The sequence below is a fragment of the Osmerus mordax genome, chromosome 5 (assembly GCF_038355195.1).
Source record: "Osmerus mordax isolate fOsmMor3 chromosome 5, fOsmMor3.pri, whole genome shotgun sequence".
Taxonomy (NCBI): domain Eukaryota; kingdom Metazoa; phylum Chordata; class Actinopteri; order Osmeriformes; family Osmeridae; genus Osmerus; species Osmerus mordax.
In genome coordinates, this window is record NC_090054.1 from 16,026,801 (window position 1) to 16,098,889 (window position 72,089).

Genomic DNA, 72,089 nt, shown 5'->3' on the forward strand with positions numbered 1-72,089 from the left:
CTCCCTCTGAGAACACAGCGGTAATGAACGCAGCTCTGCTCGACCTATTTTACATTGCTGCTGCCGCTGCTGTTGTTGTGCCGGTCTTTCCTGCTGCTGTTTCCCCTGCAGTTTTCAACCGAAATTACAACTTGTAAAGCAGTGAAAGAGAACGCCACTTTTGTCACTGGTTTCAAGGACAGACAGGTATCTCATTGAGTGTGTAGTTAATGCATTCCCTCCATTTATTTAACTTCAAGCATTATGCCCACCTGCCACATTACTTTATTGCTTTGTGACTACTGCTGCCTACACAGAATTGCTATGTAAGCCATAGTCAATCTGCATGTGAGCAGCAATGCATTGAACCAAGACTGTCTGTCTCTGTAGAACCCCCACCACCTCCTGGTACTCGTCTCAGTTATTTATAGCTCAGTGCGGTGCCAGTTGTAGTGATGCAACATGTGGTACAACTGGAATAGAGCAACAAATCCTGGGCTGGTTTTAATGTACAATCATAACCCTTGGATTACAGAAGGGTCTAAAGTGTCTGCTGCTTCTGTGACATGCTGTCTGTGGCTGCAGGCCAAGGGGGCGGCCAGGGCTGAACCCACGTGGCAGGGAGGGAGGGAGGGGAGGGAGGGAGGGAGGGAGGGAGGGAGGGAGGGAGGGAGGGAGGGAGGTGGGAGGGAGGGAGATTACACTTGTAGTGTGCCTGTTATTACTGTTAAGATCTCACAGAATGTCTGTAAATGCATGTCCTCTCTCTCTATCTGTCTCTCTCTCTTACACACACACACACACACACACACACACACACACACACACACACACACACACACACACACAGAAATACGATATTTGGTCTCTGTCTCTCTCTGTCTCTCTCTCTCTCTCTCTCTCTCTGGTCTCTTATGAGTGGTTTTAAAGGTCATAAATGGGTCATGTCAAGTTTTAGGAGAAACCTACAAAATATATTTATTTATTTTCTCCATTTTTTATGACGTACTCTCAGCTTTAACAGAAAACTAAGATGTCTCAGTGACATCAAGCTCTCCAAATACAGCAGACAGAATTGAAACAGACAACAGCACTTAAGCATACTTAACCAATCGTGGTTTTGAATTCTTTGAAAAATCTGATGAAGAAAAATGTCAACTACGCCTGACAAGTTGAATCTTAATGTTGTGCATTGCTGCACTCTGGTGGCAGATAAAGAGCAACAGTTCGTTTTGAAATTGTATGCCATTGGGTGCTTGATGATGCTTTCATGAATGCTTTCACGATGATGTTGAATCCTTTTATTTATGTGTATATAAATGTTTCCCAGTATTTGTGGGTCACCTGGTCTGTTTGAATTTATTTTGTTACCGTTGGCAAGACAAAATAACTAAAATTATATTTCATCAACAACCTGCAACATACGTGGCAAAACTGTAAAAATGCTGGTTTGGGATAGTAAACTGAAAATTGGAATGAATTATCTCTATAAATTCAGGGTTTGTGTGTTGGCTAAATGCAGTAGTTGCAAGACACATTAAATATTTGTTGGCTAAGCGGAGGAGAAAACACTAGGGCAGTGCTCCAGCTATCTAAATCACCGTCTGCTTACGACCTGACAGCCCAATTTAATAGATTTTTATGAAGTGAAAGATTCGCTTGCTGAAGTAATTAGGTGTTCAGATGAAAGTGAAAAATAGGGCACCCTGCTGAACTCTAAACCCCCCATCGCCCCATATGCACCCTCCCCCCACATGCACCCTCACAGATGCACCCCCCCCCTTCTCTCTCTCTCTCTCTCTCTCTCTCTCTCTCTCTCTCTCTCTCATCTCTCTCTCTCTCTCTCTCTCCTTAGTAACCCATCCTCATTTCGTCAGCTTTTGTTGCGACTCATTGCCCTATATTGTTTTGACTGGGTCTTGTCTGCGAGGCTTGTTCTCTGCCTGCGTACCCAATTTGCATTCTACCATGACATGAAAAATGTAAGAGGTCTCTGGAGATGAACAACTGCAAACACACACACACACTATGTCTTTCTCTCTTTCACACACAAGTGAAAATACTCTCTCTCACACACACACACACACACACACACTTCTTTAACATCAGTTGACCTTAGCAAGACTGATCAAACCATCTGCAGCTTTCAATATGGCTCATCAAATCATCTCTCTATAGTACTGGTTTGTGTTCACCTCCACTGTGTCCTGTGTTACACAGTAGGATTTACCCGAACTATGTAGAAATACAGATTAGATAGTTGCTGTTAAGTTGCAGTAGGATTGATATGATTAACACTGGGTAAAAGGAGCCTCATACAAACTTACAATTGAATTTACCTTTGAATGCCAACTCCAGAGGACAGGAGTCCAAGATAATCAAGTCTGTAATTTTTGAGTAAGTTCAAACATGAAGTACTTGAAGTACAAAGGACACGTTCACTGTGTGTTTGTGTTTGTGTATGGCTGGTAGGTTTACATGTTTATGTATGTGTCTTTTCATTTGAGGGGTGTCGGTATGTGTGTGTGTTGTTGTACATCAGCTGTTTGTTTATCCTCTTGTCCACTGGGGACTAGAAAGACAGATTGCACTTTTAGCAATATGTTGTATTGTGAAAACAGATGCCTCTGTTAGGTTTGTGGAGATATATCTCTGTTCAGAGCTCTTGTTTAAACTCTGAGCACAAATGTTTAAGGAGAAGGAATAATGTTGCCTGTGGGCTCTGTGAGGAAGGCTTTATGGAGATTTGTGCTAAAGCTCTGATTTGAGGACATCTGCATAAATCCTGCCAAAGATTATATTTGCTGTACTATAATACAACAGAAATAGTCGTATAACACTGTTACATTCATCTTAAAGTGTGCTGTCTGTGCCAAACGCTTCCTCCTGGAAACAGTTTACACACAGAAGGTACTATATACCAAAAGTTCAGAATTGTAGCCTTTCCGTTCAGACAGAACCACTTAGGGTTCCAAAGGACAGAACTACAGATTTTGGAACATAAAGGTTTGTTTTCTAAAACTTATTTTCAGAATGTTATTCCACCTTTAACGGTTCCATGTATAGTAGCACCCCGCATCTTTGTTTTCATGTAGAAGACAATTGAGTCAGAAGAAGATGCTCAGCTAGACCAGCAGGCAGTGATCCAGCTCTCTCGGTTCCAGTGTGGGGCATTCTGGTGGGCCAGGCCTCTCTGACAGCTCTCACACCTCGGAGCTCCTCGTCGGACGCATCTGCTGGGTGTCACAGTCCCCTGAAGGCAGATCGCTGTCAATATGCCTGAACGCCCTCATGCCACAGTTGTGTAACAATACAGTCCAGATGGCCCAGGTCAAGCAGAGCGGTACACACACAACACCCACCCACCCACACACACACACACACACACACAATGTCACACTGTGTTTATGTGGGCAGGATGGGGGCGGGTGTGAGGTCATGTCTACACATGCCACTTAAACCATCTCTTTGTTGGCCTCACCCTCTCTTTCGTGTTTGGCATGGCAAAGGCTCATTGTTAAATCCTAAAGGTTAGCACGGTGTTGCCAAAATGTTATCAGATGACTCCAGCTGCCATTGTCCACCGACTCTGTGCCTGGTGCAGTCTCATCTGTGTACTGCAGAAGCCTTTCTCAAAGGGCAGGAGCTGAAGCGTTCCCTGGCTTTGTGGCTAATTCTTATTAAGATGAATTACTCTGGGAATACAGTAGAAGTCTTAGTTCAGAACAAAGAGCTGCCAACTATGATAAAATGAAATACTTTTCTTGTTTAATGCGGCAGAGTCGTTTTAAGAATGCGTATCCCCCATTAATTGTTTGGCGGCTAACCTCATAAAAGTGTTGCCCAAATTTCTCAACATGTCCGACAGCCAACCAATCCAATGGTCTTTCCCCCCCGTCTGGCCAGACAGACCTCTCGATCACTGCTCAGTGCCACAGGGCACTGCCAACATAACAGCAATCTCATTCCCTGCCACCCCTGTCTAGGCAGTCGCCCAAAGTGCCTCGACATCAACATCGAAGGCATAAGCAGTATATACATGTTAGCTAGGAGCACCCAGTAATGGCGTGCTCTTTTCAGTTTGCTGGGACCAGGGGTGTATAGAACGCTTCCCACAGAGGTAGGCTCAGTTAGTCTTCAAAGTCTGACCCATATTTTATTCAATAATATAAAGTGGGGATGGTGTGTAGCTTAATGCAAAGTGATGGGTGAGCCATGACAGACAGCACAAGAGAGACAGACTTGGCAGAGGTGATTGTGGACTAGAAAATAGAATACATTGTGTGTGTGAGAGACAATGACACAATAAAGCTGTAAAAGAGTAAATACATCTATACTCCAAAAGGCTCTTGAGGCTATGTAATATTATCTCTTGGCAAAATATATTCCAGTATCAGACTGAGACTCTATGGCACTAGTGAATTATTTCAAAGTTTAAGAAATAGCGGTAACATTTTACATTTGTATTTGCATCTATTCAATGGTGTGTTTAAAATAGTCCTTTGCAATCTATGTTCCATCCCGTTTTTTGCTATTAATGTCGCGATTCTATATTAGTAAAGTCGCCACATTCTTTGCAGCAGATGAACTCGTATGGGAGAAGTCAGCTCCAGTACATGAGTCACGAAACGTTCCAACAAATTGCTTTTGAAGGCGTTGAAGGAATCTGGAAGACCAAATCCAAAACACATTCTACAGCTACAGGGAGGAGGAAACTGCAGTTCAATATCGTTATGTTGATTGTTTCTGTGGTGGTGCGGAAGTCGTTGCCATGACAGCATATAGTTGGCAAACTCCTCTGTTACCATCGATTAGGATTGACAATTGACAATACACATTTACACGCATTGCTATGGTCAAATTGTCGATATCTTCGGTGTTTTGGACGAGACGAACCGCAGTGACTTTGTCTCGTGGAATGCCGCATAATGTTGTTAGTTGAGCAATGAACAACCTAAAAAGTAGTTCACAGCTTTCGCGTTTGGTGCACCTACTCCGGCATATCCTGATTCAATAGATGTTGGCAGGACACCACAGGAGAAAGCTGTTCAGTAATGCGGTATCATACTACGACTATACCTTCAAACGCTATGAGTCCTGAATCAAACTAATTAAAATGGGGACATCCGAAACTGATGCAGTATTCGCATATTCAGGTACAGAGGATGAAGAAGAAGAATATTATGAACAAGAACATCTACCTCCACTCCTTGAAGATGAGGTAAGATTGATTATTATGTGTTTGTAAATTAGACGAATACACCAGAGAGATTTACTGCGGTATGCCCCTAGTCCCTAGTGTTGATCCCAAGGGTGTTTATAATTGTGAATTCGGCTTGTATTGTCAAGTATGCACTTGATGTTAATGTAGTCTCAATGGACATTGATTGATAATGCTTTTGACCCATTGATTTAATGCAGTCAACGCTGTCCCCAACTGTTTAACTCCCCTAATTGTTTGTGCAACTGTTTGCAGTAGGCTACTGTGATATTTATCAAACAGCAGGAGTGTCTAAATGGAGTGACCTGGTTTACTGATCTGTAGGCTACATTCTTAAACAGTACGCTAATAACATACTCTGTCTAATTTTGAAACGTTATTCTACAAAAGGGTTTAATAATAGGAAGTAGACTAGAAAGAAAGTAATAAAACTAATAGCAGGGATATTGCGAACTCTCCACTTGTCAAATTGTCACTATCTAACTCCCCCAGCTGCCTACCCACACAATCAGTTATTCACCACCCCCCTCGTTTTCTGAAACTCATTCATTCTTTTCCCTGGTCCCTCTGACAGTTGTCCTTTAGACCTCTACCAAGCTCCACAGAGCATTGGTCTCATTAGAGCGCTGGGTTTGTGGGGAGAAACTTATGTAGGACGGCATATTTAACTTGAGGAGAGAGAGAGACTCCCCGTGTTTCTGTGCACTGTTCTCAAGGGAAACAGGCTATTTATGGGCTTGTGCTATTGCTGAAAGTGGCAGTTTTATGCCCTGTAATTGTGCTGTGTTCTACACGGCTGTGTATGTGTGCATGTATTAACTTTGGTCTGTAGGTGGTTTGATCCAAGTGAAACTAAGACAATCAGCCATAACCAGTTAAAGAAGCTTTCCCAAACATCCCCCCTAAATCTTTCTAGAAAACACAAGACTATGATATTTTTAGGAGTATTTGAAGCAAACATCAAAGCGAATAAGATATTCAGTCATCAGGCCCAAAACCCAGCTTTGGTATGAAACTTTGAGGGCTTTTAGTCTTTTTCCAAATAATGGGGACCAGGCAATTTTCTGAATAATTTGAGAGAATAAGAAGACACTGTTCCGTCACGGTTTAGGCATGTAATGGAATTTCAGAGTATTGCGTATTACACAATGGACTCTCTATAATTCTCAGAGTACAAGAAAAGGCCTGCTTTTGTGCACTCGCACCAACCCAACAAACAATTCTATCCTCATTACATATGTATGATTCCCTAAATATTCACCATGCAGTCTTTCAGATAGCTCTTTAGACTCTCCATAACACAATTACTAAATGTAGCTATTTGGCAATGTAGCATTACATATGGAGTTGTGGGTGTGTGTAGGTGTTTTGATGCACGACTATGACATGTACAAATACTGTGTGTGTGTGCGTTTATACCTTAGGAGAACGTGTCGCTGGCAGATATCCTCTCCTTGCGGGACAGTTGTCTCTGTGAGGAGGAGGTGTGGGCGGTGTGTGTGGAGTGTGTGTTGGCCCTGCAGAGCATCGGCCCTTCGTCTCTCTTTCACACCTTGTGTATAACACCCGACACGCTTGCCTTCAACGCCCATGGCAACGTGTGTTTCATGGAGCAGCTCAGCGGTAAGTCCACACACCTTGACGTGAACTCAGCACCCTCCGTCACTTCGGAGGTATTCAAACATAACTCACTGATACTGCTGTGGTTTTTTCCTGTGAGGGTTAATGCTGTTCTAATATGTTGTGATGTTTAATATCTTGTGTTTGGTGTACTATTTAACAGCCAAATTGTGGTATCTAGGCAGTTCACAACTGACAGTGAATATGGCAGCCCTCAGTTCAAAAGTCACAGGACTCATCAGGTCTCTTCCCCTCTTTCTCATTTTCTCTCTCTCTCTCTCTCTCTCTCTCTCTCTCTCTCTCTCTCTCTCTCTCTCTCTCTCTCTCTCTCTCTCTCTCTCTCTCTCTCTCTCTCTCTCTCTCTCTCTCTCTCTCTCTCTCTCTCTCTCTCTCTCTCTCTCTCTCTCTCTGTCTCTCTCTCTGTCTCTCTCTCTCTCTATATATATATATATATTATTTCTTTTTCATCAGTCTCTCACTCTCTGGTCTTCTCTCACTGTCTGTCTACCTTTTCCTGCCACTTTTTAACTCAAATTAAAAGTTTTGTAGCTAACTGTACTTTTTATTCCAATCAGACCTCTTCACATCAAAATCAAAGCTGCACCTTTCCCAGAGTTCTAGAGTCATCGGATAGCAAATTTGGCTGCATTTGCAAAGTCCTCATTTGAAACGCTGAGCTTCTGAGTGATTACATCTGAGAGCTTGTGCAGAGGTCTGCAGTCCTCCTCTCCTTGACAGGGAAAGAGAGAGAGTGGGACAGGAGGAGAGAACACAGGGGAGGTGAAGTCACATCCTCAATACTTTAGATGTACTCTGCTGCCTCGCCTTATCCCTTGGTCTGAGTGAAATATTCTTCTGGCCAAGACGATATCTATCTCTTTCTCTCTCTCTCCCTCTCTTGCTCTCTCTCTCTCTCTCTCTCTTTAATGCATCTTCTCTCTATCTCTCCCTCTTTTAGTCTCTCTCTTTAATGCATCTTCTCTATGTCTCTCCCTCTCTTACTCTCTCTTTAATGCATCTTCTCTCTGTCCTCCATTTTCCCTATTTATCTGTCTTGCTCACAAATACTGCATTCATTAGTCTCGCACTAAACAGGGTAACGTCCCTGCCTGTTACATAGGCAGATACAGACACGCAAACACACACCAACACATCCCCACACACAAACATACACAAACACACACCAAGACCCCCCCTCCACACACACAAACACACTATTCATGGATCCCCAATTTTCATCAGCTATTAATAAGCATTGATGAGATGAATAGTATCAGGGAGAGTTGTCAGGGGGACCGTTGTCCTGGTAACGGTTGCTCTGGCGGTCAGCTGTTCATTAGTGTATCTGAGTCACTCTGGGTGCACAAGGCTGCCATAAACACTGAATACAGATCTGCTCCTACACTCTTTACTCACAAGTAAATTTTTCCTGTAGCTGATGAACATGGATTTGGGTTTGTGTTGTTTTTAGAACATACTGTCATTAGGACATACACAATTAATTTAAAGGATGTTGTTGGTAAATTGATGTTGGTTGTTGCAGTCACTGTTCCTTGGCCATTGATAGTCTATCCTTGTAGTCGTCAGTCCTTCTCTGCTCTCCAGGGCTCTGCTGTCTTCTCTTGGCCCATGGGGCTCTCATGGAGGATGTTTAACTGGGAGTGTTCCTCTCATCTGAGTGTGCAACGTCATAGACTTTGGCTGGTGTGGGTGTCAAAGTGACCTTGAGGGGAAGTTGGTGATGAGAACTAGCTTGAGCAAGCACCGCAAATGTGCCACGCACAGGATGTCTATTATGATGCAGGTTGTCATGAAAGGGATGGCTCTAGGTAGCTTACTCATCATGGCCAGATTCTAACATCTGTCTACTCCATATGCTGGAGTATGGTGTACAAGCAAGCCATTTACTAACCCATAACAAAACATGGTGTGAATATCAAGATAAGCCCCAACATTCATTTGTCAGCATAGTGTCCAGATACTGTATGTTGTAGTATTACTTTCATTACAACCAATCCCCTCCTGCAATACGACCCTTCTTTTACTCTCTTTGCCCTGTGTTCTCTTTACATCCCCTCGTGCCTCCTCTCCCCCTCTCCCCCCCCATCCGTCTGTGTGGGCCCAGTAGAACTCCCCTCTCCTTGGCCGTTCCAACCTTCCAACCGAAGGTGTCTCAGCCCGTCCTTGAACCTACCTGGAACAGGACATCATAACTCCTACAAGACAGCCCCAAATCTGTCCTGACCCACTTCCACCCCCCACCGCCACTCTCACCCTACAACCACAACTCACAGCTCCAACTGGGGATACAGGCAGAGTGGAGCAGGGCGGGTGGGGTGGGGCTGTGTGCTCCCTGCTGTACCCAGAAGAGACGCTGGCCTAGTTAAGACGGAGGTTGGCGCAGAGCGTCTGGGCTCTGATCTGTAGATAACGTTGCCCTTATCAGTTAGGGATTAGCGGTGAGATTACAGGCATGAGTGACAGCATGCAGATGACTTGGGGACTGTGGATGAGCTAGGTTATGGCGTGTTGGAGTAATTGCTCCAATTTGTGTCATTTGGGGTGTTTAGTTGACGCTGTTCGATGCCAGAGACTATCCAATTTGATTCCCTTTTGTGTGTTGATGCATATATGCATATTTATACATAAATTAACTTGAAACCAAATACAAACACTGGATGTTCCGCTTTACTGTTCTGTCTATGTTATTGTGCACACCTCTTAGTCTAAAGTTGGATATGAAGGTCTTTTAAGTTGTAGTGCACTAATATTTCTGGTACTGTATGTAATAGTGTTTACCATATGTTGTTAGAGTTTAGGTTACTACAATTTGTATTGTTGTATGATGGCCGTGCAGATGATCCTGAGGGCTCCTTTATACCTCCTGAGTTTGACAAGACTGGTTGTACGTTTGAGGTGAGTGAACACATCATGTGGATCCCTCATTGTCGTCAAATACATTCTGTCTCTCTGTCTCTCTCTGTCTGTCTGTCTGTCTCTCTGTCTGTCCCTCTGTCTGTCCCTCTGTCTGTCCGTCCCTCTGTCTGTCCCTCTCTCTGTCTCTCTCTTTCGCTCTTTCACTCTCCGTCCGTCTCTCCCTACCTTTCTCTCTCTTGACATGTTTACTTGAGGCACAATCTAAGTTTGTCAGAAAGGAGGACTTCAGTCAGCTATTTTGGACTCACACTTTCAGATCTGTTTCAGATCTCTCTCCACCGCATAAGTACCATATTGTTTTCAGCAAACATAATGTCTATGATAGTGCCTCAAAAACACCTGCCTAAGATTCTGTGGGGAGTCGAATAGCCAACTTTAATTGCTACTGACAGACCCATTTTTTCCAAATGAAAGCCCTGGGTATGCGCAACATATGATAATACTGCAGTTCACTGAGGTGAGAAGCTTTTCATCTTTCTCTCTCTAAACGCCTATAAAGACATTACGGAATTTCCATATGGCTTTTTTATGGTGGCCCATTAGTTGGTCCCCTCTGACTCCTGGTATCACAGCAAACCGTGCAGTGATGGAGGGATGATGATTCATCAGTTAGATGAGGCTGCCAGGCGTGTATATGGCCTGCCAGTTATGATGGATCAGAGGGCGGGAGTGTGAGAGAGGAGGAGGTCTGCCCTGGCCTTGGCCAGACTGACCTGCCCTAGCTTTATTGACTTTGTAATGGCTCTGAGGAATAGCTCTCTAAACCAACACTAGTGCCAAGTAATCTCCACATTAAACAATATGCCACATATATGAGGAACGAGTTCTATGGGGTTTGTCTGAGGCTGCGATGTTAGTAGCTCATGACGGTCGACGACTACAAAAGTGATTTAAGACGCTAACGTGAGCTGAGTGTTTACACTAGACACCGTCCTTGCTTTAGTTTCTCTAAAATACAGTTCTGTTGCTGTTTGGGTTCACCGTGAGGTCGACTGTGCTGCCTCTTCTCTGCTCCAGGGACACGTGTTCTCTCTGGGCTCCACCCTCTCCGCGGCGCTGGACTTTGTGATCGAGCCCGAGCTGGAGGCGGAGCCGGGGGAAGAGACTCAGAGACTGCTGGACCAGATGCAGGAGGACAGGCCAGAGGACAGGCCACGTCCACAGGTCATCAAACACATCTGTAAAGCGTCTGTGTGCTTCACAGTCAAACAGAAACACGTGTCTCTATAGCGGCACCGTATGGATGAGCAGTGGTACTGCAATTCGTTATTCGCGAACGCACACCGACACGCATTCTGAGCATTGATTATGGGAATAAACTGTGTTTGTTCCCACAGGACATACTCTCCCTGGCCGAATCCAAACTAGCTCACACCTCCTCTGCAGCCGTGTGCAGAAAGCTCTCCTCCATCGGACGGAGAGTCCTTTCCATAGAATCGGTCTCCACTTTCCAAGGTCGCCACACGTTGTGTATTCATTGTATGCATTGGTTCCTACTGTGGTCCTCTGTGTGTGTGTGGAACCACAAGGTCTGCGTTTCTCCACAGATGGCCCTGAGAGCTCCTGGGAAGCCAGGTGGCAGCAGCCAAAGAGCAGCCGGCAGCTCCACAGGACCAGCTCAGATGACAGCACCCAGGACGCTGACCCACATCCCCCAGCTGAGAGGCCGGAGTGGAACGGCCTTTCCAGGAGGAGCGTCTGTGAGGCCTGGGACGTCTCCCTCTGGGCCGAGGTGATGGGGGAGGGAGACGGGGAAGGGGAGGCCCAAGACGGGGACATCTTCAGGGCCCAGTCAGACTGCCGGTCCCAGAACAGCTCCCCGGTGCGGCGGAGAGCGCAGGATCGATCCGGTAGGGTGAGGGGAGCCCTCAACCGCTCCTGCTCCGTCCCGGACTCCAACAACCCCCCCTCCCTGCCCCCAACCCCCCACGGGGACATCAGCGTGCCCGTGTGTGACCTGACAGAGATAGGGGCTGAGGGGCACGTCCTGTCCCACAGACCAGTGTGGAGTAGCAGGCTCCACAGAGGGGAGCAGGGGAAGAGCCCGTCGGAGTGTTCTGAGTCGCGTGGGATCTCCGTCGGGGACAGTGGGACACGCGAGGTCACCCGAGACCAGCCTGTCTGTCGAGGTGCATCAGTGTCGGATGCTAGTCACCGTGGAGCTCAGGACAGAACGTCCTCCTGCTCCAGTCAGGACCTGGAGGCATCGCTCGACTCGACCAGCGACGAGACTCCAGCGCCCAACCACCTCTACACTCCTAATAACCACATGACCAAAAGCATGCTGTGCCTCAATGAAGAATCTCAGGACGAGGTGATGAGACAAGATATGGCTTTGGTGTTGTGCCGTCATTTCAGATCCAGACATATCTTCATGTTGAGCTGTTTCACGGTGTACTCCTGGTTTCTATCATAATGTGTGTGTGTGTGTGTGCGTGTGTGTCCTACGCAGTGGATCTCTCTAAGGGAGCTGCTCACACAGTGTGGGCGGAGGCTGTCTGTTAACGAGCTGTGGGCTCTGTGTCACACCTGCCTGTCAACACTCCAGACCTACATCGACTATCCAGGTCAGTCCAGTTCTCTCTCCTACCTTCTGGGAGGCTGCACTGACCCCCCCTACGTTCACCTGCTCCTGTCTCTGACAAACCAGAGTGAGCGAATAACCTTCAAGCCGACGGTATTGATTCAAATGCTGTGAGTGTTGACGTGCATTTGATAGATCCCATTGCGTTGATCTTTGTGATTCGCTTTGTCTCGGCTCTTCTAAAGCCTTCCTATGCCTGGAGACCGTCTATGTGGGCTGCGAGGGAGAAATGCTGTTCCTGAAATCAAGAAACACAGGTAATGTGTTTTTTATATACACACACATACAGTCAGAAGTTCTAAGTCCTGTGGAATGCTATGGTTATTTCAGCCTTGTTTCTTATTCTTTCAGTTCTCTTTATTGACATCTCTTCATTGATGTAGCGTCATTACTTATTGAGCAACGATTTTGAAGCAATACTTCTTTGAAAAGAGCCTTCCATAATTCAGTCTTGTTGTTCTGTCCCAGGATCTTGTGATGCCTTTTTTCTGGCCCCTGAGTTTCAGGAGCATGGGATTGTAACTGAAAAGGTTTGGTTCAACTTCTGACTTCAATGTTCTCAGAAAAGTTTCAACACACAGTTGAAGTTACATAATTGTTCCCCTCTCCCTCTCTTGGCTTTCTCTTTCTTTCTCTGTCCCTCTCTCCCTCTGTTCTGTCTTTCAACCTGTCTCTCTTGTCGTGTCTGTCTGTCTTAGGCCTGTGTGTATGGAGTGGCTGCAATACTCTGGGCCACCGCCAAGTTCAGCCTGACACCCAATCAGAAGCTGGCCATGCCCCGCAAACTGAAGAGGTTACTCCTGGAGATGGCCAAGAGAACCCCGATAGAAAGGCCTTCCATTGTCATGGCTAAAAAGGTGCAAACTGTTGACTGAGCTTCTTACAGCACTCAGATACTTAATAAGCTCATCCACATCCATGACTTTATTACATTTGAATGATCACAATGCTCTTAATTATGTTTCGTTATCTGAAAATGTTATTTTACTTTTACTTTCCAGGTGATTTGTAATGAAACGACTTGGCCCTCGCATTACGCTATAATTACATTTGAATGGACAGTACGCCATACAATAAGTGAAGTGTTGTCAAGAATGACCCGTGTGAGTAACAATTCAAGTTCTGATGGGATTCTGATGATTGTTTGTGTGCCTGCTGTTCCAGAGCTGCAGGGACTACCTGTTCCGCCAGGGGACCAGCGCAGAGAGTGTCTGGAAGAAGCTCATCAGCAGAGTGCATCAGGTACAGCTCTGTTTCCTGAAAACACCTGTCACACCTATGTTAACATACTTAATACATTCTGTTAGTTTAAAACCAAATCTTCTTTTTAGCCACACTCGAGGACCGTAGATAGAGAGGACCGTTATGGGATGGATAGTGAAAGAAGCTCAAGTGAGGAGCCAACACATATCAAGAGTGGTAGGATCGTTTGATTAAATCGCAAACATTTCTTTTTCTCTTGAAGAAAAATACAACAGAAACAGTAGCAGCTAGTGTGGGATGTACTGGAAACGTCACACTATGAAACGCTACCCAGGACATTGTAACTGGCCTTGTTGTAACTGTGTGTAGGATTTGTGCCCACGGCCACTGAGAGCCGATTGGCTCCTGTGCCTGGCCCTCTTCCCCATAGCTATCCAATCAGCAGGAGCCTGCAGCTCCCGGAGGCTTTCACTTCCTCTGCCACACACTTCACCCCCATCATCCTGACCCAAGAGCGAGACCCAGACGAGGAGAGTCCTCCACCTGCTTCTGACAGTCAGGGGTAATGGGCCGTCCTTTAGTCTCCTTTAGCATGATGGACTTGGCAAACGGGAGATGGTCGGACATGACAAACCTACGACCACACCATTGACACCATTTAATGACCTCAATGGCAGATTGTGAAGCATTTACGTTTGTGTTGCAGAACTGTGGATGAATTCACAAGAGGCAGTCACAGTCAACACGCACAAGACAAGGACCAAGATCCCACCCCACGCCGTGAAGCCCCGCCCCTAACCCAGGAAGACAGATACCTGCAGTCAGACAGGCAGGGAGGAAGCCTTGTCGATCAAAGAGCCACACGACACTCCTCCTCCACGGCCTCCAGTGCCAATACACTGGTCAGCTCTCCATCACTGACTGCCTCTGAATTTTCCAATCAGGAAGCAAGAATCCCTCCTCTTCTAAACTCATCCTGCTCCCATCTCACTGGCTGTGGTGTTTTTAATAACTTCCTCCTTCGTCAGGACCTCCGGACGGGGAGTCTCACCTTGGTGCCTGTTCACATATCTGCTCCAGATGCGACCACTGAGTTGGAAGTCATCCTTCCATTTTCATCCCACTCCCTCCAAGGCCAACCCCTTCTTCCAGGAGAGCTTGGAAGTGCCTTTGTGGGTCTAACAATGACCTCTAGAGACCAGCCGACTCTTTGCCAGGAGTCCGGAGCCCCCCAGCCCTACCCTGACCCAAGGCCCATCACCTGCAGCCCTCCCTCGGACCCCACCGAGCCCATGTCGGAGTCTTCCAGTGGGGAGACATGCTCCAGGGCAGAGGGGGAGGGGGAGTCACTCTCCTCACCCCAGATCCATCCTGCCCTACAGGAGGTCATCGCCCTGCTCAGGGGAGAGTTTGCCTTCGATGGCTATCTAGAGAATGGAGAGGAGGACCTGGCTATGGGTGAGGATCCAGTTGGATTTACGTATCATTCGGCATACGTTTTCACAGAGAGGTTGTTCTTGTAAGATAGGGGATTGAGCCATTGCATAGTTTGATGACCAAACCAACAGTGTTTCAACTCGACACATTTTCATTGACGTTCTTCTTTACCCCATGCCAGGAGAGTACATCTTCTCCCTGAAGGACCTACAGTACCACACGTTTGCCAATGTCGTGAAGGAGAAGTTTAGAGATCTGTACTGGGAGGAGGACTTACTGGGAGTGCTCTACTGTCTGGTTAACTACAACCAATCGTCACTGTGAGTAGGAAAGAGGATGACTTTCCTGCTACATATCTCTGTCACCGATGCTAACTCACGTCAATGAGATATAAAACCCTTTCTGTTTTAACCCAACTCCCTAAAGTAGGCTGGGATATGTGTGTTATCAGATGGATTTCTCTCAATCTTCTGTTTACACAGACATGAGTCAGGCTTGGATGCTCTCTGTAGAGTAGAGAGAGAAGCCCAAATTTGGCAGTGCTTGTGCTTAGAATTTTAATGTCTTACATGCAAGTCCTCAACAAAACACTTTGGATGCTTCAATCTTCTTCTTCTCCTCTACCACCCTCTGCGCACACACACACACACACACACACACACACACACACTAATCAAACGCACACCAGAATAACGCTTTCCAGTTATAATCAGCATTCACACACGATGTACTTCAGGCACACACTTCCATTCACTCAGCTTTTCAGCAAGAAAGGTCCCTATGGTAACAGCTCGCCCAGTGTGTTTGTTTTTCCTGTAGTAGATTGGCTGAAGATATTAAAGAACCTCTTGTCATCCTCCTGCAGTGTCATTGAGAGAGCCGTGAGGAGCATTGACGATCCATAAGTGTAAATTAATGACCGTGGGAGGGGGAATGAGGGTAATATGGCTGTCTTTCCTTCAAGGCACACATCCCTTCAACCACATACGGACCAGGGAGGCGAAGGGGCCGGTGAAGGGAAGGGGGGGGGGGGGGGGGGGGGGGGGTTACTCAGACACCTTTTCATCACTGTTTTGCCAGGCTGTGCTGCCTGAGGGCAGTGTGTGGAGAAAGCCTTTAATCTTCTCTGGTGGTGAGACATCACAGCCCAGAGCACACACACACTTGAGAGGGGCAGGACTCTGTCCTCTCTCCTCTCTCCTGGAGGAGGCTGGCTCTGCTCTTCTCAGTCTTTCGCTGTTAGGGGGACTGGAGACACCAGAAGCACTCTGCTCAATCTGGACACAAACGGATCTGTCTCGACGCCCGCCCGTTTGATCACGACAACCCCAGCGTTCAGGAAGTCGAATCTTCAGCTTAGGATCGATTGGTTTGTTTTGAATGGTTTATAAGATGCTCTGTTCTACTTGTACTCGTGTCCATGTATGTCATTCCGTCTATGCTGTCCTAATGGACACTAGGAAATGTTAAGGCCTGTACTCAGTACAGTCTAAGTTCATATTGTGTGTTGTTGGAGGAGTGGATGGTTACAAATAGGTGTCAACATTTTTATTTTTAGGTTTGAGAACAGGTAATTCCGTTTTTTGCTGCTTTAATATTGACTCATCTTCCCATTCCTTTTCTCTGTCAGATGTGTTTCTGTTTTCTTTTTGGAGAAGCTATGTTTTCCCATTTTCCAGTGAACTTGAACTTAAACTGTGAAGAGTTATGTTCTTTATTAGAAGTGCATTTGTTCCCGTTCTGGCTCAATGGTTTATCTGTGTTTATGTCTGTGCCCGTTCTGTGTCAGACCCTCTGGTAGGATTGTGCCTGGCCATGACTGTCGTGCGATCTCTCATCTTCGTCTCTCTCTCTTTTTATTTCTTCCTGTAATTCTCGCTCTCTCGCTCTCTAACCCTTTCTTTTCTCTATTTTTCTCTCTCTCCTCCTCTCTCCCCCCTGATGTGCCCCATGCAGCGTCTCTAATGAACAGCCTCCATCAAAGCCTCGTCAAAGGGCAGCCATCCCGCCCCTGAGAGGGAGGAGAGAGGAGCAGGAACCGCTCCCACTTCGTCCACTCGACCTGAACGCCAACGTGAACCTCAGTGACCCGGGACGTCCAGAGGTGTGGGAGAGAACTGACATCGAGCAGGAGGCCGGACTCAGGGACACCCAAACGGAACCATCACACCGAGATACTGAAGGCAGAACTGTCCACGCCGGAAAAGGATCCCAACAGGTTATACCAGTGGAGTGTCTAGACCATGGCTGTCAAGGTAGGGCTCTGAGTGGAACTGACACACTTGAAACATCATGGTCACTGTGTCTGCAGTCATTTGGTCAGACCAATAATGTGGTGTTTTGGAAATATCTAATTCAATGGCGATTCAAAGCCGTGGTGTTGGTACTGATTTGGCTGTGACTGTCAGTTGGATCCGATTGTAAGAGGGGTGATTGGCTGCTGGATGAAGTTGTTAGGAGTGAGGCTTATTGAGGAAGGCCCAACTCAAGCTGAGACGTTCCAGTGCTCTTCTTGGCTGCTAGGGGTTGTTGTGGAAACACACACTTACACTGAGTTCACTTCCTGTTCCTGTACACACTCATGTCCACACTTTTCATGACACACACACATCCAAAGACACTGATAAATGATTGTGCACAGTCTCTCATACAGACCTGTGCAAGTACAGACACACACACACACACACACTGATACTTAAACACACAAAACATGCTGTCCTCTAGGTTGTGACAGAACTTTGGATTTTCAAAGTTCCACCAAAAATAACCTGCTCTCAGTGGTGGTGAATGCCTGTTATGCAGAATCTAACAACATAACAAGGTTAGCCTCTCACTGTGAGCCAACAAACAACTTTAACAGACCTGATAGTGAAATCTGCTCAGCCTAGAGAGTCTTCTCCACCAAACCCTGCTGGGTGTCTCTCTCAAGCTCTCTCACACAGATTCACTCACGCAGGCACAGAGACACAGACACACTGACATTTCTGGAGCTTTTCGTCATTTGCCTGATCCATCCCTCTTCCCTCCCTCTCTCTGCTACCTCTCCACAGGTCTGGGTGTGAAGGCTGCCGAGGACTCGGCTGCGGGGGCCATGGAGAGCGGGGATCATCCAGTGGGGGGCGACGATGAAAGCCCCTCTGAAGCCAGCTCTCCCTGGGAGAGAGAGGAGGTCCCAAGAGGGGGTCACCAGGGCCAGACCAGCCCTGACTGCTCAGAGGACATGGAGGATACAGACTCTCTGGTGTCTGAGCGCTTGCTCTCTCCCAGCTCTGGAGCTGAGGAACAGGGTCTTAGCCCTCACCCGTCTTGGGCCCTGGCGTTCCACGGGGAAGACTGCTTCAGCCAGGAGGTGGTCAACTACACCCTGAACCTGGGACAGCACGCCCAATCTCCTTGTCTGGAGCAGAAAACACAGGTGGGTGACCTGGGAGAAGAGGTTGGGCATCAAATAGAACAGAACAGCTGTGAATCATGGCCGAACTCGGTTCTTGAGCTTGTCCAAATAACACTTTTGAAAGGTACGTAGAGTAATGTACTGTGTGTTTTTAAAGCATTACTTTTAGCAATTGTTTTATCAGTCAAGTGGTAAAAATAGGTTTGTGATTAGATAAACCAAAGAGCAAAGCGGGGTGAATTACATAAAGAATTAGCAATTCAATAGCATCCGCATCCTCATTACCGTAATTGAATTTAGTGTTCTCTGTAGCCAGTGTTCCCTATTCACTCAACACTTTTGGTATGAACACTTTCTAATTTGAACAAGATCGAATTTGGTTGTTGGATATTGCATTTCAGTTATTTAACATAATGTATTCAGTCACCTTTGACAAAGTTAAACAGTAAAAAGTTATTTGAGGTAATGCAATTGTCTTGTATCTAGAAAAACATGCAGGATCATAGGCAATCATTTTTTTAATTAGATACTATTTGTTTTGGTTTTGTTTTGTTTACCCGCAACATGTACAATACAATACATCTATGAGATTATCTAATTAAGGTGGCAAAATATTTTTTTATATAATCATTTGAACAAGGGCTAGGTCAAGCTTTTGGATGAAAAGGAAGAGAGGGATTAGGATAACTGGCTCATTATTTTAGTCAAACTTGCATTGTAGATGAACATGATCAATCCTCTCTATTTGGTGGTGAGGGTATTATCATTTGTAATAGAATTCTAATGACTCGGCTTTGTCTGTTAGTGGGCTTTGAAATCAGTGCTGCTGTTCTATAACCTGAGTAGTCCAACAGGACCACTCTCAGGTTTTAAAGGACGAGAGGTTTCTATTGGAGTAGATCAGGTCTCTCTCACTTCAAAAGATCTATTGATTTCGGTTTCCATGGTGAAGGATTCAAGGGAACAGCCACTGGATGTGCTCATGGGCTGTTTTATGTGTGCCTGACATGGCTTTGTATTGAGTGAATGTTTTTATCATATAGGAGCTTCAACAGCAGCTGATAATAGAGACTAGGAATCTGAAAAAGACCAGAACATTCTACCAAAGGCTGCTCCATCAGGAGAGGAAAAACAGAGGTACCTTTTATTGAGCCCCTAGACATCCCTTGCTCTCTAGAATGAGCTGCTAGTTAGAGATTCAGGTATGACCTAATGAGTATTCACTTCTACAGGTTCTGAGACCAAGCTCATGCTGTCTAAATTAAAGGGCCAACTTGAGGAGCTCAAAACCAAAGTGGAGTTTCTGGATTCAGTGAAGAAATATCTTGAGGTAAAGAAATTGACCTGACACCCACTTACTAGTAATTATTGAAATCAAAATATCCTAATTCAGGTGGCTGAGCGGTTAGGGAATCGGGCTTGTAATCAGAAGGTTGCCAGTTAGATTCCCGGCCGTGTCAAAAGGCGTTGTGTCCTTGGGCAAGGCACTTCACCCTACTTGCCTCGGGGGGGAAATGTCCCTGTACTAACTATAAGTCGCTCTGGATAAGAGCGTCTGCTAAATGACTAAATGTAAATGTAATTCAAATTATTCAGTGTTATTGAGACCCAGACTGTGATTGTCTGGGTGGCCAGGTGTTGAGTATCGATCGGTGGGGTGTAGAGGCATCCCTGCTCCCCTCCCTGGCTGCACGTGGTCCTGGCTCTCTGGAGCTCCAGGCCTCTGAGGACTCTACGGTGCTCAGCTTTGGGACTGGCAGAGGGAAGACCACCTTGCAGGCTGGATCCCCCTTTGGCCTCATGGCCTACTTGTATGCTAGGTAGGACTCACATTATATTACACATAAATCATGTACAGTGGGCCTCCAGGATTAGCATGGTTCCTTACTCATGTACTCCCCCTGGTGGGCTTGGTGACTAACTGCTCATTAGACTGTATATCTGATATGAATTCCAGAACCTGGATGGAATTTATCACCACGTTTGATCTCAATGTCGCATCTAAGATTAATGAATCAACTGGTTCCCACAGAAAACTAGACATAGTAAACAATGTTCCCTTCCTTTCTGTTAGAAATGCACCTTTGGAGGGCTATATCCAGCAGTTCCTGTACACTTATCGTTATTTCTGCGCTCCAAAGGAGTTCCTACAGTTCCTGATGGATAACTTCAGCAGAGCGGCAGGGTACAGCTATATGTAATTACAGTAGCTACTGTGATAGTGCTCATTAAAACTCTGAGAACACAATTGAATCTTAGGAGATTCTTTTTTGTGTTGGTGATTTTTAGGTATTTGTGTACATATGTCTGTGCACACACATTTGTATGTCTGTGTGTGCCTGTTCCCTAGAAGTGATTCAGACATAGAAGGGGACAGTGCTAAGGTGTACCATCGCAGTCTGGACCTGTTGGAGGCTTGGCTGGCTGACTGTAGGCTGGTGGACTTCAGCCCGGAGTCCAGTCTACACAACACCCTAGAAAACTTCCTCACGTCCAAGGTAGCTAAACAACTGACTGTTCACACACAATTAGTTTGAAGTTAATTTTTCAAATCATTATTGGATCTCCAAACTAGCAATCGGTCGGGGATGTTGAGCATCTCTGTGAATCTTTATTTTTATTTTATTTATTTTTTCAGTGAACATCCATTTCAACTTTGCTTTCATTTCTGTATAGTGACTTCCTTTCACACAAACCCTGTTTGAACTGTCATATCGACCAGCCAAAACAGTCTTGGTACGGTCTGCATTTTCAAACTTGCGGCCATAATGTCACATCATATGCTACGTCACACAATATGTGATGTATTTTGTATTATGTGTTTTTGTCCAGGTGTCTCCTGTGGACAGCAGGGGGGAGAGCCTTCTAGCCACACTCCAGCGTTCTCCTAAGAAGAGGTGGAGCCAGGGATCCAGCAGCCCAATCAGCATGCAGGAGGAGGAGGACTTGCAATCTGTCCACTCCTTGTATAGAAAGAACTCCATTGAGGACCCTGGGAGGAAGGTCAGGCCAGCTCATGTTCATTCAATACACAGCTTTCAATCATCCACCAGTGCACAACCAATTAAAATGTATATAGATTTCCATTGATGCTGACATCTCAGGAAAAAGGTGTCTGTGCGTGTGTGTAGGGCTTCCAGTGGAGGTTCTCCAGAGTGGTGGAGCCCCAGGCATCCCTGCCCAAGGAGAAGGCGTACTCCATAGCGGCAGCCCTGCCGCGGCCCTGCTACAGCTCCCTGATGGAGGACCTGTCCAGCGTCTGCCTTCGCAGCGAGGAGCGCCAGCCCTTCAGCCAGAACGAACACAGCGCTCAGCACATAGCACAGCAGCTCACCATGTTGCAGCAGGTACCGACACACACACACACATCTGCAAACACACACGTGAACACATACTTCTTAATTTCGCTCACAAACAAATACTCATTCTTTCAACACGAGGGAGAGACAAATAGGTCACTGATATCACATTCTAAATACAGGAGATGTTCCAAGGCTGTCACCCAGTTCACTTCCTGAATTCTCGAGCACAGGGAGTGAGAGATAAGGCGACTTGCAAGTGAGTATCCCACCCCTTAATCTCTCAGGGTTGTCTGTAAGTGACTCCTTTGTTATTTTAATGTTCTTCACTCTCATATCCACCAGAAGTGTGTCCCACCATCTCCCTCCAGCAGAGGGCAGCAGTCTCTTTGTGTGTGACAGGCCAACTCAGGACAGCCCCCTCCAGCAGCTGCTTAGATATGCTGACAGTTTCACCAACTGGGTCTCAGCTGAGATTGTTATATGTGACTCTGTGAAGGTGAGATATATCCCTCTTGTCAGCCCTGCATTCATATTCAACCTTCTGCTGCCTGACTTAGCAAATGCAAAGACTGGGGTTTGCCCCATCCTCATCCCCCTTTCCTAAACCTGTACCCACCCCTCCCTCCCCTTCTCACCATTGTCTCACTGGTACATAAATTAGCTTTTCAAAGGAATGATAGAAGTTTATCATGTTGCTATTTTTTATTGCAGACGCAAGCAGCTTTGCTGACTAAGTTTCTGTTAACTGCTAAACACTGCTATGAGTCCAGAGACTTTTCTACGACCATGCAGATCCTTGGAGGGCTAGAGAATGTGATTGTACGGCAGTTACCGGTGGGTTTTATGTCAAATAAACAGAATAAATTCTATTAAAATACAACTGTATCTTGGCATCAAGAAACACATTAAGAAGAGTTAAGAAAACCGCCATTTGGATCCCCTTGGTGTGTCTCAAAAGACAGATTGCAACTGCACTTTATTTACTGTTGTCTTGAATTGAATGTTCTACTTCTTGCTTACTAAATAAACCTGTCTTTCTTGCCTACAGGCTTGGAAACATCTGTCTGCTAAAGTGTGTGAGATTCTAGAGGAGCTACGTGCTGTGCAGGTGTGGTTGTGGTTTAGTGTTTGTTTGTGTCATTTTGTTTCTGTGTGTTCACGAACAATCTGGTGTTTTTATTTCTCTGCCTCGCTTCATGCTGTTCATATGTTGAGGCCTGTGCTGCAAGGCAAATCAGTGGAAAAAACAAGTATATTTTAGCATGTGTAAAATGCTGTGATTCATTTACAGCTGCCCGGGTTTTTATTGTGTTGCTTTCGAAAAGATACATTTGAGGTTCTTTGAAAACAAAATAAACTTACTAGCAGAAAATAACACACGCTTACTAACTCTCTGTCTTTCCTCAAACGTAGAACTTATTACTGTGAGATAATTTGACAGGAAAACTTGTAAACATCCAATTCCCCCCACAGGTCTTTCTGAAGAGTGACAACCTGTGTCTGATGGGTGGAGATCAGGGAAGGAGGAGACCCACCCTCCCCTCCGCCCACATCCTGGCTATGCACCTTCAGCAGCTGGAGATCGGGGCCTTCACCCTGACCAGCGGGGCCTACAAATGGCCCAAGCTCAGGTGAAATGACCCACACTATAACTGCATTGGTCACCACAGTAGAACTCATCGACAGGTTCAGAAGTAATCAAATAAGTAGTCAAATACAAATCCATCACCCCCCTTTCCCAAGCCCGACATAGATATTAACTTTGTCCTGACGTAAGAAAGTCGGCCAAGTTGTCACCAAACTCAGCTGGCACTAGTTTCTCCACGTCCTTCTCCTCCCACTTCAATATGGCGGCCAGATGCTAGGGTCAGCACGAGTCACGGTAGACGTTAATGACACAGCTGCCTGATCCACCGTCGTCGTGTAGGATTTGGGTTCTTCTTGCCGTTGCCATAGTCTGGCCAGATGGCATTTGGAGAAGGGCACGTGATTGGTGGAGATGAGGCTGGACAGGTGGTGAGACACGCATGGTTGTAGCCAGATGCTGGGGTCAGGAGGGTTGGCGGGCAGAGGCAGAGACACAGCTGGTGGAGCTGGACCCAGGGTTACCCCTCCCCTCTCAAATTCAGGTCACTCACATACTGGATGCTGAACATACTCAGGTACATCATGCTAGCCATATTACAGTGCTCCAGCTCCCTGGAAACAAGCTTGTTTTTCTCCCTTCATCCCCTCTCTCTCTCTCTCTCTCTCTCTCTCTCTCTCTCTCTCTCTTTCTCTCTCTCTCCTTCTTCCCTGTTCCCCTCCCCCATCCTTCCTCTCTTCCGTCCATGGTCACACAGGACCATAGCGAAGGTAGTGAGCCAGGTGCATGCGTTCCAGGACAGCGTGTTCTCCTACAGTGCTGACCCAGACCTCCAGGCTTACCTGAGGCTGCGCATTGCCCACCTCAGCAACTGTGACGTCCACCTGCTGGCCGCAGACAACGACGCCAACTTCCACCAGCTCCACGCCGACAAACACACACGCCTCATCCAGGACACTCTGAGGAGAGTGAAGGCAACCTTCCAGTGACTTCCAGACAGGAATACTGGAGCCTCTTTATCCCCTTGGCAACGAATAGTTCCAAAAGAATGTGTGGAAGGATATCTTTTTGTGATATTGTTTTGGTTGATTATTTGTTCTATTGCATATCTCATATCATTCATATCATTGTTTTTTTGTCACATGCCTCTCCACAGGAGCATGTCCTGGTTGAGTTGAAAATCACTCGTAACCTTCTAAAGAGAGCATTCATGCACAATACCTGCATTTGAACCATAACCTGAATAGAGAATGCGAAGCTACGTCATGCTGCATTGCATGCAGCCACCATCTTGTGAGGCTCGTGCTAACCCTATCCCTAGGAAAAGAAAAAGAAAGTGGGCCCTACTGGGACAAGCTGAATGCCAATGGCAAGCAATTATATTTGGAAACATTTAACACCATTAACAACAATGGTTTAATGCAGCAGGAATCACCTACCATTGTAATATTTTCCCAAATCTAAAAGAATATCAAAACCCAGCCGTAAACACACTAGCAGAAAAGAAGCTCGACCCCTCATAATATGGTGTTGACACTAAACACAGTTTTAAACACAGCGTGACGTCAGCTTGTATCACCTGACATTTTTATTGAAATCCCTTTTTAGATGAGAAATGAATGTACTAAAAATGGTCTTTACTTTGGAAAATTCTTGACGTCAAGACCAACGTAGTTTGATTTATCTCTCAAAGACCCTTAATTTCTTGCTAGTCAGACATCAATTAGCACCACCTAAATGACAGCAAATGTAAAATGTTGATAATAGTAATAAGCTGTATGGGTTGGACAGATGTCTACATGGAAGTAATGGTTGCACTAACCATTACAGTTTAATTAAGGTTGACTATTGCTTACAGCAATACAATCAGTTTATCTAGTTTCAGTAGCCTATTGCTCTCAGAAAATGCTGTTATCTTTCATACTGTTTAAGTACATCTTGCAAAATGAAAATAATTAGTGTGAACATCAAACAACTAAAATAGATTCAATTTATTGTGAATTCAATCATGTGAATAGCTAACATGTATTAGAACAAAAAGTTCAACAACAATATATCAATGATCCTAGGCTTACATGTTCACATCAAGCTTTAGCAAACTCAGTTTGTGTTGTCACTTTTTCTTATCTTCTTTGTTCATGAATATAGTGTAGATACTATAGTCCATAAACAAAGCCAGATGTGCCATTGATCATGCTCAAAAGCTGTGGCAGGTCACTTTGAATAAAGTGAGCTTTTAATATACTTCATTTGTCTCATCATGCAATCCTACTACTGAGTGAGAACGTTTTGGGCATGACACTATTCAGAAATCCTAGACTACTGCACGATTTAGTCGTCGTGGAAGTCGGAGGTCCAATTTGTCGACGAGACTAGCCGTGGAGTCGAGGAAATACGCGCTCTATGGAGCCGACTTCCCCCCTTGGTCTCCCGCGAGCAGCGGACAGCTCCTATTGTTGTCTAACCGGATCAGAACGCATCTTCAAAGCTCGGTCAAATAAAGGGCGTAATTGGCCGTCTGTGAGGCTAGTCTCTACAACAACAGATCGTCGATAAAAGAGACATTCAGTAAACCTTTATCTGCATTGTCAGAGTTAAGCGATCATTTTAGTGTCATTGTCCTGTAGCTGCTGGGGATATTTAGTCTCAAAAGGCTCAAATACTTGAAGAGGTTTGCATAGGAGCCCGCGGCCTGGACGGTCCGCGCTGATAATGTCAGACGTTCACGCCATAATACTCAAGCACTTATAAAAACTTAAACACTTAAAAAAAGATAATGTGTCCCAATAACGACGCCTTTTGGTAGACCAAACATCATTGTGGTTTTATGTGTAGACAAATGCGCAAAATCAGGCTTGTGTGTCTGACAGTGTCCAGGCTTTCTTTGCCCTGTTTACATTTTAACTGCCGGACAATCAACTCTAATTGTGTTGCTACTGTAATACCTTTGATCTGCAATGAGCCGACGGTGGCAAAAGCTTGCTGTTGGTCCACTGGCGCCAGTGCTCACCGGGGTATCGAAGACGTGTTAATACTAAACCATTACAACTGTATTGTACGCGCTTTTGTTTTCCATTTGAGAGCCCAGCGTTGAGGAAGGGGATGGCTCTTAGGAAGGAAGAGTGACATGATCATCAAAACTTTATTTTGGGGTTAACTGAGCACATTTGGATGTTTTTCAGTTCAGAGAATTCTAACGTTGTCTTGTCTATTTTATTTAAATAATTTATCAGTTCAATCAGGCCTGGCAATGTATTGCAACATTGGATTTCTCATTAGGCCTATCTGCATTGGAGTTCGGCAAATATATGGGCTAAACATATTTTGAAATAGAGACTTTGTTTCTGAGAAGTTTATAAAGTTAGTTTGTTTGTGTGTTCTTCATTGTCGCGTAAATATCATGCTTGGACAAATGATCATAGACTTTGCATGGGATGGGCTCAGTAATTAAATCCCAATGTATTTGGTATTCTTTACTGAAGCAGCGGGGCAAACTAGTGCCACTGTATTCGAAACTTGAAAGCGGTCTCCACCTCTGTCTGCTATACTGCTGTTTCCAGTAGTGTTACATTTTCATTCGGGGCAGGCAAATGTATGAGATCAACTGGTTCTCACAGACTTGGTGGCGCCAGGCTTTCACACACTCACAGGATATGTAAAGACTTCAATAACGACCCATTAGCCCTAATCATTGGGAATCGATCAGGCGTTAACGCGTCTTTGTTGATGCAAATTTGGGAGAGGGCTGGGCATATAAATGCTGACCCTCTAGAACTTCTCACAGCACTCTGACCCTGAGTGCATAGACTACTGTTTGTTGACCAAGCTTCGGGAATAGTTGTATAGAATTTAGGCACAATCAAGAAACAGTAACAACACGAAGATGGTTAAAATACTTTCCGTCGACTGGATGGCACAGAGCTATCTCAAGAGTGAACCAAACAATGCCTTGCAACCAATGGAAAATATGCCAACCCTGGGTAGACCTCATGTGCCCTGTATGGTCCAGCCACGACAGCCTACCTCTTACAACAAGGTTTACCTACAGCCCAAGCCAAACTCGACAAAAATGGCTTCTACTGAGAAGAGCAATCCAAATTTTAGCCTGGAGTCCTCTGTGCATCAGACAATGTGCTCCTCACCAACTCGTAAGTACAGACTATTGACTTTTCCCACAGTAACATAGCCTACCGTATTTAACTGTAAACAACATGACAAAATTATATGCAGTTAACTAACATACATCTACTTTCTATTGCAGTGACAGAAAACAATGGATACTCATCTGGGTATGAGAGTGAGGCAGCTTCTTCGGAATGTCCTTCTCTTGAGGATGGCAGCGACGGAGAACGGAATGGGGCCCAACGCCGTATGCGAACTAAGTTTACCCCAGAGCAGATTCATAAATTGGAGAAGATATTCAACAAGCATAAATACCTGGATGCTGGGGAGCGCGTCAAAACCGCACTGAAGCTGAATCTCTCTGAAACTCAGGTACGGGCCGCTTTGTGCAACACTAACGTATGATTTTAACTATTTATTACAATGGAAACATGTTTGCCTTTGGCAGTGTGGAACTAATTGCATTGGAGCATAGCTGGCATAGCACACGTACTGTCACAAGGCAGGTAGCATAATATATAACATGGACAGGTGGACATGAATCATTGTGACAATACGGAATGGATGAGCTGAGGAGTGCAGTGCTAGTGCCATGCCAGAACTACACCAATGCAATCGTCATTCATTCGGTTCAAACCATTCAATTTAAATGTTGGTCGTTGGTGTTGTTGATACTGATTCTCAACGTTTGTACATTTTGTGTTACAGGTGAGAACTTGGTTTCAAAACAGGAGGATGAAGCTGAAACGTGAGGTCCAGGATTTGCGCGCTGATTACCTTACTCCCACACTGTCTCCGATGGTGTTTCCACGCATAAGCCCTTTTCAGAACCATGGCTTCGCTGGACAGCAACTTCCATATTCCGCCACAGCAAATCACACATTATACCACTCCATGGTGCCACAAATGCCAATGCCACATATGTTTTCGCACCAGCCACAGGCAATTATGTCCAATCCGCATTACTTCTAAAACTGCTCGAAAGACAGAACTATCGACCAAAACACTTAAAATGTGTAGAATAAGTGCAATCTTCTTGTATAAATGTGATATGTAAAATATATAGGCCTATATTTTTGTGCAAATATGTATAGGGACAAATGTTTATTTTATGATTCAATAAAAAGCTTTCTATCACAATCTTGGACTTTTTTCAATGGTGGCATTACCATTTTATATTGCAGTAAAATTGACTTATCGTCGGTTAGGTTTGGTTTGAGAAAAAGGTGGATAGTTTTGTGATTATAGGTAATTGAATGTTGATAGGCGGGTAATTTTAAATGTACAGAGGATTATATGTACATGCTTACATCTTCATAGTCCTTCTGTCCATAAAATGGGATCGGACATTGAGGATAAGGTTGTCAGTGGGTTATGGCGAACATTCGAATTGTGTATCAGATACACTTATCGTTTTGGGTTAAGGGTCGTACGTAAACCGCCTCCCGTGCTAATTCAATCATTAAAGTCCGACCAGTGAACCCAAACTTAAAGGAAGACATACGTTGATTAGTAACATATTTGGATGCAATTCCATTTTCAACCACAAACATACACCTACATCGTCATAACAGAAACGATCAATTGTTCAGGAATCTTTCGTATCAAATAGATATTGGATATTTGTAGTGTACGCAGACGGATCATTGGGATAGGATTTGGCGGCGACATTGCCCTAATCTCAACGGCTGGCAGTCTCGTGCTGTGCTTTCATATGCGCGTCAACTAATTCTGTTTGTCCCAGTGGCGGCACTTCAAACGCAAGCTAACGGGGAGATCATGGTCAACAATTAGTCCCAATTAAACCTGTCATTGATGTGTTTACACTTACCATAGGAGCCCCCGGGACAGGCTCCAGAAAGTCTGGGGTATTGTGTGTCTGAGGAGACCACCAGTTTTAGGTTTGAAGTTAGACCTGGGGTTATCCTGGGTCTGTGAATCTGTGATTAGATTGCTGAGCCCCAGTGCCTTGACGTCCAGTCCCTTGTATACGCACAACAAATCAGTGTAGGATCAGTCCATGCATATCAAGGGCCAGTAAAGTTTTCCCTTGCAGGCATACTTACATGATAGGCCTAGATTATGTAAATACTGAGAAAACTGTCACGTTTAACAATAAACTTGTACACGTTTTCTTCTTTTGTCTGTAAATATTACAATATTTTTTGTTTCAAGCCTTGGTTTTCAATGGTTCTTTGGGTGTCAGTCGCTTGGGAAACAACGGCTATTGAAATGCAAGTCAATAAAGATCAAACAGGATTCTCTCACTTTCTATTGATGCCTGCTGACCGCGGTCACACCCACTGTCTGTGACAACTGGTCGCGTGAGGCCTCATCAGCAGCTGCAGACGACGGCTCTTCTGCCTCCCAAAACAAACTTCTTAGGGACTCTGATAAAGACAATGGACAAGCTTACTAGGAAATACATTCCCATTGGAGATTACATTTTGTATTTGCTAATAACGCAAAATTCACAAGGAGGTTCTCTCATCATCATTTGTTGACGTGATTATGACCGTATTCACATATAGGTAGGCCTATAGTCATTGAATCCCATTGATTGCAAATGATTCAGCACCTTTCCAGACATCCAAACACAAAGCTCTTGAAACATTCCATTCCGAGTTTAGATTTATTCCCTGCAGATAGGCTACTATGCTACTGTAGGCATATGTCCTCGATTGCTCTACTCAGACTTGTCGGCGCCTGGACACATCAACCAAGCACAGAGCGTGCGAAACACCACGATTGCAACAGCTATTATCTTTAATTAGGACGACAATCAAGTGTCTATGGTTCCGTTGAGAAGCATTTGCATACGCCAATAAAGAGCTATGTCTCTTATATAAACGAAGGCCCAAGTCTCGAAAACTCAAACGCACAGATATAGGCCTATCATGGCGAAGAACTTCTCAGTGCAATGGCTGTCTCAAAGTTTTTACACAAAGCAAACGGAATTTAATGACGTTGAGGATACAATTCATAGTCCAAGATCTCAGAAACAATCAGAAGGTTGTAAACAAAATCTTTCAGAGTCGAGGCTTCATATTGAGTTAGAAGAACTGACAAGGGAATCAAAACAAATGTTCACATCGATATCACCAAACAGTAGGTTACGTAGCTACATGTATCCATTCGAACAACTGAATGAATTATATTGTTGATTAACTGTTGAACTTGTTTAACCAATAACGTTTTATCTGTGCAGATAACTTTGGCTATACTTCAGGTTATGAGAGTGAGGTGGCGGATGACAACGAGGGCGAGGCTGCGCTCAGTCGGCGGATGAGAACCAAGTTCACATGTGACCAGATCTACAGACTAGAAAAAACCTTCAATACGCACAAATACCTGGGCTCCACGCAGAGGAGAAAAATAGCTGATAAACTGGGTCTTTCTGAAAATCAGGTAAGGTCAGCTAGCAGTTATGTGTTTTGGCCTGTTTAACGTAATTACAATTATATATTGTTGTTTTGACCGAACTATTATGTACTTTTTTACACATCTGTATAGGTGAAGACCTGGTTTCAGAACAGAAGGATGAAATTAAAGCGCGAGGTACAACAGGATGTGAACTCGGATTTTGTTGTGCCAACATCCATGCTGCCACTGCTGGCCTATGCTTCCGCTCCAACATTTCAGCACCACATTGCGTCTGGACAGCACCCCACCTATAACCAGACAATAGAGTTCCACCCACCCCCGCGACTTCCCACCCACTTACCACGACTCCCCATCCAAAACGTATACCAGCAACCTCTCCATCCACTGATTCTGACTCATTATTATTAAGGTGTTTTAAAATATTGTATTATGGCCCTTGATTGCTGCTATAGAATTGTTCAATACTTCTATTCATGTTTAATGGAATCGTTATAGAAATCTAATATCTAGGTTTGTATTCACCTTTGCACCAGTGTTGTATAGCCTATACGTACTATTTATTTTATAAGTATAACTTCATATATATAGCCTATATATAATCATGTAGCCTACCTTTATGCAACCTTCTTGAGAATGCATTTATTACAAATAAAACATTATTTTAATACTCATTACTTTGTAATTTACAGGGATTTTACTTCAGTAGCCCCATTGGAATGCCTAGTTTGATTATAGCGACTACGAATCCAAAACATCGAATAAAGCCAACTTGGATGCTTTCTTACAAGGTCCAGTGAGACGTGTAGTTTATCAAATCATTTTTCCATGATTTTCTGTTTCTGTTTTCTGTCAATTTACTTTAATCAGAAGTTTGTTATAAAGTTTATTCAAACCGAATGCCTGAGAGAGGATACGTTTGAGACTTTTCACATAACAGTCCTGTGTGATATTTATTTTATTTTATGAGTGATCCACAAGTTTTCTTAAATGTAAGATAAAAATGTTAGCAAACATACGTACTTTTTTGAACTGCCTCAAGAGAATTGGAAGGAGAGTAGGGCTTTGGATTTTGCCTCAGTATTCAGTATTCCAACAACTCACAAATACAGCACATACAGTACAACATAAAGTCCTTTAGTAATGATGTAGTAATCATGTTTGATATCAATGTCAGTTACGCAAATATTCTGGGTTGGTGTCCTGTACTATCTTCGAATCTTCTTTTATATCTTAGAGTAAGTACAAGATCATTGAGATACATTTAGCTCCATTGTCTCTAAATGGTCTATTCGCACTGCTCTCAAAGCAAAGAGGCGCGCGGCGCCCTGAAGTCTGCCCTAGGTGTCTATTGCCTCACGTTAAGTCGTTAGTTGATATCAGCATATAGGTGGCTGATTGAGTCATTCTATCACAACGAATTATTGGGTCTTAATGTGTTAACTTTCGAAATTGAACATTCTTGTTTGAATGCATATCTCATTGAGTGCACTTTACACTCAATGGCAGATTTCATCAACATAGCTAAATCCTTTCTCCTTTTAAAGTTTGGTAGAAATGACAGACATGCCCCACTAGGAGGCACAATCTTCCATTAAGTCAATAGGAGCAATGTCATGATCATCCAACTGTTTATGGTACAATTCAACCACCCTAGGTTTGTATGGTTTCATTTAAAAATGAAGTCTCTATTGAATTGTCTCCGACTTCCCTCCAGCCCACAGTGTGATCAACTAGTGTCATAGCTTAAGCATGCACTAATAGAGACATACTGTATACAAAGTGAGTGGCACTCAGGTAAGAATGTGTTAATGGCTTTGCTGTTGACTGCTGCTGGTTGGAAGCTGGACACCAGAGAGACTCAGTGGAGACGGGTCTGGTGACTGTTTGTCCTACAGTACTGTTGTCAGCACCATGTCATTATAATTTGAACATGCAGTTAACCTTGTACTGATACCCACACCTTCTGAACTTTCTGCTATTTAGTCGCATAGAAAGACTGTTAAAGCTCAAAACTCAACCGTCATAAACTGCATGAGAAGATTGAATGTCTACTTACTGGAACTATCATCGGAAGGAAGATTGAACATTTAAATATTGTGATGAAACAATAGTCTCTCAAAGAATGATGCAAACAAACCAGGGAGCAGTGATTCTTTCTTTGTGTATTTTAATATAGCTTCATGGCGATCAAGACCAAAAGGGCCCCCCCTCCACTCGAGGAGGGGGAACAACATACAACATAACACCATCAACATTCATATCTTGACTTTATACTATGAAATCGAAATGTTGAACATACATATATGCTTTTGAATAGCGGTCATTACAACCAGCAGACTGGTCCCATCATCTGTAGGGAGAGGCTGGAGTGTCCAAGGCGTGTTCTCCGTCTGAAGCCGTTGGCTAGGTTCCAGGTGTATGTGGGGTGAACACGGAGAGCTGGTAGCAGGGACTGTCCTGTGGAATACCTCTGCAGCCCCATTTTCCCATGCCCTATGCCTCTTTAAAGCTAAGTCTCAAAGAGGTATATGCATAGGAAAAAGGAACAGCGAGTGCAAAGTGCCCCCGGGAGTCCTCTACTGCAGCCACCTATAGGGAAAACACACAAGATGTCGCACAATATCAAACATAAAACAGTTTCAAAGAAGATCCAACGTCAAGTAATTTCTGACACACACCCCTGCAGTTTACAACCTGTACACAGTAGTACATCGAGACTTTTCAGCAAGTAAATCTAGAACACAGACAGATGTTGTTACTCACGGAAACTGTTGAAATCAACTGTCTGTTTTGGAATTGTAATGTTCTATAGCTGCACCAGAAAGTTGGAGAGTTATGAAGTAGAGTCCAGAAGGAAGCAGTCTTACCCTGTGAGGTGCCAGCTCCTTCTCCCTGATGCCTGCATCTCTGCCTGAACCTTTATCCCTCCCCAGGGACCTTGAAGATGTTTGAGGAAGACAAAGTAGCTGTTTTCTGTGCCTGCTCAGCATTTAGCCCACCTCCTTGGTGTCAGACCATGGCACGTACCCTCAGGGACCTCAGAGATTCCCCAAACTAGACAGAAAGACAAAGTAATCAGGGAAAAAAAATGTTCTGAATTTTCTGCAAGGTTGATGGCATTGGCTACAATAATTAATTCTCTACTATCTTCCAGGCAAGGCGTCTATAGGAGTGGAGCGAGGAAGGAGGGAGAATGAAGAGTTTATTCGAAACTACTGAAAAATTTTCTTATCGGTTCAGGGTCTTTGTCTCTCTCTCTCAAGAGAGAGGTCCCATGCTTTTAGCACTGAAGGTCTCCAGACAAGGACTCTCGGGGTGTGCTGAAGTGAGACACTCACACAACAGCACGCGCACACAACACACACAACAGAGGCGCACACATAAACACACACATTCACAGGCACACAGGCGTTCACATGCACTAATGTGCGCACACACACACATGCAGGCACACACACACACCCACACGTACACACACACACTCACGCACACACATTGGGGGAGTGTTGTGCCATGTCAAGGCCAGTGCAAACCAGCCAGAGATGAAACTGTGCACTCCTCTTCTAGAGGCTCTGAGCTTGCAGGTCTTGAGGCAGCAGTCATGCATCATGGAGACTGAAAAGGAGGGCCTGTCATCCATGGCCAGGTTGTCCTCACTGGGCATTTCACCGTAGCAGGTCAACATTATCTATCTCTGGCCCTTGGAGTTTGCAAGGATGAACTTTAAGAATAGAGCTTAAACAACGGCAAACTAAGCTATTTTGAACTTCACTAAGTTGTGTTACATATTGTGTGAAACATTGTTTAAAGTGGTATTTGTTATGAGAGTCACCACTGGGTGGCAGCAATCTCTAGCACTGATGCGCAAACATGATCACACACTGGTTTGTGCTCTCTGTGACCTCATTAAAAATAGTCCTTTAAGAGCTTCATGAGTCGATCATGTGCCTGACTTGTAAGTTGTATTCATTCTCTCTCCCTCTCTCTTTCCCTTTCTTCATCCCTTTTCACTCTCACTTTCTCGCTCCCTCTCTGTTTCTCTCTTTATCTCACTTCTTCCTTCTTTCTCATGCTCTCTCTCCCCCTCCCTCTTCCCTGCTCTCTCTCCCCTTCTCCCTGCCTCTCTCCCTGTACTGTACGTGTGCCAGAAAAGGGATTGTGAGGTCCATTCACCTTTGTTAAAACCCTTGACTCGTTTCAGTCTCAGTTCTCAGGGGTGTCTTATAATTGGCTACATTTTAGCATGCTACTTTGTAAAATCTTTTTATTTTTTTGCCAAGTTTTACATTTGAGATAGAAAATGCAGTGTTAAGCAGAAATGTCTCACTTCTCAGAAGTGGGCAACAAAAGCTGCTTGTTCATCTAAATAGACCTGCCATGTATCAGGAACTAGTTTTGTCAGAGTTTTGTCAATTCACAGAAGTTCTGTTTTGCAAAAGTGGTTTGTCTATTAGGTGGAATTAACTTGTACCTTAAGTTGCTACACACCATTAACAATACATATGTATCATTGATTTACTGATGTACTAATCCATTTAGGAATTTTTGTACTAAAATAAACTACAATGTCAGATTTCTTTGAAAGGAAAAACATGTTGTGCGGCCGTGGCAAATGTTTAGAAAGGAAAAAATATGTTGACTGATTTCGATAGATTTCTCAAATAGTTTGTGTAAAAGCGAGGAGGTCTTGGTCACACATTCAATATAAACTATTTCTCTTTAGAAACAAAGTATGTCTTAGAATAATAATGTTCCAAAACCACTCCTGCAGATTTACAGGAAATCAACCCAAGGCCAAATTCGAGGAATGCAATCATCTGTATCGGTACTCAGGATGTTGGTACAAAAGCATTTTATTTAAACATCAGCACATACACACACATCTCTGTATAGCATGGATATACAGACAGGAAAGCTTTCCCTACATCTCCCAGTAGTTATCATGTTTTTAACTTCCCCTCCCCCTGTTTCCTGCCTTGAGTGGGAGAGTTGGGGAGGCAGACAGCTGAAAACGGGGCCTCCACGGGCCCTACATGCAGGGGCCAATCTGCATCTGGCGCGGGGGGCTGACAGAATGAGGCCAGGGGGCTGTGTCTGGGCAAGAGAGGAGGGAGGTACACTTACCTTTCCCAGGGTGCCCAGGAGGGTGGGCTTCCAGGCAGATAGACACCTGGCACCTGGTGGGAGGTCTAGGAGGACACCTGCAGCACTGAGATGGCAAACACTCTTCTCAATACATGAAAGCCTGTCTGGATTTGAGTGTGCAACACATGTCTGTGTGAGGTATGGAAAGAGAGAGACAGACAGAGAGAAAGAGACAGAGAGAGAAAGGGAAGGAGAAAGAGAGAGGGATAAATGGTGGAGAGTAAATGAGGTCAAAATAATATGTGAGTCCATGGCATCAGGCCAGGCTTCAGTGATCCAGCTGAAATTAACAGACAAAATGGTGTAAATGACTTCTGAGGGTGGTCACATATCGAAATACACCATTTCCACTGCTAGCCATTTGTAATGAACCGTGCTGGAACAAATTTCACATTTAGACGAATGTGTCTGTCTTTAAGGCAGTACATTTTTACTTTGTTCCTGCTGTTTCAATGTGTTCAGCAATGTGTGACCTCTCGCTATCTCACATTCAGAGGTGTTTATGAATGCACCAACACAGCTTGATACCCCCACCCTTCCCTGCTCTGTAGCACCACCATCATTGTCCAAGCCTGAAACACATCATGTTCAGTCAAGATCATCTTCACCCAAAGACTTAGCTGTGGGGGCAAAATCAATACACATACCAATTAAGGATTGTCTGTAGTCAAGCTATGCTTCACAGGTTACCATCGTGACCTCTGTCAGTGACTGAATTTGACAGAACCAGTTTGCCCTACATGAATGTACCACAATGGTTGGGTGGAGGGTTTTCTTTGGCCATGTGCAGATTGTAGCTGTGGAACTACATTTATATTTAGTCATTTAGCAGACGCTCTTATCCAGAGCGACTTACAGTAAGTACAGGGACATTCCCCCTGAGGCAAGTAGGTGAAGTGCCTTAACCAAGGACACAATGTCATTTTGCACGGCCAGGAATCGAACCGGTAACCTGCTGATTAATTGCCCGATTCTCTAACCACTCGGCCATCCCCCTGTCACTTTCACATGTATGGGGGTAAGATCACCTCTGGGTTCTCCCTAGTCCTCATCTGCTTCCTCGTCTGAAGGCGGCTCGCAGACAACAGCAGTGCCTGTCAGTCTCCCTTGAAGATATTTTAATTTAGGCATCTCCCTCAGGCCGGGGCAGATTCTCACTTCAAAGACTGTAGGTCCCCAGGTCTCCCCAGGAGTTGCCATATAAGGACTCTCTGTCTCTATCTCTCTGCCTCTGCCTCTCTCTCTCTGTCTCTGTGTCTGTCTCTCTCTCTCTCTCTCTCTCTCTCTCTCTCTCTCTCTATCTCTCTGTGTCTGTATCTGTCTGTCTTTTGTTTTCTCTCTTTGTCTCCTTCTTTCTCCGTCTATTTTTCTGCATGTCTCTCTCTCACTCTACATTCATGTGCTGATGAGGTCGTCAAGATAATCCTGGAGATTGTCTTTCTCTATGATAAACAAAACACTTGAGGCCCTAGCTGGGAGAAATAAAATACCTGGATAATTCCACATAACATCCTAATAATGATGTGCAGCTTGTGGAACAATGTTCACGTTGGCCAAGCAAGTAATGGTTTATGTAACCATTTTGTCCATGTACCCAGGTCTCAGGTTTCAGTGTTACTGTGTTTATTCGTCTGTTTGTTGACCTTGTATCCTTTCCCAGCCTTGTTGGCAAAAAAACATCTATTGTGTTGTGTTTGAGAGATGTGCAGAGTAAATATAAAAGCCCAGGTCAAGGTATTCTGTTAAGAACTGTCTCTGCTATTGTACCTCACAACCACACCGATGCAACCCCCTCTCTGTTTATCTAGATTAGCTGGTTTGATCTGGGCTAATAGTGCTTTAATACTGCAATTAAAGATCAAACGCTGATTTACTGAAATATTTAGTGCAGAACACATTCTGCTATCCCGCTGCCTCGCTGCCTCACTTCCCTCAGCCGTTAGAAAAGCATGACTCAGCTGCATTTTATATTTGTGCGTAGGTCACACTTTGCTCCCCAATGGTTTTTTTCCCTCCTCTCTCTGTGTCCTTTGATCTGTTTCCCCCCTCTTTTTTAAAACTATTTTTCCCTTTTCTACCTATCCCAGTGCTATTGAAGTTGAAGTGTCAGAATGTGCTCCATTTCAGAAGCACAGTATAAAGCCATACACTCTACACAAACCGAGCAGAGGGGAGATGGTTAGAAATGGAAAAACCTCTCTAGTTCCGCTCCAACCCGCTCCCCTACTGTGTATGCGGTCTGAGGAGGGGAGATGTGAAGGTCGCTGGCACTTTCTTGTTTTTTTTTCTCCCTTTCCTTCACTTCACTTCACTTCACTTCCCACTCTCTCTCTCTCTCTCTCTCTCTCTCTCTCTCTCTCACCCTCCCTACCTCCCTCCCTCCTTCTCCTTGCCTCTCCCTCCCACAGCGAGGTGAGATCTCTTTCTCCCTGTGCTACAGCAGGCAGAGGATCAGACGTGGGCATGGGAAACAGGGTCGAGGCCTCTCACAGAGAGGAGGCTCCCACCTCCTGTCCACCACCCTTCTCTTCTACCCCCCCCCCCTCCCATGCCTAAACCTACCTCCACCCCCTTCCCCATCCTCCCCCATTCAGTCCAGTGATAAGGGAGAGACGAGAGGCTCTGTTCCGGTGGTGGGAACCTGTTGGAGGGGGGGTGGGGAGCTGGAGGGGGTGGGGGGGTGGGCAGGGGAGGGGCTGTGGAGATAAGGCTGACAGCTGCTGGTCCTTCTCCAGGGAACAGGGAGTTCTGGGACTCTGATACTGTCTAGTACTGCAGAGGGGATGAAGGTCGGTGACGCGGTGCCCAAGGTGCCCAAGGCGGGAATGTGTGTGTGCATGTGTGTTTGTGCATTTGTTGTTATGCACTTCTCAGTGAAAAAATCCTTGAAGGAACCACAAGCCCAAACAAAAAAAATGAGCACACAACAAACTGGCCCAATCAAGGCTAACCCTAACCCAGGTCAAGTTGACCCGACGCAGAGAAAAAACTCAAGGCCAGATCCAGCACCCTGGTACAGAGAACTTTAGTGCTAGGTCATTTCACCATGTCCACCATGAGTCCTATAGCTGGAGGGCATCTATAATGTATCCAAATTTAGTTTTGAACCTGAGGCCCGTCCTCCCCCATGCAAGGTTGTTGTCTGTGTTCAGTAAGGGTAATGAGCTGTCAATCACGTGAGCGTGTTTGATACACAGACAGCTCTCAGGGACCAGTGAGTTATCGCCAGACTGAAACTGAGCTGAGCTGACAGCAGAGCATAAAAAAAAACAAACAGCCACATTAGCATCCGCCTGGTCTGACCTCGTACCTCCTATTCGGTCTAAAGGAAAATGCTATTGGCTTTTCCTTATGCAGTTGAGTGGAAGAGGCGAGGCAGGGACAGGCTGGCAGTGGAGCGGGTGGGGGCATTCTAGAGAACACCCCCCTCTGTTGGAATGTTTCAGCATCTCCCTGACACGTCCTCTCATTATGAGAAACAGAGCTTCCTGCTTGGGGGGGCAGGTGTTCCTGGGGCTGTCACAGTATCACATCAAACACAGATCCCGTCACCGTGCAAGCACACACACACACGCACACACACGCACACACACAAACATAATAAATAGCTTCAGTTGTGAGAGTAGCATGCTATGACAGCATCACATCTCTTCAGTTATCCATTCAGCACGGGAGAATACTGTTTATGACGAAGCTACTTTCTCATCGCCGCCATTTTAGGTTTAGTGGACCAGGTCATGTTTCAATCAAAGTGATGTTACTTCAAACTCAACTCTCTGTCTAACCCTAACCCCTGAACACACATTCTCGAAGTTTATCATCATTATCATTTTACTGTGAGAAACATTTGCTCATTGGGTCTTGTGGCCTCTGTGGACCTAAATGTGTGCATAACCTTGTCACTAGGGGGGGCATGTTCACCATCTGAGAGAGACAATGAGATCAACTGATTGTGTTTCCTTTCATGAGAGAAGAAGAATGAATGATTGTTTACAAATTCATATCATGTTCTACCCAAGTCAGGCCTTTTGCCGTGAACTCTGTCATGTAGTCCATCCTCTCCTGCAGGTTGTTTAGACAGCTGTCAAACAGCCATGTGTCTCTCAGGGTTGACATGAGCTGGCTCAGCACACGATCAGCAGCCTGGTAGTGTAGCCTCATCAGGAGAGAGTAAAACAGACACCACCTCTCAGATTGTCAGAGAGGATAGGATATGCATCACCGTGACGAACCAAAACGATGTCTCCTCTCTCCACTGTGCTCTCAAAGAAGATGCCGCCAGCACGTGCTGAACAGACCAGACAGGCAGATCTAGCACTCTCTCTCCAGTTGGAAATTTCAACTCAGTCTCTCATGGTTGATGCTGAAAGGAAAATTGACCATCTGAAAGACTTTTTATGGAATTCAAACTAACATTATCGTGCCATTTTGAAGCCTTGCATATTCTGAAGATCTTCTCACCTGAGTAGAATGTGTTCAGTTCCCCCGATTGACACAGGGACCAGTAGTGTGGAGTGAAAAAATAGGCAATAGGAAAATGTTTCGAGGCTGAAACCATTTTTGTTTTGATAATGTTCCTATGTGCTTGCTATTATCTGGAATTCCCCTAAGAAAACTAAGCATGCATGTCCACAAATAACCACGGCACACATTTGCTGAGACCACACTCTGCAGAGTGGAACAGCTGAGGGAAAGAAACGATCTTTTCTCCTGCCTTCTTTGTTTCCTTTTAATTGACTTTTTAACGAGGTGGTGTTCAGGTTGGCCAGATACCATACACACACAGACAGGTCTATCTTCCTGAGAGGGCTGAGGAAGCAAATTCATTAGAAGGTGTGTTTGTGTGGATGTGTGTGTATGGGCTTAATAAAGCACATGCATGTTTATGTGCAAAAATAGATATACCTTCCCAATCTCTGTAAGATCACTGGAGGCCACAGCAATGCATTCTAATTTGATATATATGCAACTTGGGAAGAGCTAAGACTTTGCAAACTTATCATTTGCATTGGTAGTACTGTCTTGATTAAATGCTGTGAGCGTTATTTCCTTACACATGCATCTTGTAGATTAGCAATGTCCGTGTGGTGGTTTCCTCCACAGAGCCGTACGCTGAGGCTCTTTATTCGAAGACATCCTGCATGTTCAAGTCCCCATGTTTCAGTTAGCAATTGAAGCATGGAATTACGTCAACCTAAACCACTGACCCCAGTTGGACGGCATGGACAGTAACATCAGGTGGCAACATGCAGATGTGGAGTGGATCTTTAGATTGGTGCTCGGTTCATTTAAAATGTGTCCTAACATTGCCTGTTTTTTCAGTGTTGAAGCTGTGTTAGTATGCCATGTGGATGAGACACCAGCCCTGGAGGGAGACAGTTAACTGTACAAAAGACCTCAGGGAGCCACAGCTGATGTTATCATATCTTCTGAAGCCTCCATTTTCTTCTTTGAACATACTTTATCTTCACACCTCCACTCCCCTAGAAAGAAAATAACAGTCGGGGGTTTCTTTGAAATTAATAAGCAAGAAGCAGGGGTCTAGGTTTTGGTTGAAGTTTACCTAATTGGAATAACAAGCACACTGATTTAAACACAAACATATTGCTGGGTGACATTCATCCATGTTAATGCCTAAAGATCTTTCATGAACCATTGAGAATCAGTAACGGTGAGGGATATCACGCTATCCGTATCCCAAACCAAGTCCTAAGTACTTCCTCTGAGGCGACTGTTTCACAATCCCGTTGGAAAAAAACCCAGGATATGAGGTGTACAACCCAGCTTTGCATTAGCATCCAACACAAACATGCACCAGTACAAATGGCACAGAATGGCTATATGTGCCACTGCAGCCTCCTCGACACTCTGGATGCATTTCCCATCAGTGAGATGGGATGCTGTTTGCCCATGACTGTGCAGTGCACTCAGATTGTTGATGTCTGGCACAGGGGGAAAGCGAGCGGGGCTTGCGGCTGCACTGTACGCCCGGAGGAGAGCCCATTTTTCATTCCAGAGTGGTATTCCTCCTGACACTTCCTCCACCGGCCTGGGATTGTAAATTGACAGCAGTTTCTGGGGAGGACCGGGGGATGAAAGAGAATGTGGGAGCGAAGTGACAGGGTTTTGAAATGGTTGGGAAGTCCATCCATCAACGCTTCCAATATGCCGAGAGAGACGAGCTTTAGGTCTGTTTTCCATGTCAAGATAGGTCATATCTTATTGGCCTAACTAGATACGGGGGTCATCAGGATTTGCAGGAACGTGTGTTAGAAAGGCAATGAGAGGGAAAGAGAGGATAGACAGGAGAGTAGTGAAAGCAGAAAATGTTTCTGTGCAAGGGACCCTTGTTTCACAGTGCTAGGCTTTTGGAGTGTTTGGCAGTGATTTTGTATTGACATTCTGTCTCCTTCAGAACAGTGAGAGGTCAACAAGCAGGGCGCACATGAAAAAACGTCAGTGTGTGAAAGTCGTGCTCCGGCACTTACTCAACCCTCTCTCTCAAACTCAGAACCCCACGATGCAACTTCCTGGCTTTAAACTCCAACCTCACACATACAGATGCAAGCACACACACACAACCTTGTCTCTATAGCAGCAGGTTCGAATATACAATTGCACACAAAGAACACCTTAACTCCATGCCCCTGGTTTTACCCTTCTCCTTCACACTAGCTCATTTAATCTATTCAATAATTGATCAGGGAGCACAGTATTTTATTCCTCCGGCCCAGACAAGAGAAGATAGGTACCTCTCCCCTTTCTCTCACCTGAATGCAACAGCAGACCCTCCTTCCCCCACCAACCACACCCCTTCTGTAAAGACTGCCATGGGAGCACATCAAAGACCTGCCCTCTGCACTGAAGGCAATGAAAAATAAATCAGCAAACAGATGAATTAGTAATCACTCAGAGCCAAGGCATCCTTAGTGGAAGCAGTCGCACTGTTGCATCATTCCACGTATCCTGCACCAATGGAGTTCTTCCTTGACCTTTCTGCATTTAGGCAGTTGGCTTCTGGTGCGTTTTATGTCTCAGTTTCAATGCATGAGGAAGGGTGAGTAAGGTTGGTCTTTAAGGCATCAATGTGCTGTACATCACTCCCTTCAGGCTGTTTGCATGATTTTTTACCCAACATGCTACAAATGACTCTCCTTGCCTCTGGTGAGGGATTTGTAGCAAGACAAGAACAAGATGATTTAACATGCAGGCGGAGGAACATTCTCGCTATTATGAAAGGGTTGGTATTTATATGTTCTCATAGTCATGTCCAGACGGCTAAACTGGCCACGTAGCGTAGCAGCTGTGTAGAGAATCAATTTACCAGGGAATTACGCTGGTAAGGTTATTCTAACCATTAAACTGCATGACGATTTGGTTACATTATGGTATCTTTAAAGAGCTTCATATGAAATAAAACAAATTGTATGGCTTTTAATGATTACAGGAGAGCTACAGAATCGAAAATACTGCCTTTAGGGTTCAAATGGACCATTCTTGGATGTCTGTGGGAGAAATATTGAACCATGTCAATGGCCTGTTCATTGACTGTACTCTGCAAAACAGCCCATCATATTGACATGTAGGCTGTTAATTCAGACCAAGGACACTGCAGTAATATACTTGTAACATGCAATTACAATGGCTGTTGGTTTGCAGCTTAGCTTAGCTTGCAGTGCAAGTATGTTGCTGGGTCTTTCGTTCAATGGTAAGCACTCCATCAATCACAATTCAGGACAGGTCATTAGAACCTTCTAGATTGAATAACAGGGCCAGGCAGTGGGGTTGACTGAAGATTGCTTTCCTCTCTCCTCTAAAACCTCTGATTGCACAAGAGGGTGGAAATGATCAGGAACACATGCTATGATAAGCACCTCATTCAGTATCGACCTTTAGCTGTGTGAATAACAACTTGCTGGTGTCATTCTCGGTAATGAATAACTAGAGTCCTAGGCAATGTGAACAAAAGCTTTTTGCTGCGGGTCACAGCACAAAAAATGTTCAGTGCACTCTTAGGCACAGGCAAGCTATGTTCCCTCTGCCCTGCTCCAGAGTCAGTGCGATACCTGAGAGTGACGTCTCAAGAGTGTCAGGAGTTCACACTTGAAGCATTGGGCACGCACACACACACGCACTCACCCACACTCACAGATTGGAGTGTGACCTGAACAGTGAGTCAGTTCGAGTCAGGATGTTGTTTTCTCTTCCAGGAGAACGGACACTCGACACACACAAGAGCAGGCAGCTGTCGGCCGGGGTCACGGGGTAACTGTCACGGCCTTTATACCGGCATGCCTTGACATAGGGAACCCTCAAAAGAGCCTGTCAAGACACATACCTTCCTGTAATTCTCCATAGTCACCTCAACTCCCTAGGTTAGACCTACCATAGCACATTAACGGTATCTCTATTTGATCTGTTAAGGGTACAGTCTCATATGACCACTACATGAGCATCAGAATTATACCGTTTTATCAATAAAACACAATTACAGACGTGATCATGGTCAAATGTGAGGTCACGTGGATGTGAGGTGTAAAAGCAGTGTTTCTAACTGGGTATTTTTGCATGAAGTGAGCAGAACACCCTCTCTTCTAACATCCAGTAATAGAGCCGGTACGGCATTGATGACTGCTCCCTTAGGAGAATGTGGGAGCACATTCAGGCACTGCTGGAGCCAGAAGACAGAGGGGGGAGATCACATGAATATCAGTGGTCCCCTGGGTCAGGCAGCTTTGGCTGCAAGCTTAAAGCCTAATCAATGAGGAAACACGACCCTTTTCTATCTGTAAAAGGCAAGATGCTTTTTTGGGGGGAAGGGAAACACAGAATGAGAATATGACATACATTATTAACTATTGAGAATATGTACTTGAGAAAGATCAAATTCTCCCTTTAAATATAATTTCATGTGGAACTGCCCCTTCAGCATTTAGGCCCTGTGAGACCTGTTAGGCATGTGATTTAGCTTTTGCCTCCTACAGCAGGTGCAAACTGTTGAACAGTGGTGAAAGGAAAAAGGAGCTGGCTGAACCTTCGCTTGCTGACTCTTATGATTTGGCTACTTTAGCTGTGGGCTAGCTGACTTCAATGTCCAAAACCATTAGTGAATTCTGTACTACCAAAGCACCGCTGTAGGGCAACCATTTTCCTGCATTAATGTCCTCCTTCTTATCGCAGCAATTCAAAGGCTTATCCTAATGCCTCAGTCAACCTGTGAATACTCCCAAAAATAACTCTGTGAGCTGCGAGGCACATCAAATGAGGGGACAAGTCGATCCTGCTCCACAGGCACATTTCAAAGCAGAACAATTTATTATCAAGTACAAGAATATCAAACAAGGAAAGAAAAAAACCTTCATCGTTTTCACAAAATTGTTTTGCAGCAACTCTGCAATCACTTCACTTTCGGCACAGAGAATTACATATTAAGCTTGGGTTTTTTCGTTTCGTTTTTCGTTTAAGCGTGTAGTTAAAATGTTCTTGCTTTCAGTTATAAATGCAGAACTGCCGGACAAGGTAGCAGAGTTAAGAGGCAATTCATAGGAGCGTTTGGGGTCTGGGGTTTGTAAAGTGCTTCTGCCCTCATTGAAATGTCCAATCAGCACTCGTTCAGGCCAGTGGTTTCTAAAACCCCTCTTGGGTTGAGGGGGGACTGTGCTATTGCCAGTCGAAGGAGCGCTTCACCAGCCTGTAAAAGGTGCGGTTGTGCTCCCGGAGGTAGGAGCGAAGCTGCTGCAGGACTGTACCGTTGACAGCGGGGTGGGGGCGTCCCTTGGACTCGTGGAGGCAGCGCTCCCGGCCATCGCTCCGGATGCAGTAGAAGCCCTTGGTCTGGTTGAAGTAGAAGTTGGAGGACATTATCCTGGGGGGCAGGTTGAGGAAACGCTCCACCCTCTGCAGCTCAGGCAGGGGGTCCCGGATCAGAGTGTCGCCGTCCACTATGTGGATCTGCTCCAGAGGGAAGTGGCGCAGCCAGTTGCGCATGTGGACGTCATACAGGCTCCTCTGGATGGCCTTGTAGCGCGTGTTGAGGGCTCCGTTCCGCACCAGTAGGTTCTCGATGGCCTGCACGGGCTTGTGGTTCTCCAGGCGGTTGAAGTAGACCTGCGTGTAGTCCGAGATGACCCGCTCCGCGGGGTCACGCAGAATCAGCAGCAGCTTGATGGAGGAGTTCATGGCGTGGATTCTCTCAGGCGCCAGGGCGGACGTGAAGTAGCCGGGAGTCTTCTCCACTGTGATCTGGTGCGGGTAAGAGTAGGGCATCAGCTCCCGGTACCAGTCGAAGCCCTTGGCGTAGTTCTCATCCCAGTCGAAGAAGTGCACCTCAGTGGCAGCAGCTGCGACCTCAGGATGGATGTCCAGCATCTCCAGGAGGGCACGCGTGCCCCCCTTGCGAACACCGATGATGATGCTATGGGGGGCACGTTTGCTAGTCCCAGGGGGAGGAGTCGGGGTCGGATCTTCAGTGTCATTGGCCAATAGTCCCGTGCCCAGATCTGGGGTGTCTAGTGTTGGGCTGTCCCCAGCATGGACAAACGGTGGCGGGGCAGTAAATGTCTGGAGCACCAGGAGAAAGGCAGGTGCCAGCAAGCGGGCCATGATGAGAAAAGAAGAAGAGGAGATGGTCAACGAGCGCTAAAAGAGGACAAAGGAAAGGTAGAGAATTCTTTCGGTTTAACTGTGGACCAGATCCATATCTCTGTGATCAAAGCGTATGGGAGCGGAGCGGGGAACAGCAGTCTGTGTTTGCCATTGAGCTTGACGAGGAGCCAGTCTCACAGCCAGTCCGTGGTACATCTGTACAGAAGACAAAAAAGACAGGAAACAACTTAGATCTCGACGTCTACGGCAGAATGAGAAGCTAGTTCGCCCCGAGGCACCTTCCTCTTTAACCTGACACAGCTTTCATGTCATTTATACAATGCATGTCAGTTTCAAGTACATCCTCCTTTTTATGATCTCCCTTTGCGTCTCCTTCCCTCCATAGGCCCATTTGAGCCCCCAGCCTATAAAAAGAGCCACTTTGCATCTATTGAATGTTGCAATTTAACTGTCTGAAAAAGATTCACACAACTCATTACAAAATGTGTCTGAGATCTGCAAGCGTGGCTGGAGGCCAAAACACAGAGGCCAGACCACTTCATCTTGTTTTACCAGGTCATAATCCCCACCCAGATCAATACACTTAACACCTGCCCTGGAACATCTACATCAAAAGGAGAGTGGGCCACGAGGGCAAAGTAGTAACAGGCATTGAAAGAAAATCCAACATTTAGATAACTTTGATTCTCCAGAAAAAAATATTGACATTGGGGTCATTCGATTCAGCACAAATGAAAGTAGAGAGAGATGGAAAAGGAGTTATATTACTCTACGTGAACTTAGCCTTAACAGTCCTCTCATATACTTTCTGGTGGAAAACAAGCTTAGTGAGCAGCCTTCTCCCACGCCAGAGCAACCAACTGCTTTGCGGTGTAAACACCAGCCAATACTACCAAAAGTCATGGTAATGCATTCTTAACCAGTGGATCTCAAACAGTGGGGCACTTCATGTGGGGGTTGGGTGGGGAGTGAGAGGATGACAAGATAATAATATTGCACAGGTATCTGATTATAAATGAAGGGAGCGTGGCTGTTTAGAGCAATCAAATGTTGACAAAGTTTGAAACTTGGACGGCTCCAAACTCCTACATATGTTTATCTGCCGGACGACACGCAGTGAGACAGGTAATCGGAGAAACTACGGGTGATCTCGTATCACTTTGTGAGGGTGTTGGCTTGTTTGCATTGCAATTTTGCATTGCAAAAAAAGTGGCAGTCATTTTTGCTGGTCATTGTAATCTCATCCCTCATGCCATCGTGGTAGCAGGACCTGGTAACAAATCAGGGTTTGTGTAGAGGTGACCTAAAGTTAGACATTTAGTGGATCTGAAAAGTATCATCCTATTAAGTTGTTAAGTAAAATCTTGAAAAAAGCAATCATGGCAAAATAACACCAAATAACTGGGGTATTCTGTGTCCTGCTGACTTTAATGATGCATTAAATTGCTCTGTCATTCCTACTGAATGTTGAATGAGCAGTACAGCGTTAATGATAAAGAACCACAGTACACTTGGGATGGAGCCATCTGTGCCATCATTCAAGAGAAGGACCAGCTGACCCTCCTGGCACCTTCAAGCTCTCAGGCGGTCGCCCGCTCCTACAGAGACACCGCCAGCCTTCCACTCTGCCTACTAACTATGTATATCTACTGCTCGCTATGGGGAGTGACACCCGCTTTGCTCTGGAACTATCAGCGGTGTCCAGGGACAAGGGATAGGGGACAGGGACTGGGTTCTGAAGACGGATCCTGGGGATAGACGGCGTGAATGCAGATGGGGCTAGGACTAGAGCTGCCACTGAGAGTGGGGCTGGGGGCTGGACCTACCCGTCGGTGCCGAGGCGGGGGCGGAGGACAGGAGAGAGAGAAATGGAGAGAGAGAGAGAGAAGCGGAGAGAAAAAGGTGCTCTGTGGACGTCTGTGCAGGGAGGCACTTATGTGCTGTGACAGGCACGCCTGCCTGTCAGCGTTTCCCTGGCAGAGAACTGCCAAGTCCAATGCTAACAGCCAGGCAGCCAGACGAGCTCTCTGTCTCATCCAATTCCCCTCACTCCTCTCAGCCCACCGCCACCTGGAATGAGCCATTGTTTCACATCCCACTGGGCCATCATTGCTTTATTCAGCACTTGATGCATATCTTCAGCTTTTCATTCACCGCACAGCCAGCACGCTATCTGGCAGGCCACTTAACCAACACTATTTGGACTGAATGTAGAGGGGCCGCTGGCAGGTGACAAAGCCGATGCAGGCAGAATCGACAGTTCCACAGCAATGCAAGAGGTCACATTGAGGTGGAGCAAAAGTGATCATGGATCAAAAGTTCAGGTCTTCATGAAACTCAACTCTCTCTCTATGACTCATCTAGGACGACGGACCCAGTTCTTCTACAGACGGCGGTTTGCTGACCTGTGACCTCAACCTCTAGCTTATCTGTGTTTCCTTCTATCCGATTGCACCGCTTCCTGGAGTTGCAGCCAACAGTGTACTACCATTCCTCCCGGTTCAGCGGCCGCTATTCATCATCCTACCAGGCACCGAGGGAGACGCCACAGGTTGCTAGCTCCACAGGAAACCAGTCTCCCACTAATTACAGAAAGCAGCTTCCTCCCTCCATATCGGAGGGAGGAAGAAAGAACAAACCCTCATTCATATTGAACCATTTCCCCCTACTATTAGACATGGCAAGCAGCAGGTATTATACAGCCTAGCTTTGTTTTCTTAATAGGACCTCATTACTGTGTCATTAATACAAAACTATTATTGGTATAATTGGGCTTGATTAAAAAGTCATTCGGTTTAGTCTAAAATCAATGACTTTGGTTTGTTGATGGCATCGTCCTAAATGTGTATTTAAAAAAAAAAAAAAAAGTAGTCCTGCTCCACATAACCCACTCTTTAATTGGGAAGACACACACACACAGACACACACACACACACACACACACACAGGAGGTATATTCCAATAGGTGTTGGATGGCCCTTGGTCAGACTCTGGGGGCTTGTTACAGTGTTCTAGTGGTGAACAGCAGTAGCGGGCCTGTGGCTGCGGCTCTGTGTGTGTGTTCTGATAGATTATGTTGGCACATGGGACACAGGCCCAATCAGCAACACTGCAGCTCCTTTTGCTGTGGAGATGTAATGATCAAAACAAACAGCAGCACACAACACAGAGGTTAGGCCTCAGAGCAAGCCCTCTTCATCACACCATCCCTCGCTTTTTCTTCTCTCTTCCTGCACCGTTTCATCGCTAGTCAGCCTTTGCCATTCCCCCTCTGCTACACACAGACAGCATTTCTACAAAAAAATTTTTAATCAAACCCACAGTCTTGTATTTCCAATAAAATCTAATCTGTTTATCTCCCCCTTAGATGGTCTGTCGAAGGTAAACACAAACACAACTTTTTCACTGTTGCTCCCTCCATTTTATTAATCCTCCCTTGTTCTCACCCATTATTCCTCCATAAACATTGAGAAACAGTGGTGTATCACTGCCTCCCACACACTGTCTAACTCTGAGACTCTACTCCCACCTACAGTATGGGTTTTAAATAATGGATGTACTGAAGAGCACAGTGGGATCACTGGCATAATACATTCACACCCCAATATGGCAATAAAGTCTTTAGATATTGTTACTGTAGTTTGAATGACCTATTAATGGATAGCAATGGAAAGCTGCTTACTGGTTTCCAATGCCTTGCAACTCAAATCTGAAATGTTATGATACAACTGACAGTTATAGAAATGTAAAACTGGACTTTAGGGGCAAATAACTGATCCTAGAACAGAATTCAGACACCTGCTTCTACCAAGAAGAACGAGCTCCACTGGGTAGATGCTCAAATGCTTGAAGCTTCGTGTCTGTTTGTTTGTGGTTGTTATACCACTGAGCATGTGTCTAAGAGAACTGGTGCATTTCATTGCATTTATATTTAATTTCTGTAGTTGTATTTTTCAACTACAATCGAACCAAATATATTTTCTTTACTCTAATAGACCACCAAGATTCGAGAAAAAACACTTTGACATACCCACCTTGACAGACAAGACTACTTATTAACAAATCTAAACTTACCGCTAAGAATGATCCATGCCTTGCCACATACTCGAACACAAACCTAATCCAGATAGACAAGCACACAATCCCTAACCTGTTTCATGAAATGGTCATTTACTATGAAAACGAATGCACCAGGCTACATCAGCACAGCTCCATACATTAAGTCACAATAAGGGGGGATAAAGGAGGCTGGGTTTGTTTTGGCTGTAATTAAAGGAAACGGTGGCAGCTTCAGCAGAGAACATAGAGTTATCCGGCTATTTCTGGAGAGCGTTAGTAAAACGGTGACCTAATCCACACCCACATGTCATCTACAGCGCTCATTATGGGCTGCGAAAGGGGGCAATCTGCCATTAACTGGTACACTGAGAAATGTGTGCCCTCAGCGTAGACACTAATTGTGGTGTTTTAACTCTAATCCTTTTGCAGTCTTCCTGCTAAGTCGGGTCTCCCTTTTCACTTCTGCAGCAAACTTCTGTAAGCAATGTATTCAGCTCATCATTTTGTCTCAGATTACTGTGGGTGATGTGATTTAGTTTTGTTGAGTGTGCTGTGTTTGTGCATACATGTCCATGGTTGTGTGTGGGTGTTGTTGACACATTCAACCATTCTTACTTACTGCAGAAATGTGGACATAAAATAGCACTCGAGATCTGCCTTAACCTCTTTCTGACTCTTGCTTAGTCTTACAATAACATACAGACATTGGATTTCACCACGTTGTACAAAAGTATTATTGTAGCTGTGTATTCATTGTGGCAGATGATGTCTGATTTAAAGTACACCTGAATATCAACATTGTCTAGGTTCCTTAAGGGTCCCTCACAGGACTTACTTTTCAGCCTTGGATGACTGAAGTGGATGGATGAAGTGGCTTAGCCAATCAGGCCATGCTGAGTCACTCTATGGTCAGAGATAAAAATTAGAAGGGATCCAATGAAAAAGTGCCCTCATGTGCTTCATTCAGACACTCAGTTCTAATGAAGCACCAATGCCACTGAGCTGGATTGGCTCAAGAACAAATGGATTGGATTGATAGGTCTCATCAGAATTGACAACTCTCTCACCCTCTCTAACTTTAATGTGAGCTCATTATATATTTTCTCTGCCAAAAAAAAGTCATCAAATCCTCCAACCTGTAAGTAAGTCATTATTTCCGAGTTCATCTATAAGTGAACACCAAATCCAACTCTGACACGCGTACTCCCTGACTTCATCAAAACAAATTCCCTTCCACTCTATTTTCTTCAGCTTTCACCCTCTTGTTTGCTATCCTCATCTATCTCTCTTCATCTTACTCTACTACCGTCTACCCTCTTTCCCCTCCACCTCTCTCTCTCTCTCTCTCTCTCTCTCTCTCTCTCTCCTCTTCTCACTATCAATCTTTTTTTCCCTTCCTTCCTTCCACCCTCTCTCTCTCTCTCTTTCTCTCTCTCTCTCTTTCTCTCTCTCTCTCTTTGTCTCCCTCTCATTCCATCTCTTGTTCTCTGGAAGGCTGAGCCTGCTCTCTCTCCTGTCTCCAAGGCCTCCTATGAGCAGCAATACTCACATACATAATGAATGAATTACTTCATCAAATAAAAAGCAGGGCATCTTGTAATGAACTGCGGGGATAGTCTTAATCTTTGATGAGGCCTATCTGATGAATAGTTTAATGAGAAAGCTATGGCATGGGATGTTTGGTGCTGACAAAGAATTCACAGCAGTGTGGGGGGGGGGAGACAGACACACACTGATTGAAGAGGTAAAGTGTATGCTTGGTTAGTGGGCACCAGTTCTCTATTCAGTTTTGTTGTTGTTGATTAACCCTTCATGAGAAGCACATTACACTACTATACACACTACACAATAGCGTGGACTACACGCTAACTGCAGTGTGAACTCTAGCACTGAGCAGTAGCTGTACAGTTGGTTTATTCCATAACATAGCTCAACCCTCGCCTCTTGGGATATAATAAAATGCTCTGGAGAGGGGTGGACATCCATGCAGACATAATATCATCCAATCCTCCTCTAATGTACAGCTGGTACATCTATATGCTGTGCCATTTGGGCTCTGTTTCCTCCTCTGGCAGCACAGCGTCTTATTGGACAGCCAGCACCATGGTCCCACCAGCGCTCTGCACCATGACAAATATGTGCTTAGCAGACACTGCAAACGTTGGAGTTGTTGGGGCCTTCTGTGGACTGATAGCGCTTGCCAGACGCTGGAGCGATTCTGCTGCTACAGCTGGGAACAAACACTAATAATACTCCATTCATGGGATTGTAGGTAATCCCATAGTGAGTGGAGGGTAGCTCCCCACAGTCAAAATGAGTACAGTGTGTCTGATTAGTAAACAACCCAAGTAGAACTGTAGGAATATGGAGATCATAAGTTCTATTGATCGCTGTTGACAGCTGCACATAGCTGGAAGATTATACATACATTACCAGTGACCTTGGACATGGGAAACACAATGTTAAAATGATACAATCCCAGTCTTACATTACCTGATTAACATAAGTAATTCATGTAGTAACAAGACCTGCGTGTGCTGGCAATTGATTGTAACCTAATCACAAGGCTTTGATCTATATAGGTCAAAGCTATTGAGCCAAAACATGACTAAAGCAGTTTTATACTTAGTTTAACCCTTTTTTAATTACATTTGTGTTTGTGTGGCTAATAATGCATCCACATATTGTACCACTGATGTAGCCTGTAATTAGCTGAATGTGCCTTGTGTCTGTGTTAAGTTCACTTTGTAAACACTATATGTAGCCTTGACATATGACACTTCGAAGGTAGACAAAGAGAACGAGTGCTAAACGTCTGCCAGCATCCTAGTAATTTCCCACCATTGGGAATGAAAAAGATTGTCGGGAAGATGTTTATCTATAATGACATCTCCAGATCCATTTCTGCACACCACAGCTCTGGCTCTCTGGTAGGGGGGGTATACAGATATCTGATTGGAAGGGAGATGGCGGGGAGGGGGGTAAACATCCTCACACATCTACCCGGTTGTCGTGGCAGCGAGCAGGGGAGAGCGCCATCATTACATTATTGAGTAAAGTCACTTCTCTGATGCCCCCCCCTCCTCCTCTCCGTCTGTCAGACAACACTGTCCATTGCCATATTGCCTGAAAAGCAGCACAAACACATGCCAAGTTCAAAACAGACTCCAGAGTGTGCCCTCGCAGGAACTCATGGATATTGGTTTCCTCTCTCTTTTTGCTCCTCATACTCCCCCCCCCCTTTGTTCTGTCTGGGAACACTGCTTTAAAGGGATGTTTTAGGTGTGTGTACTGTAACACTACCCCACAATGCACTCCTTCTTAGAATGGCTCCACAGAGAGGTGGCTATGTCATCAGTTTTAAGAATTGGAGCACACACTGCAATGAGGAGACATGAGAAAAAGAGACTTCATTATCCCTGACTCTAAGTGAATTTAATCCATTACAGTGGGAAATAGAGATGTAGGATTCGATGTGTCTGATGAAAAGGGCCGTCTGAAAGGAAACGACAATGATCCTGTGTGTAGAGCTCTACTAGTCCGACAGAATCAGGTTAGGGCTGTGTGAGGAATCGGCCATCATTTCAGTCAATTCAGTCCAGAGCTGACCTGAATCCAGAAAGTCCCTGACCAACAATTTTCCCAATTGAAATGAAACAAGCGTATTTTCTTAGTATAAGAGTGTAGGGAAGTATCCCAAACTTCGTTATCTATCGCATACGGAGACAAGAAGTTAGCCGGCCAAAGTTTAATCAGTTCGCAACTTTCCGACTAGCTTTATCAAAACTGTAAGATGACTTCGCAGGAAAACTTCTTTCCCTGTCACTTTCATCTGTGCCCTTGTGTTCCGGTTCTGTTCATGAATAAGTCATGGAGCCCCCTCTTCCCCCTTTGGCTTATTGCTCGTTCCGCCGCCTCCGTGGCCCTGTAAAACCAACTGAAGTGTTTATGGGAGATAAGAGGCTATGGAGGTCGTAGGCCCAATAATTGCTTTTATCAGACCACGTTTTCGCAGCGAGAGCCGTTTTACGAGAGACCCCATCGAAGAACAATCCTTAATTAGAGAAGTTTGTGGACCCGACATCAAAAGCATAATGGGAGGAATAAAAGGAGGTGTAGAAAGGGCATCTGCAGGATGTGCTGCTGGCTTGCTTTGTTGCCGTGTCTGACGGCTTCAATCTAGGCAAATCTTCTCAAAGCAACGTGCCTTTGGAGAGAGAACATCATGGGAAGTTTGCGTGTTAGCGCATGAATCCCATGGTTGTCTAGGCAAGCCAGACCTCTCTAATTTTGTTCAGTTCATTGATTTTCTTTCGGCCCCATCTTTATTTAAGGGGGTCATTTTGTATTGCAAGCGGAGTTTACTATCAAAGCCATTAGGTTTGGCTGATTCTCTTTCCCATCATCCTCTCCCCACCCACAACTCAGCAGCTTCAAGATGAATCTGGTTATTTTTGTCTAAGTGGCTCTTGTTTTGTTGTTCTACTTGATAAGCATACAAAAGACTATTGCAACTAACCTCCTCAGGTTTAATATCAAAAACAACATTTATGAATCCTTGGGTCACTGTTATATCTCAACTTCTAAGTTGGAATTCACAATATTTGTATTAAAACCAACAGTGTGCCAGTCTATAAGAATGTGCAACAACATTTGTGTGATTGACTGGTGTAAAAGGCCAAAATCAGGACAGACTAGACCAGAATAGAGGTGAACCAGGTCTAGCTGTAATTAGCCAGGCAGACACTTTTTACCAGACTCTTGTAATGACTGTCTCCCATTCCTAGTCGGCTGAGTAATCACTGAGGGGAAAAAGGAAGAATTAATTACTTACTTTTATAGAATGAGGACGAGAGATCTTTGCCTTGATTGCATGACTTCCAAACCAATCAACCAATTCACCAACAGCAACAGTGTGGTAAGGGTATTCACACACTATTTTTCCCCTTAGGGCTGCTTAAAACATAAATAAATGTGCTGAATTGCAAAGACAAAAATTAAGCACTATGTGCAACAACAACATGTGAATAATCAAGTCGGTTATCTTAGGATGGAAGATATTCAAATCAAAAATGCTCTTCTTGAAACAACAGAGAAAAGAGTTAATACTGATTGGCAGTGACATAATTCCCATTTGGCCTTAAATCCCATTTTATAACACCCAGATGAACTGTCTGCCCATTTAGACACATGATTGTTCTAGGCCTCGGCTGATTATCTCTATTGTGACCAGCACCAGTGGCTCCATTGGTATTTAACTTAGATTAGCCCAAATTGATGATTAACCTTTGTAATTCTGTCAGCACATAAGAATAGCTCAGTTGTCTTTTTGAACACAGCCACACGATAAGAAACAGCCTTACTGTCGTGAGGGACTGAGGCTCGGAAAGTAAAGGAGGTGGTGTTATCTGGCCAGCGCCCCACACGATAATGAAGACATATATCCAGCACGGAGAGTCTACTAATAATGAATCCGAACAGAAACCATCCTTAGAACTGTGCATCTTTTTATAAAGCCTCTCTATCGCCACAGCATCCTTGGCCAGAAATTACAGCTCCTTATCTTTCTGAGTAGCAGAATTAACATCCGGAAATGAACGTCTCCCATTGTTTAGACTGCTGTATTAAGGAGTAATCGGACATTAAATGAGTCATTTCTCCATATTTAACTCTGGAGGTAATGGTTTAATTTGCCGGGCAATGAGTCTCCCCCCACAGAGCTGTGCTACATGAAATCACAGAGGGCTTCTGCCACTGCAAAAAATGACCACAAAGCTGCCTAGGTTTTTAACTTCTCTTCTGCAAAATGTGTTCAAATAATCCTTGGGTGCAAACAGACCTACGCTCTATCAACACTGTCCATTCAGCACCACCACAATAAACCCCTCTGACAGTCAGAACCATGGACAGCTTCAATTCAGCTCCTACTTTCCACTGCAGAGCAAAAAGTCAGCCTTGTGTATGCATGTACAGCCACTGTTTTGGACAAAATTACACAAATGACAAAGTTCTCTATAGAAATCCCTGGGATTCTTCTCTAAACATTCTGGCTTTAGCAGCTGTGATTAACAGCTCTATAGCTCACTGTTGGTCGGGTGGTTGGTCTAACAAAAATGGAATGCGTGTATAGTGCTCACAGCTATAGGCCACAGGCCATGGGGGCTTCTGCACTGGCACATGCATCACTGTTTCCCTACCTACAAGCACCTATACAAGGTTTTACTGTGCAAACTAAGCAATAACAACATACACATGCACCCCCATAAAACACTTTAACCAGCTGCAGCTTTGAAAGAGTGGGTTTAACCAATTAAAAACAATAAATAATCACACATCCCACACATCTGAAGTAGAGGAGAGCACAGTGGGTCTAGCAGCCATGTTGCCTGGATTATCTTTTTGTGAGCTAGCTTTCCATTTACCTACATACACCTCAATAAACCTCAATCAATGTTTATAAAGATCATATATCAGATTTAGTCATACAAAGATCTCTTCCTCTCCGGCAAATGTCAAGCATTGCTTCTGGTGGCAGTCGAGCTGACTTGTTGACATTTACGACTTATTTGCCTCAAGTTACTCCTTTCAAATGATTTCGGTTATGCACTTCAAGTTTAAAAGAACAGTCCCAAGCAGAAATAGCTCATATTCTCCCCTTTTATTTCATTTCCCAGTGAGTGACAAAAGCTAAATCTTTGTTTTATGAGCGGTTCCAACAGTTGCTATGACACCGCTTAATATGCATAATATGTGCATAAAGCAAGTCTTAAATGATGTCCCTCCTTATCACCTTGTCAAGGCTCCCAGACAAATGAATGCCCTCATTATCTTAAAATCTCCTTGGAGTTCAGAAAAAAAAGCTTTTGTGCCAAGCCTCATTTCAATGAAACACATTTAAATTAAAATAACTTCCTAAATTATTTCTTAAAATATTCTACTCTGAGGCCCTGAGACAGAATAGGGGCATAATTCATAAACATGAGAACAGTCAGAGATCACTGAAATGTTATAAAAATTAATTATCTTACAGCCTCCAGCATAAGGCAAGTGTATGTTCAACTACAAGGGCAATGCAGTGATACACACTCTCGCACACACACAGTTGCACACACTGACACCCACAGGCGTCCCTCTACCTCAGACACACACACACATCTACACAATCGGTACACACACACACAAGTATATTCTTGGAGAATGAGTGAAAATTAGGAGAATCAAAATAAGACCTACTTCACACGACAGGGGCACGATCTGTCAAACGAGCCCTTTTCCATTAATGTGACATATATGACATGGAGGTGACATGAAAAAGCCTGTACTGTACACAACCCCAAATAATTAGTGATCTGCTTGACATGTGCCTACTCATCTGAGGCTGTGAAGTATAGTGGCAGGGCTCTCCTTCATCTCTACCCCACCCCACCCACAAGCACACTGTCCCATTATTCCCAAAAGACTGCAAACTGAGCATTACAAAGCCTCCCATGTGGTACAAAATATCGAAGGAACGTCATCCAAACCCAGGTTCCTTTAATCAGTCTTCCTCAGGCAGGGGCCTTCTATTTTACCCTGGATTTTTGATGAGCTGCAGCTTCGAAGCTGATCAGACAACTGCATCGATACTGCTTTTCATGCAGCGCTGGTGTGTGCGAGCGCTCACGGGGACGCTGGGCCGTGTGGGATCAGCCTCAGAGATATAGCCCGGCTAGGTAGCTTTACGCTGTGTGGAGCACTGCCTGGTAAACTCATGAATAATGGAGTTTGGCACAAATATGCAAATCTGGGCATTAGCCTAGTTTTGCCCCTGTGCTGTAACTTACAGTGACTTATCTATAATGTATGAGCATGGGATAGGAGGGAGGAAGGGGGGCCAGGAGGGGGCTGGCAGCCAACTTCACGGTCCTCTCTCGCACTAGTTCCCTTGGCGGCATGAAAGGGCAAGAAAAGCAGGGGGAGGTAGCTAGGAAGAGATAACGTTACGGCACACTAGATCTCCAAGACTCTGGGAATTAGCTGCGGCTTCCACGCTCAATTGCCAAGCTACTTAAAATAACAATGGCCTCGGTAGGATCGGAAAAGCCTGGAAGATATGGGAGGAATAAGCATGAAGTTGTTGCTAATCCTCTGATTTCCTGCCTGAAGGCAGATGGGAAATGTTAGTGTGATCAGTAATCAGTCCACAGGGGAGAAAGATGAATGCTCCACTCCACGCCCGTGCAGGAAATCAGCCTGCATGTGAGATTACCATAACAATGATGAATTTTCTGTTGAGAGTTAAAGAATAATAATAGGGTCCAGGGCTGAAATCAAAGAGCAACCGGTAGTCAAGCCTGGTACAAACCCTCAGGCACTTCAGTGCTCTGGGTCAAGTGACTGGGTCTTAGACGTAAGAGAGGTTGAAAGCCAAGGCCAAATGAGGCTGCCGTGTTCCGCTATGGGGCTTGATGAATCATGAGCCAAAACTGATGAGCAACGCTATCATTATCTGGAATCAGAGTCAATCACAGGGGACATGTGACAGCTTAGATCTGACAGGTGCCATCTCAAGTGGTACCTGCCCTCGTAAAGCCTGTCACCATGGCAACAGAGGTCACACCTTCCAGACGGCCTGTAGCGAGCAGCCTCTCTCCATCTCCCTTAACGGACAAAGTAGAGAAGACTTACTTCCAACAGGAGAATATTAATTAACTCCAGATATTAAGGCCTGCAGATTAGATCTGGCACACATAACTAGTGAAAGAGCTGCTGCTTTCATGATAGCTACTTCACCTCCTGAGGGAGAATCCCAACATTTCCCCCCAAATATTAATACATAATAAAATTTCAAATCTAGAATACATTTACATGTTTTAAAACTCCCACTGCCATTTCCTCGCCTGACTAGTATCTTCTTTTAATTCAGCAAACATAACCTCATATAATATTAATACCATTCTTGTGGTCTTTCGTTGATGTCTAGCTTGAAAAGGAAACATTTTGTGTGTGTGTGTGGAAGTGAATAGGATACAATTGATAAAAAATACATCAAGCAAAACATTAAAAAACTTTTTTGGGAAAAGAGAGTTTATAATTGCATTCATCACCCCCCACTTACCTTTCCTCAGTTGTACAACCCTTTCCCCTAGCCAACTCTTTTCATCGTACTCCCTTGGGTTCATCATGTGTACGAAATTGAAAAGATCCTTCCGGTTGCAACTACTGTCAAACTCGAAAGCTCTCAGGAATACACTCCTGAACAAAACCACAAGCCCAGTTCTCTCAGCGTTCACCCTTGCCTGCCCTGTCCAACTGTACAGACAACAAAGCAAACAGACAATCAAACATGACTACTGTGAAATGGCTAGATAGACAGCCATTCATAGTAATCGGTCAAGTATGAAAATAACGAGCTGTGCCCCTGTCCTCCACCACTATCGAACTATCAGCTTGTCCCCATAGGGATGGTCTATCACACTAACACAAACGTCTACACTTGGTTGTGGCAGGGATTTTGTTTCACAGAGACAATTAACAAATGTCTAAAATTGGTCTGATGCCTGAACATGTTCACATCATATCATATCACAATGCTGACATAAATACACTTGTTTGGCCCTGACTTATCCCCTTGAGAAATTGAGCTGAAAGTTTGCATAACACTCACTCTTGTAATTAAAAGGTGAACCACACAGTCAATGGCATTAATAAATGCCTGTTGTTATGAAGGATTGCTAGAGGAAACTGGGAAGCAACGCCATTGAAAATGTAATTTGTGTAGGCAACAGTTATCATAAAGCCCATTCAATATATCCCTCAAACCATAATAGAGCGAACTAAAATAGTAAAACAGTAACGGACCACTGCGTTGTTTAGCTGGTATATGCTATTTGTCTTGAGTAGTTTAAAAGACCAGACTCGTTGAGTAGTGTTCTGCGCTCAGGTGCTCACCCCTATGCCCAAAAGCCTATTTTTGGTGTTGTTATTTTTCCTGCACTCCCAGCCCAGCCCAGCCCAGCCCTGTCCAATCGACCCGTGGGATTACTTTCTCACTGCAAGAGAATAACTTGTAAACAGCGGCTTAGAACGACTGGAGCTTGTTAGGTGATTGATTTCGGTGATTAAGGAACGATCATTGGGACGGCTCAATCGCTGACACAGACATGCCGTTTACCCTCTAATTCCCCGATTATCGGTGTGATTACAGCAAAGTCAGCGCCACATCGGATTTGAAGATTTAAAAGTTTTAATCCATTGTTTTAAAGACGCAAATAGGTTTAGGACCTCAGCTCAACAAATCCTGCTTTATCCTTTCGGGAAAAAGGAAGATTCTTAAACCAACTGAGGGTAAAAGTTTGTCACCCCCCTGGCAATATGAAGGCCTATATTCAAATGATATTTAAGATAGCCTACACTACAGTGTTATAGCCTAATCGAACCACGCACGGAATTTCAGAGTTTGAGGGGCTCGTAAACCACGATATCACAATTCCATTTAACTACAACGACTCAGTCCAATTTAAAATGTACATAACAGTATATCAGGATTGTTATTTTGAATTATCCCTGTTTAATGAAGGCATGTGGTGGCTATCGTGACAACTGATTAAAATAATCGCAAACTCCACATGATAAATCTTCTAGTGTAGGAAAATTTGAATGAATCGCTCAGATTGTGTCGTAAAATAAAGCTGGTTACCTTGTAAGGACTCCGCGATAGTGATGGAATCTGCGCAAGTCAATGGTCGGGCTTGAGTTCAATAGCAGCTGAACCCGCGTTCCGTCGCTGTAAAAGATGTAGAAGACACGTCGCCCTTTCGTTTTTGTTGAAGCGCACCCTGAACATCAACCACGTTCACCACTTACTCATTCGGAGGCAGAGACGTAGATCTAGACCCTGTTTTTTCAAAGAGGTGAGTTAAACTGCACACTCTTTGTATGTAGCAGCCACACACCATGCAATATCGGAGCACTGTCAGATTTGTGCTGAGCGCTGCCCTGGCGTAGCACTGTGGGGAGGAGTAGTTGGCGCGTCAGGTGACCAGGTGAATTGCTGGCGATGCAAGAGCAGGTGCATTCTCCGGTAATGCTCATTCCTGTTTCATTTCAAATAGCTTCTCTTGCCAACGGGTCATTTAAATGATCGTCAGTCTATCCAGTCGTAGGCTACTTAGCTGTGTAGCCTAGGCTAATGCTTAAGAAAATAAATGATTTTTATGTTACGCCACCATAATTATTTACGACACATTCATTTTCTTTGTCATTTGACATTGTTTATTTTGGATATCCTTAACAACAAAAAAGGTCCTTGATAATTTTCCTCACGCGCATATTGTAGCCTAATTATTACCAGTGACCAGTGTTTGAGCGTAACCAAGCAAATCTAGCAGACACTTATTGATGACAACATTTCCAATGCAGTGTGCAGCACAGGAGGGGATTTTAATTTGAGACCTTTAATCTGCAGTCAAATGTTCTAACCACTAAGGTATACCCTTCCCTATCCAGTGACACCCATCTCCTGCCCTGAACCCTCATCAGATAAGGTCTGGTTGAAAGATGTTCCTGACTGAGTCATTCATACATCAGTCCTCTAAATCCTAACTTGAATAATATCCTCCAAATATAGATATGGACTAATACTCAGAAGCTATCTTGAGTTGTTCACTTATTAATGTGTGTTTGTTGAAGCTTGACAATGCAATCATGATCAAGTGTGTGTGCCTGCCTCCTTTCCATTCACTATGCTGCCGTGAACATACTATAGACTATATGTCATAACCTAGGTGGCTAGTTGGAGACTCACATTGAGAGACAAAGAGAGGGCATTGAGAGGGCACATCTATATTTCAACAGTACAGCGCTGGGAGAGTTAGAGAGAGGGGAAACATCCTATTTGATTTGTAAAAAATTGATGCTATTTGTAAGGCTAAAGCTAATGGTTGACTGAACACAGACCCCTCTCTGTACCCAGATTGCAAATAATATTGGCCGATAGACATTTGTGAATAAATGTTGACTTTGACACCAAATTACTGTATCTGTTCTCGGAGCTTTGACGATATGAACCTAGACACCAGCTAGAGTCTAGAGAAGGAGCTGGAAATGGATTTTTCATGCTAATACAAAAAACAGACAGTGTCATTTTTATCCTTTTTCAGAAATCATGAAATAATCTTTTCTGCTGTCAAGTGACATGTCTGGTAAAAGTGTTTTTTTTTTCACTGGAAAAACATTATTCAAAAAATTCAAATTTACATAAATCTCACGCTTCACATCACTGTTCACAGGATGAATGCTAGACCTTGCTAATTTCTAATAGTAATTAGATGATTATTTGTAAAAACCCATATCATGTAACTTGTCAGCAGGGAATGGATCGAGATAGTACATACTGCTACAGAATGATATGATTATGTTATCTAAAGCATACGTGTGTGTGTGTGTGTGTGTGTGTGTGTGTGTGTGTGTGTGTGTGTGCGTGTGTGCGTGTGCATGTCTGGTCTAACTGCAGTAGATCCCCTCCATGAACAGTGTGACAGCAGGAGTGGTGGTCTGTCCTGGGCCGGTGAAGACTCAAGCTGATGAATATTTTATTGAGCACACAAAGTCAGGGAGAGTTTCATAATGCCCTCAGGAATGGATCTGCTTGTATTAATACTGTTTTATCGACAGCTGCAATGAAAAGGTCCGCCCTGGCGGCTGGAGGAGCCTCTTAAGGAGAGTTTGGGTAAGAATAAGGATACCCATGATGACTGAGATTTCTCAGACAGTTACTCTCAAGTGTTCTTGTTTTGCTTTGCTTCACATTATGTTACTCATTTTGTTGAGTTATGAAATGTAAGGGTACGAGAGGACATGCAGGGCCAATGGCCCAGGCTGGATTATAACCCAGAACCCTGCAGTGAGATTTTGCTAGTTTATCTGAGCTTGATGATTTAACTGCCATTGTGATTGGAGTGTTTTCCAATGGCAAGCATCAACATTGAGATGACTTATCCCCCCTTTCCTGTAAAATGACTGCTACATTCTGTTCCACAATAGTCAACGTTTTCTGACTGTCTGAAGTGAAGTGAAGTGTCTGACTGCTGTGAACAGGTCTGACCTAGCCCAGGTGTTTAAATGAGAGGAGTGTGATTCACCTGCTCCTCTCCTGTGAAAGGTAGCTGTGGCAGTGGGTGCCAGAGTGGAAAGTTAAGGAGCTACCTGGCGCTGGCTTGTATAATGACTTAAATTGCCATGGTGACAAAGAGGCCATCCTATCATCGGCTTCTCACATAAAGATGAAATCCCTTTCTCTTCACACAGGAGAGGACGAAGAGCTATTACCCTCTTTTCCTTCCCATCCGCTCTCCCAATTGTGCCTCACCCAGCCTCACTCCACACAGAGAGTAATGGGAAAGCACTCTCCCTCACCTAGTGAACAAAGCCCAATCACTCCATAATGTCAAGAGGTGACCTTTGGAGACCTGCACACTATCTCTCATCCTTTCCAAGATGGACTGCAGAAGCTTCCAGATACTTTGTTGAGAGAGATATGAGTCAAAATTCAAATTTCGATGAAGGAAACGAGACTCAGATGCTGGTTTTGGCAGCAGGTGATGTAGAAGCTGCAAATGCACAGTTTGTTTGAAAAGCAGGAATACACTTCGCTCAGAAGTGTTTTGAAGGTCTTTTGCTCGGTCTTGTACTCTATGATTAATTTTCAACAGTTATGCAGTCTTTATTTTGCCCGTGTGAACAATGTATTGAAGAGGGAAGGACAAACAATGATAAACATTTAGTTTCCCAAACAGAAGCAAAGCAGTCCGATGAGTAAAGTGATTCACTTTGTGTCTCTGGTTACAGAAAGCTCTTACAGGCTGTCAGTTTCTTGTTCACATCCAGTGTTGTCGCAGAGGAGGGGATGAGCCCAGCTAATTTGGAGTAGGTGATGTGCGAAAGTTTTAAAATGGTGTTGTCCTTCACACATTCACAGCTGACAATGTTACCATCTGCTGCCTACATGACTCACAGTGACTACAGGTAATCTGCACTTCTTTGTTCCAAAGTCTATTTTCCTGTAGCCCCTGTAAATTCATTGCATTTGATTCTTAACACATTCGCTCATTTACTGAAGCTGTTCATACATCCTTTTACCCCTCTGAAGTTTATTATGCTCAACTCAGGCCTGGCACTGCCAGGGAATACCAACCATGGTGTGGGTAATCCCAGTTCAATGATAATCTTTTCCCTTAATGCTGGTTTTTGATGCCTATTGTGATGATATTAACTGTCTCTTCTTCATTAAAAACTTCTACAGCTAGCATTCTCTCAGAGACTTTTTGCAGTCATAAAAGTAAGGGTATTTTGTAGCTTGTCAATAATGCCTCCTATGGTCACCTCTTTCAGCTCAACCTTGGATCCTCTGAATGAAAGTCAAACGCATATTATGACTATACTCAAACTGAGGGTGTTTAGTAGCCAATTCAATTTATTTACACATTAGTTCCCTATGTAGAAAAACAAGGACTCAATAGATAGCCAACAAAATGGTTGGTCATATACCTCATGCTTATGAAAAGTACTTGGTTGTAATATCTCATTCCCCTGTGCCTCTCTGTAGAACCCAGCATCCATTAGTAATGTTGGTTTAAGTTTTCATTAACAAAAAAAAGAGCGACTGACAGGAAGTGGGATGCAGGCACACGGTAATGCTTACACCACACGTCTCCTCACCAGCATATTAACACTCAGAAAACTAGGTCAAGCATGGGGAGAGCAGGGAGAGAGTTAAGCGCTTGGAATATAAGATATCCCATTCACAAGAGTAGAACCAAGTATGAATATGATGCCAAATATGCAAATACATGGGCTTACAGGGAATTAGGAAGCAAGTATTTTAATGCAAATATTCATATCCAGTTTGCATTGGTTTTTAGTAAAGTTATGTGTGATGGAAATGAAAAAACAAGTTAAATAAGGCTACAATCAACAGTGCTGTTTAAATTTAGTCATGACTAATTACTGTAACAACTCCTATGTTTTCACCTTTCAACTGTCTCATACTAATTGCCAATTAACAATTGCACCTGTTTATGGTTAATGTGGTAATTGCTCAGAATAAACCGATATAACAGTTTAATAGAAGTTCATTTCATTGTACAACTATCCAACTTGAACTAGATGCATGGTGATACGTTTGTTTCTTTTCTCTTGGCTGACAATCTCTGCATTCTCATATTATACCCGCAATAGATGATTAAATAGTGATTTAACCTAGACTGACTTTCTTTCAGATACACATTTCAATTCGAGTCCAATGTCAATGAAATTGACAAGATTTACATACCAAGTATGCTACCTCCCTCCTCCCCCCACCACTACCATGTTAATAAATCACTACTCTAAAATACAATAAGCTTCCTTGCTGTCTGGATTAATATGACAAATGTCCAAGGCTTTACACTACCTTTAGAGTGCACTTTTTGTCCAATGTTGTCCCTTTAAGCCAAATCCATGTGCTTATACAAACACGCACACATACAGTACACACACATGCTTACACTGAGAGAGAGAGAGAGAGAGAGTGCTGTTTGCTCCATCATAACACTTTTATGCAAAACAAAATGTATATTTGATGAGGTATAAGGGCTATTCCTTGATGTGCTGCATGTGCACATTCTGAACTTTATTTGCTTTTAAAGCTGAACAAATGCCGGAGTTAGGGTTAAGAGACAGGTCACTTTGGAGACAAAAATATATAGTTATGAGGGTACAGTTATGAGGGTATAGGATCCGTAAGTGGACTCATTTCATTGTTAATGCTCTTTCTAGCCAACCAATAATTCACAAGTTAGTTCATATAGGTTGGGCGTCACATTTGCAATGTTATTAAATATCTATTTAATTTCACTTACTTTTTACTGTTGTTGCTCTGGTTTAACCCATAAACCCATGCAATTCCTGTATATTTTGTTAATATACGTACACAGTTCAATTCACCCCTTTTCCTTTAAACCTAGGGGAATAGTTAAGGTTGTTTCGGCAACATAAAAAACCTACGCTCATAACACGACACCATACTCATGTTGCACTGTACTAAGGATTTGAAACAGTGGTCTTTGCTTGATGTATTTTCATTATAATCTGCATACTGGAGGGCAAGGTCAATCTTACAACACAGAGCAGTCTTGCCATATTGATAATGCATTGCAAAGTGCCGCTGGTATTCTACATGATTCTTGCAGACAAAGTGTTATCTAATCAGAACTGGGGGATACCAAAGCCAACTTTGATCACCTCCATAGCCATAATAGGTAAGTAATACCTTGTTAAACATAAACTGAATATGGGCTTCGATGGGTGTCTTACCTTTTTCTTCAACCATATACTTTTTTTTTTATACCAGAGACCTTTGATGCTATATGTGTCCCCTTCTGCAAAAAGCAAAAGTACAGAGTTCGATGGCTTTTATCCACAGTTAGATTTGTTTTTGTTGAGTTTTTCCTCCTTTTCACAACTTTCTTGCGGCGTTGCACATTTCTGTCATATGTATGGAGGTTGAGCCCAAGGCAGCTGCAGGGAGCCCAGAACCTGAGATAATCAGGTTCTAGTGTTGTAGAGAAATGGCATCCGTACAATCGTTGTTTTCAGTACCTGAAATGTTTAGCTCCAATCAATTTATCCTTTTCAACTTAAGAAAGAAACGTCTTCTCACAAATTCTCACTGTCATACATGTACCTATAATCTGGCCATGGACCCATGTTTTGAAAGCCTGATATGTTTTGTTCTTGATGACCATAAGCCCTACCTGTTTTAACAGTGTGTTACAGCAAGTGAACAAGGAATCTCTACCTGCAGACAATGTATGGCACAGAACTATTCACCAACAGAAAGCAAATCTAGATGTAGGCTGTATGTTATGAACAAAAATGGACTTCTCCGCACTTACTCTATAGCTTCCCATGTTTTATTCATGTTGTTGTATGGCATATGGGAAGTCTAATGGACTTTCCAAGGCCAGAACTTTGTCTGGTGTCTAGATGCTTAGATATTCCAGGCTGAGGTACATTTGAGTGTTCATAGAAAACCATCGGAAATGAATAGACAGCCTCAACAGAAAATGTGAAGTCACTGAAGGCTTGCAAAAAGACAAAGAAGACTGCCAGTTCGATAAAAGGTGGATCTAGCCCAGGCTTTTTAGAGGGTAATTAAACATCATCAATAAAAAAAGAACCAGCACTGCATTTTCATATATCCTGTGGGTCTTTTAGGGGAATGCAACAATGTGCACAGAAGCCAAATTCTCAGGAGCACAATACAGTTTCCAAAACCACAGTCTCCTCTCACAACATAAGGACTCACTCAATAGGTGCCCCTGCACAACTGCCCAAACACTAGCATTCAAATTAACACATGTCAATGCTTCTCAAACGCGGCTGAGAGAGGGGTTCTCAGTTCACCTATGTACGGAAGCTAGGTTGTGAACTCCAGGTGACACAGACGTGTGAATGTTCCTTGGTCGGCATACGCGATGAATAATTTGTGAGCTGACTGCTGAACCGGTATAAACACTCTCTCCACGTTCCTCGTGGCCTGCCAGTAGTATGGCATATCTTACACATGATCAAACAAGGTCACAAAGTGGAGCTACCCAACAGATCTCTAAAAGGTCTGATCAATAAGTCATGTGTTTGTGTGAGGATGTTTTCTGACTGGTGAACCTGCACTCTCTAGATATAGATCTGTATTTGTTGAAGGCACTGACTGACATGATTGCCTGGGATAACATGATGTATTTAGATTATTTTCTTTGTTGGATCTACGCATGAGGAATGTGAAAAGCAAATAGAGGCTGTCTAGTCATCCCAGTATTTTACAGAACAGAGGATAATCTTCCTCAAACATTAACCACATTTTACCTCTACAGCCACATTACCTGATAATAGGGGAATGTGCTGTCTCATGAGGTATAACTGGCTCATTGCACGTTAGGCTATAATAACAGCATCTTATCTCTCTATATGATTCATCACAAAGACGCCAGGCTCTGTTGGGTGCTGATCTGCTGTGTGAGTTCCGACACATCCATCCTAATGCGGGAGCTCTCCAGAGGAGCTGGGGCATGGATGACAGAGTGGGAACAATGGGGATATCAATTAGAGTGGGAAGTTTCGCCAACCTGTCTGCCCATGCCTGCACCATACACACACATGCAGTACGCATGCACACACAAAAATGCACACATACACACCACATGGCCCATCCCACTCTAGTGCCGCAGATATATCTTCAAATGAACCAAAGCTTAAAGGAAAGGCTTGCTTCACACCTCATTTAGTCCAATGCTAACATAAATCACTTTAGGATAAACTCACTGTGCCTGCTCCCTCGCACTTGGGCTCCACAGTCAATATCCCCCCACTTTCCCATGTGTTTCCGCTTAGCAAACTGTGCTTTTGCTTCTGAATTGATGCTGTTTGCATATTAACAGGTCGAGTCTCTCGACTAAATAATGTAAATTCAGCTTGCTAAAAATGGCCTATTTTTGTATGATGCATGATGCAGTTTGATGTGCAAGTAGGCTACAGTACACCACCTGCACCAGATGCTAGCTCCAGCTAGATCCTTCAAGATGAATGCCGAACAAGGAGGTATTCAGCGTTAGCTAGGTATAGATCCTTTAACCTTCCTGTAAGATTGAAAATGTCAGTATACAAAAAGGCTCACCTGTCACACATTCGAAAACATTTTACGTTTGGTGCTCTCAAGTGTTTGGTCGAATTAGAATATTCAGGATACATACATTTTATCCACATCCCTCTCACTGATTTGATAAGAAATAGAAGAATGATTTGAGTTCTTCTGTCTATATGGCCCTGCCCTGCTCCGGCCACCTTCTGTACCTGATGGACAATCATTAAAAGTGAAATGGAGGAAATTAGAAAATTGCCATTCATCACTTTTTGAAGGTCTTCCATCAAATATGAATGCATACCTCTCCTCTGGCTCCTCGATATGGGTAAGAATGGGGTTTGAGACCTGAGGCTCAAATACAAGGATTGCCAAGGTTTTAGAATTTTTGCTCATTTGAGGGGCCACTTGATTTAGATATAAAGGAAACTTCTGTTGAGGGCGTACAGTGTAAAAGTAGTTTACAAGCTTGATTTAGGGGTACCTGGTGGTTTGATCAGTCATGTTCTCTGAAAATACTTCAGTGTAGAGATAAAGCCTGCTCTTTGTGCATCCACGGTAATGTAATTCTTCCTATGGTTTAGGTTCAAGCAGTGTTAAACAGTCCTCCACTGTTTTATGCTGTATATTAAAGTCTTTCTCATGAATTTGTGTCTTTATGCCTCAGAGCATAGCTTTCATGCACACACATACACAAGCTGTTTAACTTTGAAATGGTGCTCACGTACAGAAATGCACACACATTGACGTACACATGCATGAATCCCCATACACACAAAAACAAAAACACATATTGGCACACACATGCTGTATAAATACATAGTCACACACATAATCACAAATTGGCACCCCCTCCTCCACACACACACACAAACACACACATGCTCCTACAGTCAGCCTTATTTAGAAGCGTGAATAATTCATTTTTGGAAGTTTTAATGATTTTTGTATCATAGCGGATAGCTTGTTTCTGGTCAGAGTCAAGGTTCCGGGCCCTGCCCTCACTGGTGAGACTACAGCAGAATTCAAAACAAGGCTCATGGGAAGGGAAGCTTGGAAGGAGGTTTGGAGGTGGGGGGTCTGGAGATCAGAGGGTGAAGGCAGCAAACAAAATGCATCTTTAATCGGGATGCTGTTTATGTTTCATCGCACTGAGAGCGGAAAAGCCTACACGGCGCAGAAACCTCACTGTTAATTACACTCAACTTTAAATGATGCACAGAGAGGACTGCCTTTGGTAAACATTAAGAAGCACAACACTTAACATCTGCACAGTAAGGCAAGGCAAGTTACAGTACTAAATCTACATGGCTTCAATAGCTCCTCCACCAAATTCAAGCTGACAGGTTAAATGGGTGTTGGTCACTTACAACGCATGCTTTTGAAAGTCAAGGGGGCAACATTCTAAGATAGAAGTGTCAAACATTCAAGTCTTACGTAAAACTGTCGCAAGGTTTGAAGAGAACCTTTTGGGTTCTGTGCAATGGGATGAATGGGAATGAGACGCAAAGAGACCCATCTTGGAGAGCTATTGTGAATAGATTTTGAATTTCCTAATAATGGGTTAAACAAATTTAAAACACTTATTTTTGAAAGGGTTTACACACATTATTTGTGTTGGTTTAGGGACACAAATTGTTCAATACATGGTAAAACCTGCAAAACAGGACAGGCTTTTCTTTTCATTAGACTAGACTTTGTGTATGTTTCCCTTGAAGGAATTGATGATATATTTACTTTGATGTGAAGGAACCGCCAGGGTTTTCTTTTCTCACATCATTATTCCCATACTGTACCAGTAGGAACATTATGACTGGCCAAGAAAATACACACAAACAGTCGCATGTCACCCTGTTCAAGGTCTGACAGTGGACAGCAGGCAGTATGATGGAATTCCAGTCTCATAGGAAGCATTCATCATCACAATTTATAATTACCATACTACCAAAACTGATCGACAGGCATTCATTATTTAAAGCTCTGTGTGTGGGTGTGTGGGGGTGTGTGTGTGTGTGTTTGTGTGTGTTTGTGCGCGCGTGTGTGTGTGGGTGTGTGTGTGTTTGTGTGTGTTTGTGCGTGTATGTGTGTGTGTGTTGCTGCAGTTGTGTTCTCATCCCACTGACAGGTACATGGATACAGAGCTAAAATGATGACACCATGTTAGTCCATGATTAATGTATCTAGATCTTTTAATAGACCTTTCCCATCATGATATTTGGAAAATCGTATGAATTAAAAAGCTAATGGAAAGTCATATTGAATAATGAAACAGTAAAATATAGTGGATAGTCAGATCTCTATTTGGAGATAATGTCCTGTTTATTTATACCATCAGTTATGCAAGATAATGAGCATCAAGCAGGTTTTTGTTTTGTGTGCTACATTACATTTGTGGACATTAAAGTTAAACATTTAAAAAAATAGCAGTTGTTTGCAAACACGTCTGCCATGTTTTTAGACAGCAGATAATAGTAAAGTTTTAGCTTTTGTTTTTTTGTTTCACCTGTTTGCTTTTCAGAATGAACCATGTCAAATTTATGTGTGACATGCACACCAGACGATTTCCCATCTGGTTTTTGAACACATTTGGCCCTACATTTACATGAACAACTCTATCAGAACGATTTCTTCAGGGAATTCTAACAACTGCATACAGAAATTCGATTAAGATTAATTCAAGGCAAGCAAGCAATTTTTAGGAGGTTAGAACCAATTTCTCCTCACTTGATTGGCCACAAAAAAAGCACAGAGAGCTTGGTGAACAGGACAGTATTGTAAGAAAGACACTTGTGCCGTCTTCACTTCTTGTCTTCATTTTGCACCCACAGCCCCTAAGGAGACCTGATAAATAGCTAAC

The 72,089-nt window shown here is 44.1% G+C and overlaps 3 protein-coding genes across 3 annotated transcripts; 2 read left to right on the plus strand and 1 right to left on the minus strand.

Moving 5' to 3' along the window:
• Positions 1-5,031: 5,031 nt before the first annotated feature.
• On the plus strand, positions 5,032-24,251 carry LOC136943393 (kinase non-catalytic C-lobe domain-containing protein 1). Its single transcript, XM_067236680.1, is given in 30 exon segments — positions 5,032-5,200; positions 6,625-6,823; positions 9,678-9,736; positions 10,775-10,921; positions 11,095-11,265; positions 11,268-12,071; positions 12,210-12,324; positions 12,527-12,598; positions 12,810-12,871; positions 13,040-13,198; positions 13,506-13,583; positions 13,673-13,760; positions 13,914-14,106; positions 14,251-15,002; positions 15,163-15,301; positions 16,938-17,236; positions 18,032-18,396; positions 19,419-19,512; positions 19,608-19,705; positions 20,011-20,195; positions 20,450-20,560; positions 20,726-20,873; positions 21,208-21,378; positions 21,507-21,722; positions 21,857-21,933; positions 22,020-22,173; positions 22,389-22,511; positions 22,726-22,785; positions 23,151-23,308; positions 24,020-24,251. Coding segments are annotated over 30 exon segments (5,634 nt in total). The 5' UTR covers positions 5,032-5,095.
• Positions 24,252-27,133: 2,882 nt separating this feature from the next.
• On the plus strand, positions 27,134-28,476 carry LOC136943392 (homeobox protein vent1-like). Its single transcript, XM_067236679.1, has 3 exons — positions 27,134-27,410; positions 27,524-27,756; positions 28,093-28,476. Exons 1-3 carry the CDS (start codon positions 27,146-27,148, stop codon positions 28,354-28,356), a joined length of 762 nt encoding a protein of 253 aa, XP_067092780.1. The 5' UTR covers positions 27,134-27,145; the 3' UTR covers positions 28,357-28,476.
• Positions 28,477-45,573: 17,097 nt separating this feature from the next.
• Positions 45,574-46,515, minus strand: hs3st1l1 (heparan sulfate (glucosamine) 3-O-sulfotransferase 1-like1). The gene has a single exon (XM_067236900.1). The coding sequence runs from the start codon at positions 46,513-46,515 to the stop codon at positions 45,574-45,576; it is 942 nt and encodes a 313-aa protein (XP_067093001.1).
• Between the last annotated feature and the right edge of the window lie 25,574 nt (positions 46,516-72,089).

Excerpts from the sequence above, each read along its gene's own strand:
- LOC136943392 (XM_067236679.1), top strand. The coding sequence starts at position 27,146 with ATGGTTAAAATACTTTCCGTCGACTGGATGGCACAGAGCTATCTCAAG. Across the intron at positions 27,411-27,523 it reads AATGTGCTCCTCACCAACTC|TGACAGAAAACAATGGATAC; the intron begins GTAAGTACAGAC and ends TTTCTATTGCAG. Across the intron at positions 27,757-28,092 it reads TGAATCTCTCTGAAACTCAG|GTGAGAACTTGGTTTCAAAA; the intron begins GTACGGGCCGCT and ends TTTGTGTTACAG.
- hs3st1l1 (XM_067236900.1), bottom strand. The coding sequence starts at position 46,515 with ATGGCCCGCTTGCTGGCACCTGCCTTTCTCCTGGTGCTCCAGACATTT.